The following is a 72089-nucleotide window of genomic DNA, read 5'->3' as shown; positions in this document are numbered from 1 at the left end:
AGGGCCATGGACATTGCATTTTCCAAGGAAATCCATGATTTCTTGGTTGTCTATCTTGATGATCTTACCCCTTTCTCCAAATCTGATCAAGAGCACCTAAGACATTTGAGACAAGTGTTCCTAACATGTAGGAAATATGGCATTTCCTTGAACCCCAAGAAGTCTTTATTTGGCCTTGAAGAAGGCAAATTACTTATACATATCACTTCAAAAGACAAGATTAGAATTGATCCGGAAAGGATCCAAGCCATTCTCCAAATCCCATATCCAAGAAACATAAAAGAGCTGCAAGCATTCCTAGGAAAGATCAATTTCCTAAGGAGATTTATCCCAAATCTAGCCGAGCTGATAAGACTGTTGACCAACATGTTAAAGAAGGATGCCAAGGTAAAATGGTCTCTTGAAACCAAGCAAGCATTTGAGAATATCAAAGTTGCCCTAACTCAAGCCCCAGTCCTCACAAGTCCTCAATTTGATAGGGACATATTTTCATTTGCATCTAATAATACCATAGTTGTTGTCCTATTGCAAAAGTATGACCAAGGAAATGAAAAGCCAATTGCTTTTTTCAGCCGAGCCTTAAGAGATGCACCCCTGAAGTACCAAATCATGGAGAAGCAGGCCTATGCCCTTGTTAAAGCAATCAAAGACTTCAGAATTTACATTTTATATTCACATGTGATTGCTTATGTGCCAAATGCTATTGTAAAAGACATATTAACCCAAGAGGGGTTAGAAGGCAAAAGAGGCAAGTGGATTACTAACATTCTTGAGTATGACATAGAAATAAAACCAACCAAGCTAATAAAGGGACAAGGTTTAGCCAAACTGATGTCCGAAACAAACTTTCAAGCCTTAGACATCAACCAACTGGACAATGAACAAGAGCTGGCGACTCCACAGATCAGTGACACCTTTCTGCAATCCCCATGGTATGCTGATATATGCTTTGTATTGTTAAACCTGTTTGCTCCCCCAGGATTTTCCAGGACCAAGAAGAGATTTTTAAGAATGAGGGCTTTGAAATTTTGTGTCTTAGATGGTGCTTTATTTTGGAAGAATCATGAAGGCATATTGCTTAATTGTTTGACCATGAATGAAACTAATAATGTCATGAAAGAATTCCATGCAGGGGACTGTGGAGGACATCTATATTGGAAGTCCACTGCTGATAAAATTTTAAGGGCTGGTTTCTATTGGCCCTCTTTGTTTGCAGATATAAAGAAGTTTGCCACCTCATGCCACAATTGCCAAATCTTTGAAGGCAAAAGAAAGTTGTTGCCCTTGCCTCTTAAGCCCATCTCAACCGAAAAGCCTTTTCAACAATGGGGTCTTGACTTCATTGGAGAAATCCATCCCTCTTCCTCAGGCCAACATAAGTGGATTCTAACTGCCACCGACTATTTCACCAAGTGGATTGAATCCATTCCATGCAGGCAGGCCAATGACACCACCATTATCCAATTACTTCAGTGCAATATCCTTTCTAGATTTGGCTGCCCTGAGAAGATCATCACTGACAATGCCGCTGCTTTCAAATCCAAAAAGATGATCAATTTTTGCCATAAATTCCATATCACGTTAGGCCATTCCACAGCCTATTACCCTCAAGGTAATGGCTTGGCCGAGTCATCTAACAAGAGCCTGATCAGTATTATCAAGAAGACCTTAGAAGAGAACAAGAAGAACTGGCATAGAAAGCTCACAAATGCCCTATGGGCAGACAGATTGTCAACCAAGAAATCCATTGGGATGAGCCCTTATGAGCTAGTATATGGTATGGAGGCTAGATTTCCTTCATCACTGGGCATTCCTATTATCAAGCTGCTACAAGAGATTCAAGCTGAGCCAAATGATATACAAAGGAGGATAAACCAAACAATCCATTTGCAGCAGACAAGAGAGCAGGTCTATGACAGAGCTCAAATTATGCAAGAAAAGCTCAAAAGGATGTTTGATAAGAGAACTAAGGCTGAGAATTTCTGTGTTGGCAACAAAGTTCTAAGGTGGGACTCACGAAGAGAAGACAAGGGAAAACATGCAAAATTCAATTTCCTTTGGAGAGGGCCATTTGTTATTTCTGCTGTTCAGGGAAATAACACATATTTCCTGAAATCTGTAGATGGCAGCACTGCTGAAGAGGGCCCTGTGAATGGCCGCATGCTTAAACATTACCTTGATCCATGTATTTGAGAGATAACGCAGCTCTGTATATATATGCACATACATGTTTTTAGATATCAGCGATTGGTTTTTAATTTTTATAGCAGTTTGGTTGTTAGAAGAGCGCAACAAAGTTTGAAGGCACAAGCCCACATAAGTCATCCATTTCAAAGCTCTGTCTTCATGCTAGTCTCAGCAAGAAGCGCAGTGCAATTTTGAGGGAAAAGAAACAAAAAGTGTAGCATTACAGTTCTCTGTTCTTTAAAATATTTCAAAGAAAATATTCAGTTTTGATACTTGTGCGCAAATAAGAGATAGATGGCTTCCCAAAGCAGAGTTCAACGCTGTTCTGAACATTCGGTGTCAAAAGGGTATCGCTGTTATTTATAACAACAAGTTCTATTAAAAATGCTGCATTCAGGCTTCCAGTCATCAAGTCAACAGTATCGAAAAGAAAGGAGGATTTTCAGTTAACTTCAGCACCCTTTCAAAAACAAGAAAAGAAGAGCTCCAGTTTTATTCCCTTTTTTGTGTTTATTTCATAAGGCAGTGCTCAAGCAGAAGTGTATGCCATATCAAGCACGCAGAAGAAAGCAGGCGATGCTTTATTTTTACAGTGTTTCAGTTAAGGAGGAGTGCTGCATTCAGAAGTTAATGTTCTAGTCATTCAGCAGTTAGCACAGAAGAAATTTTCAATTAACAACAACTACAAAGGATCAAAGCATTCTGACCTGCTGCTCTTGGCTTGTCACAAGGAAAAGCCATCCCCAAGCGGAGCCACTGTTAGCCTCCTGCTACAACAGGTTAATCATCTTTCATGATTGACATTTTTACATGCCAAATATGTCATACTTTGCTTGTTGCAATGCTCCATATTTGCTACAGATGGCCAGAGAAGTATCCATGAGAGTGTGCTAGTCTAAATGCCACTGTTGTGTTCCAGTTTTGATGAGTAATCCATTTTGATCAGTTTTCAAGTATAGGGAGGTCCAAACAGCTTAATCTTGGCCTCCCTAGGTTTCAATTTCCTGTTGTAGAATATAGAGAATGAACATCTATCCAAACAACTTAATCTTGGAAGATTTGTAGATAGGTAGAGAAACAAGGGTGCTCAACAGCTTAATCTGAGCCCCCGGCTGAAATAAGTGTAGAAGTAGATAGGAGCACAGGAAGAAGAAAGAATGAAAAACTGGGTATGCTAGTTCAAGTGCACCCAAACCAAAAAGAAGAGAAAATGCTAGGTGAGTAGGTCAGGTAGGTAGCTTTGTGGTTGCAGAATCATGGCTTGTGATCCATCTCATATTGTCAAGTGTTATATCTATCATATCACAAGTTGAAGGCAGTTGTTCAGTTAGAGGACTTCAAGCGAGGCATGTCTAACTCCCCTTCTTCCTCTTTCCCCAAATCACTCACTAACTTCCCCCAAAGAGGTCAAGATCTGCTTGATACCTCTTAGATTCATCATTCTCCATATCATTTGCCTTGGTGGAGATCTGCTTCACTCAAGGAATGTTTACACTTCTTCTATCAGTCATTTTCCCCCACTGATAGCCTAAGACATCATACTTAGCGCTTGTTCTCAACTTTGTCATGTTAACTACTAACTTTATTATGTAGCTCCCTATCTATTTCACCTTCCCCTACTAAAACTATGTATATAACTCCCTTATATACTTATCCCTCCCCCTGGTTGAAAAATAACCATATGCATCCTTGGGGATTGCTAAGTTTATCTGAAACTCAGTAAAAACCCTCAATGCCCCCCCTAACTATCTCCCAAGTGCATAAGGACTCATTCCTTTGCATAATTCCCCTTCACATGTTTAAAAATCACCCCTTTGACCTTGGTTTGCCTTTATAAGGCATGAAACCCTCTTTGGCCACTAAACCCCTCTCAAAACCACATCACTTTCCTCCTAAGTGTCTTTGGACCCCTTCTAAGGCATAAGAATATGCAAACCATGCAAAAACCATGAAAAACCTTCAAAAAATGATAAAATCCTCCCTTTGTGGCCATCGGACCCCTTCCGATGCCTTAGAATCCAAGCAAAAGCATAAAGGTTACCCCCTCCGAATTCAAAAGACTTGCATTTTTTAATAAATAATGGCTCCGATGAGAAATGGGTCCTTTTGGTCCCCCTCCGATGCGATATCGCTATCGGGAGGGGGAAATCATATATTCAAACACCATATATAACTCCTCTGAATTCATGTTTCCTTTGCATTTTAATAAAATGCATGCCCCGATGAGAAAAGGATCTATTTGATCCCCCTCTGATGCGATATCGCTATCGGGAGGGGGCAATGGCATATATAAGCGAAATGGCTAAGTCTCAAGGCATGGGGCATAATGCCGATGGGCCGGACCCGAAAACATACAAAGTGGACTGGTAAAATCATATCGGGTCCGCCACATTTCGGCGTTTCTATGTGGCAGCCCCATGACCCCGCCGATAGCGAATTGCCGAATTAATCATAGCCATCCATTTTTGGGCCCCAAATCAACGGCCCATATGTAATCGGCAGTCACCCCATGTATATGGCTCCGAACAGCAGAGCCGAAATAAAATTAAGGCGCCACGCATAAGGATTTCGGGTCCGAAAGGAGCCCGTTACACAGTGAAGAGGGATTTCTCCGATATGGCGAAGCCGAAATAACAAATGCAGCAGAGTTTAAAGGATTTCGGGTCCACGGACCCGTTCCATTGTAAATCCGCCGATTTGGGTTCACCGATGGGCCAGACCCGAAATGCAATAAAGAAGGGCCTATAATCAGATCGGGTCCGCCAGCTATTTTGCTCATCGGGGGTTTTACATGTTGGGACCAATGGTCCGCCCCGATGCGAGTTAGCGCTAGCCGTCCGATCGCCCTCCCAGATCAACGGTCATGATCTGTTCGTGGCTCTCCCCATGTCCTACTGGCGGAGCCGAAATAAATTATAGCGTGGCACAATAAGGATTTCGGGTCCGTAAGGATCCTTTGTACAGCGAAAAGGGAAGGCTCCAATATGGCAGAGCCGAAAAGTTATAAAGGGCAGCCTCAAGGCATTTCGGGTCCGCGGCAGTTCGGAGGTTTTACATGTTGGGACCAATGGTCCGCCCCGATGCGAGTTAGCACCAGCCGTTGGATCGGCCCGCGCCAGATCCAACGGCTATGATTTAATCTAATGAACAGTGATCGCTCCCACCCTAGTTTTGGTAAAATTTCATGTTTTAAGGCATTTTTGCCTTATAAAAGGAAAGCAGCCATTTTTCATAGGGTTTCTTCTAGCGCCCATGCCCAGCTCCAGTTAAAGAAATTCATGCATCCTTAAGCCATTATGGATTGCTCCAAAGCCCTGTTTAGCTCCAGAAGCCAGTCTCAGCCTCAGCACGATCAACAGCATGCAATTCCTCCTTTTTGCGGCATTTCTTCAGAGTTTAATACTATTTTGAATCGGCCAGCGCCGATAGCATCCCAAAGGCCATGGAAGTCTTTGCAGCAGTTATTTTTGCATTTAATTGGAAGATAAAGGGGCGATTAGACAGTTTAAAGCATATCAGCGGTGAGAAAAGGCCCAGATTCAGTGCCAAAGTGTATCAGGATGCGGAAAAGAGTATTAGTCCAGTTTTTCAAAGCAGATGAAGGCAAAGCAAGCCCAGCAAAGTCAACAAAGCATCATTCAGCCATTAAGGCTCACCAACACTTCTTTTGTTGCCTTAAAGCTACCTAAAGGCATAAATGAAAGCTTTCAAGGCAGAGTTATTGAAGAGACATTGTTCCCAGTCATATTTTTGGAGCAGCGCTACTTCCTTAAAAGCACAGTTATCACACAGAGGATAGCACGTGGCTCAAGGCACTCTTTCAGTCCATTTTCGAAGCTGCAAGACCATGCGCAGCCCTAAAGAGCCATTTTGATGAGGCTGCTCCCTCATGAACACCTGTTTAGATATTTTATTGCATTTATTTCAGCACAACTTAGCATTAGAAGCAGTTATTGCACAGATCTCTTTTGAATCTGTTTTGATAGATATTTTGAGATATTTTCTCCCTTGACACCTGTTCAAGGGATGTTTGTAAATATTTTCTATTTAAACCACCCTCTGCACTGTTTTAAGGGTTGGTTGGTCGATAACTTCCTCTCTAGACTTGCACTGTATTTTCTGAGAGTCTCTATAATCAAAGATCGCTGGAATGTTTGGGAGACGAACTGGCTGTTGTGTTTTAATGACTAAAGAGTGACTATGGAATCCTAACGCTTCTACATAGCCCAATAATTGTTTCTTATCTCTGTTTACAGTTTATATGTTTTATGCCATCATTGTTTCACTATCTAAATAGCAGAAAGGAAGAATAGTTCAAAGCTCACTTAGTTGTATTCTGTTCTCAATCTCTGTGATTTATCTATGTTTTCCTCTAAATTAGTCCTGAATATGAATACTGATTGGCTCATATTTATACAAGTTCCTTCATATATGAATGTTGTTTAGGAATCCTTGATTGCTCCTATTTAAATGTTCATTCACCTTCCCTCTGTTAGCATAATGAGAGCTACTTAGTTGCCTTTCATTTGCTGACCTTCATTCCATCCTTACTCCAACTTGATATTGTTTTATGTGTAGCTATTCTGCTCTGTATTCCTCTTGTGACCAAGAAAATGCAACAACAAGCCTAATCCATGACTCCATGCCCAATGGTTTGAACCTCTCACACTATGCATCCCAACTTTGTTTGAAAGAATCCCCCATCCCACCAAACATAAACAAAACCCCCTTGAACTCATTAGCTAGCCTAATATCATCTTCAACAAAGCTAAATTATAAAGAGAGAGCCCTCTCTGAATGCAGGTAGGCTAGGACCTGCAGTCCAAAGATTGGTTTGTGGTTACCTCGGCCGTATCCTTTACGGAACTTTAAGGACAACCTAAGTGATAACAAAACCCTGAATGTTTCTCTATTTCTTCCAACTACTTTCCTACCTACCTTCTGTCAGACCCATAAACAAGGGTGGACTAAGTTTCAACTGAATCCAATTGATTTTTAGTCTTGGCATGACATTCTTATAAAATGGGGTCCTTTCTAGTGCATTACTCAATCTCTCAGGGGAATGGTAATCTTTGATCCTTAGACTATGTGGTAGGTTGTTCCATCCCCTCTAGCATGCTTCCTGGCTTTCATTTCCCATCATCCTCAAGGTTTCTTAAAAGAGGGTGATGGCCTTTTCTTGTGTATCTAGGTATCTTGGTACAAGATGGGCATCATTGAAGATCATATTTTGGGTGCTACTGACATCTATTGAATTCATTAGTTCTGCTCTGATGTAAAGGGGCTCCCTTTATTCTATTTCCAACACCATCTTCACCTCCTTAGCCTCGACCTCCTCATGACTCATCCATGATGCAAGGGCCATTAGTTGTAAGTCCCCCAACTTTGCATTGGGGTGCCACACGTTCAAGTCTGTTAAGGCCAAGTTTTGCAAGTATAATTCATATATCTTGGCCTTATCCTGTAGGGTTCTCTTGTCATATAGTTTAATGAACTATCTATAGTCTTAGAAAGGCATAGTCCCTTGTTGTGCTAGTGTCTTGATCTAAAATTTTAGCCATTGAACCTTGAGGTATAATGCATATGATTTTGGTTTCATCCTGCACTGGAGTTCCTCCATGGAGAGGCTTGCCATGGTAACCAATTGGCTCTCTTTTTCTTTAAACTTCCTCCTTAGCCATGTGTTCTATGCCTCTAGTTGAGATCTCATAATTTTTTCCTTGTCTCTCATCTTACTCAACTCCATGCCCATCCCTAAGAGTTCCTATTCCATATGGTCCACATACTCTACCTTCTTTGATTTGGGAATTTGCATCCAGTGATGTGTCCTTCCTCTCTCCTTCTCAAGCTCAAAGAAGAGAGGGATGGAAAATTTATCTGGTATTACTCTACCTCCCTCAATGAATTTATAATAAGAGCTCATATTGGCCGATGGGTTAGGCTCCTCTAGCCCTTAGAACTCCCACTCAGATGTCTTTGGAGAAGTTTCCCCCTCTTGCACTTGTGTTGATGATTCCTTGCCTTCCCTCTATCCCTATTGTCCTTCCTGTAGATTTTTTTGTGTTTCCAGTAGGACTGACAGAGTTTCCTGTAATAATGTCTAAGGATCCTATAGAAGGATTTTTCCTCTCTATAATGGGGTCACATGTGCCTTGTATTTCTTTGCTAATTTTGACCTGGTGACAAGTTTCCTAACATAGATGATGGGAGACTTTGGGGTAGCTTGTTTGGATGTTCCCTCTTCATGTTTTATTTCCATGGAAACTAGCTTTTCTTTCTTGCTTGGTGACTCCTCAATTATGATTGGAGTCATGGTGGGTGTTTTTGGTTTCCCTTGTTTGATCCTAGTGCTCCTCCTTGTTTTGAAATAGAGGGGAGTCTGCCTCTATATCTTCCCTTTTGACTTGATAGGTGTGCTTAGGGAAGTAAAGGAAGCAACTTCCTCCTTCTCAGTGGGTTTAGGTGAAAACCTTGGAGATTCCTCCCCTTCCTTGGTATGTTCCTTAGTGCTTGATTCTTACTTCTACTCTTCCTCTTCACTTTTTTCTTCTTCTCCCTGTTTTCCTTATTCCTCCTCTGTTTTATCTATTTCTACCTCCTCTTCTTCCTCTAGTTATTTCTCTTCCTCTTTAGGTTCTTCTTCATATTCTTCTGCTTCCTCTGCACCACTAGAGGTTGGGTCCTTATCATATTCAAGGGCTTGTATTTCAATCACAGCCTCTCTTTCCATGTCTCTAAATGTGGACCATTGAATAGGGATTCTTACTTGGCCCAAGGCATCCTCTAGAATCATCTTAATGAGTCCATGATGTGCCAATTGCTGATGTTCCCCTCTTGGACCTCTAGGCTCATGTCTATTATTGATTCCAGCAAGAAGTAGGGTACACTAAGTATTCTGTCAATGGGTATCTCCTCTCCAAATCTCAACTCGTGGGGAGTCTTAATTGGTAGCCATACATTATAATGAGCCTCCCTTCACAAGAAATATATTTGAGAATGTGATAGCTCACCTCATTCCAAGGATAGGAAAGGAACTCCCTTATGATACCATTTTTTTCCTCAGTTGGCTCTTCATCTTTTAATAAAAAAAAAATTCTTAGCAAAAGTGCTTGCAGCCTTATCCTTCTTTCTCCATTGAATCCCTTGAAGTGATTCTTCTAATTACATAAGGAGCAATTGTAATTGATAGTCTTCTTACCACAGTAGTAGCACTGGTTCTAGCCTAAGGGTTGAGTGCAATGGAAAGTTCTTGAGCTACATCATCATCATACCCTCTGAGTAACACAAAGAATCCCAACCAGTTATGCCTTCTAAATATTTCTACCACAGGGGGATGGAGGTGTATCCTGGATGTCTCTATGGGTTCCCTTCTGTTGAATCCTCCTATCATTTTTCTTCTCTGGTTAGCTGACTGTAATGAGTTTAGTAGGATAGCCTTGGTGTTGTTCAGGGTGACTGATAGTTTAGAGTTTATAGAGGATGACTGCAATTTTTCTTCTATCCCCACACAAATTTCTTTAACCTCACAAAACTCTGTCTAAACCCTAAGCCCACTGTAAAAACTTAGAAAAATCAAATTTGTTTCTCCTTCCTTTTCCTAGCTATCAATTCAAAACACAGGATATATGGGCCACCTACCTTTCACTGTGATGCTTTGGATGAGGAAAATTTCTGAACAACTAGACCCTAGACCCCCCCTTTGCATATTTCTTTGTGAATTTCCAATGCTTGCTACAGCTCTCTGCGTTTCCTATTGTTGTTCCTATAGTTCTATTTCCTACAGGGTGTCGAAAACATGTTTCTTCCTCGATGGCTCTCTAAGGTGGTCCTGGTCTTCCTTGATCTCGAAATGAGCAAATGGTGCATGAGAGTTTGGAATGTTTTCTATTTATGGTCGATTCCTTGGAGTGTTGTATTGCATGGCAGTCTATGGGATTTCCTCTTTGGGATCGTTGGTCATCATGTAGCCTCCCCTCATAATCATCACCCATTCTCACACAACTTAACTCGACCTCCTTTTCAACTGATTCTCCTTGATGTGACATTGCAATGTGGCATGCTAACTGGGAGTTCACTTTTTGTTTTGGAGCTAAGGGTGGCCAAGTTAACTGGCTACCTCCAGCTTATAAAATTGAACTTTTTCATATTCCTACTTGTTTATAATATAATACTTAGGGAAGAGTTTGGATGAGGTGCCATACTTGTGCCTTTATTTCCATGGTTGATGCATGCTAGAGGGTGACTTTTTCGTGCTTCGTTTTGTTTAATTAAGTGCTTTTCCTTGGTCATTTTTTGTTGATTTCTTCATGTTGATGTATTTGTCTCCTTTGGTGTTGTGTGTAGGTGCTTCGTATTTGCTACTGCTACTGAGATCTGGATAGAAGTCATAATGTCTACAGGGATGTTGGATCTCCTTAATTTCATGGATGGAGAAGGAGAATGCATGGAGAAACTGTGGTTGTTATAACACAGGCTGCTATAGGGTTTCCTGTAGTTACTATAGGAAATCCTGTAGTTGCCTTTCTTCATCATTTTTTTTCTTTTTTCTTTTTTCAATTGGAGGAGGGATGGGTGGTGATGTAGGAGTGGAAATATGGTAATGAAGTAGATAGAGGGATAGTTGAGTGAGGCCAATGATGGCATGTCCCTTGGACTCATTTCTTTTTGTATTTTTTCATTTTTATGATGTTTTTTTTTTTATGGACACGAAGGTGGGTATGGTCATGATCTGGTGTTGGGTGAGAGATGGTGAGGTGTACGGTCCTATTTTTTTGCCTAGAATAGGCTTTCAACATCATTTTCCAATTAAGACTCCTTTCCTGTAGAGTTTTAGGACATCCTGTAGTACTACACGATCTTTGTATATTAGCTACAGGAAACCCTATAGAAGCTAGAAAGCTGCATAAAAATTGGTTTTTGATGCCTAGAAGTGAGGATCAATGATGGGAACATGGTAGGCATGGAAGATGTGAAGTGAATGGAGAAATAATTGGTGTGATTCTTGGCATGTTATCCCTTGAACTCTGAGTCCTTTGTTATCTTTAATAACCTGTAAAAATCACTAAATTTTATTAGTGGGTAGGTTTGAGGTCCCTGCCATGGCACTTTGTTTTTATTTTTCTCTTTTTCTCTCTTTTCATTTTTGAAAGACACACAGGTCACCTCAAAGGAGGTTTTCAGCCCGTTTATCTGTCATAGGCGCCTCAAGGGAGGTTTTCACCCAAGGATATTTTTATTTTCCTTTTTTCACTCTTGGGATGCCTCAAGGAGGTTTTCAATGCAAAAGTTGGCCTTCGGTGCCTCATAGAGGTTTTCACCTAGGTCCCTTATTGTTTTTTTCTTTTTTTTCAAAAATAATAAAATTCTTCAAGAATTTGGTGTGATGGAAGCTGAGACACTTCCAAGAACATTCACTTCCTTACTGATGGTACTGATGAACTCCTCCCTTGGAAGAGGTCTTTCATAGGATTTTAATCTGTATCCATTGACAAGCAAGGGGATAACATCTTCATCAATGGCCATGATTTTCATAGCCCCATTTTCATGGAACTTTTCTATTAGATATGGGCACAACCACCTGGTCATTAATTTTCCTTTGAAGTGATTGAACTTGGAGTCATATAGCAGAGCCCAATCACTTTCTTGAAAAACCTTTTCCTTGATGTTTTTTTCATGCCAAACCTTTCTCTATACTTGAACAACTTGAGTGTATAGGAGGGCCTACATCCTGAATTCATCCAAACCATTGAGCTGGAGCAACCTCTCTTGTTGTGTCTTTGTAACATTCAAATCCAATTGTGATGCCATTCTCAAAGTTTTGTACTGAAAATCAATGGAGAGAAGAACCTTCTTTCCATAGACCAAGTCATAAGGGGTGAAGCAAGTGGTTGTCTTACAGGTTGTATTATAGGCCCAAGCTACCCCCACTAGTCTGTCAGCCCAATATTTCTTGTTGATGCTCACAACCTTAGTGAGGATGCCTTCCAATTCTCTATTAGTAACCTCTACTTGTCCATTGGCCTGAGGATGATAGGTAGCTGACTTCCTGTGTTTGATCTTATGCTACCTCAACAAAATTCTTGATCAGCTGTGATGTGAATTGAACTCCCTGATTAGTGACTAATTCTCTAAGGTACCCAAACTTGTAGAATATATTCTCCCTTAATAACTCAACCACTTTCTCTTCTATTGCTACCTTGACATCCTTGGTCTCAACCCACTTTGTCAAATAATCATTGCATACAATTATGTACCTTTTCTACCCTAATGGTGGATCAGTGGGCCCAATGAACTATATGCTCCACTTGTCAAATGTCTCAAGAGTCACCTGTGGTTGCAAAGGCATTTCATCCTTGGGAGTAGGTTTCCCCATTCTTTGGCCCTGATCACATCGACAAGTGTATCTTCTTACATCTTGGTGGAGAGTGGGCCAGTAGTTGCCAACTTGCAGTACCTTGAAGGCTATCCTCTTGGCTGGAAAGTGACCTCCACCAGGTCCATCATGATAGGCCAAAAGGATGTCAAAGACTTCCTCCTCTCTGACACATCTCCTCAAAATTTGATTTGGTCCTAGCTTGAAGATATTTCCCCCAATCCAAGTGAATGGGGTGCTCTTTCTTACAATTCTGCATTTTTCCTTGGAGGATAAATTTGGAGGGAACTGTGCAGCCACTATGTAGTTGGCTATGTCAGAAAACCATGGAGAGAGAATTGGAATAGAAAATAAATGATCATATAGCACATGATCATCAACCATTCCTTTGTCACGTGCAGGAAAAGAAAGTCTAGACAAAAAAATATGCAACTACATTTTCTCTACCAGGCTTATCAATGATAGTTAGATGAAACTGTTGTAATAAAAGAAACCATCTAATAATCATGGAATTCACATTAGGCTTGTTCATTAAATATTTAATAGCAGCATGGTCATTATGTACAAAGGTTTGGTAGCCAGTGATGTAGTGTCTAAATTTGTTCAAGGAATGGACAGCAGTTAGGAGCTCTTTTTCAATTACACTATGGTTCAATTTGGCCTTGGACAGATTTTTGGTAACAAAGTAAATGGCATAAGGAGACTTGTCATCTATCTAACTGAGGGATGCTCCTATAGCTTTGTTAGAGGCATCAACATGGATGTGGAAAGGAAGAGCCCAATTTAGGCCTCAGAGTGTGCATGCAGTAGTCAACTTGTCCTATAAGGTTTCTAGGGCCACTTGGCAACTTTTTCACCGAGAAAAGTTAGAGTCCTTGGCCAGTAGCCCAAACAATGGTGAGGACACTTTGCTAAAATCCTTTATGAATCTCCTATAATATCTAGCTAATCCCAAGAATCTTCTGACATCCCTTTTCCTCTGAGGAGTAGGGACCCTCTTTATGATAGCAATTTTATTTGGGTCAACTTGTAGTCCTTCTTGGGATATTGAGTGACCTAGAACAATCCTTGTATTCATCAAGAACTCACACTTCTCAGGACTAAGGGATAGGTTAATTTCAATGCACTTATTTAATACTTTCGCCAAGTTAGAGAGAGCCTCTAGGAAATCACATCCATAGGGAGTGAAATCATCCATATAGATTTCTATAGAGTCATGGACTAGCTCTGCAAAGATGCTCAGAATTTCCCTCTGAAAAGTGGCAGGGGCATTACATAATCCAAAAGGAATGACCCTATAAGAAAAGGTACCCCAAGTACAAGTGAAGGTGGTTTTATCTTCGTCCTCTAGGCTGATCTTGATCTGATTGTAACCACTGAATCCATCTAGGAAAGAGAAGAACTTCTTCCCTACAATACCATTCAACACTTGATCAATGAAAGGTAGAGGGAAATGGTATTTTTTAGTGGCTTTGTTTAACTCTCTGTAGTCCACATAGATCCTCAATTTTCCATTATTCTTTGGGACCATAACTAGAGGATAAACCTAATCACTATCTGAGATGGGGTAAATGAACCCAACATCTAACAACTTATGTTGTTCTTATTTAACTATGTCTTTGAGGGTTGGATTCATTCTCCTCCAAGGTTGGTGCACTGGCTTGTAGTGTTCCTTGATGTAAATGTGGTGCGTACGCACCGAAGGGTGCACTCCCTTCATTTCCTTATAATTCCAGGCAAAGGCATCTAAATTCTCTCTTATCATGTTACATAAATCCTTTTCCTGATGTGCAGAGATAGGGGTTGATTTTCAAGGTATTAGCTAAACCAAATTCTATCATCTTAACATGAGTAGGACTTGAGTTAGCTATGCACAAATCAGTCCAAGGGCTATCTTTAGATTTCTTTATTAACTCGTCAAGGGACATGGTGTTGGGGGGCTGATTCTAGAAGATTTGATCAATCAGGTCGTCTTCATCAGGTTTCTCCCCTCCTATAGTAGAATTTAGGGTACAAATTGGGTAAGATGTGGCATGGTATGCTTCATCTTCCTCATCCTCTTCCAACCATAAGTGTAAGTCATGCTCTAGAGATGGTTCAACAGGAGGGTAGAAGACCAATTGTTTGGACAAATGCCTACTTTTAATGGTCATATTCCCAACCCTTCAACTTATGTAAGCATCAACAGTGACTAGCCATGGACTTCCAAGGATGAGAGGATAACCATTGAATTTTGTCTTAGGTTGGAGAACTAGGAAGTCAGTAGGATATTCCCAGGAATCTATGAAGACCATCACATCCTCAAAACCTACCTTAGGAGCTGCTTTGGATCTATTTTCAAGCACCAAGATTGTTGTGGTATTCCTTAATGACTCTTGGACATCCAGTTTAAGTATGGTCTCTGATGAGCCTCGGTATTGCAACAAGAATGCTGCAACTCCCAAGTCTACCGACTTTAATTATCAACCCGAGATTCATACAAACTTAAGAGGTATCAACACTAGATGTGTAGAATACAATGTGTCCTTCCTTTGTTGTCCTTCCCTGGCAACGACACCAAAAAGTGATGAGCCTCAGTATTGCAACAAGAATGCTGCAACTCCCAGGCTACTGACTTTAATTATCAACCTAACGTTCGTATAAACTTAAGAGGTATCATCACTATATGTGTAGCATACATTGTTTCCTTCCTTTTCTGTCATGATGTAATTGAGTGCATGTACTAAAATCAAATCCTAAACTAATTGCAAAAAATGAACTGCTCGAAATGGAAACCCTAACCTATTGCAAGAAATAAAGTACAAGGAAAGAAACATATTCTAATTGCATAAAGATCATGAACTAAATGTAAAAGAAACCTAACTCAACCCTATTTATCACATGTTATGATTTAAAATAACTAAGCATGGAATTTGATCTAGGGAGTATTAATTGTTGCATGCATGTGCTAATTAAGAAATAAAAAGAACTAATTTTCTTTATCTTTTCATTTTATAAATGCAAATGCTAATCTTTCCTTATTCTTTGGCAAGGGAGACAGGTGTGGAGGAAAAGGGGTACAATGGTTTTGATGGCTTGAAGGTCAATTTGAGGCCTAATCCTAGCTTAAATGATGATTTTTCTCAATTCAGGCTCAAAACAGGCTGCTACAGGATTTCCTACAAGATGTCTACAGATGTACTAGTTCCTACAGGATCCCCTGTTTTATTACAAGAACAAGCCGAAATCTTAGGAAGTGGTATAGAAGGTGGAATGAAGCTTGGAAAATGTGGATAATGGAAGAATAAGGCATGGAGGTGGTAAACACTACCCAGAATTCAAGCAAGGGCTTCAAGATGGGTGGATTTCCTCAATGGAAATGGCAATTTTTTCTTATAAAACAACAATTCAGATTGAGATTTTAGTGGATTTTGGCAACATGGATGGATGAGGCTTGGATGAGGTGAATGAGATGAAGTATCCTTGAAATTTAGAAGCTCCTGAAACAACACACATTATTGTTTGAATCTATCCACAAATTCATCTATACATGGGAAATATTTATTAAATAACGGAAAATTACTAGTCTAAAAACCAGAAATTCGAGAAATAGTGAACTAGTAAATCTATCAAATGCCTAACCTAATCAAGTGAAAATGTAATGGGGTAAATTATTTTTTAACTAGAATGTTTTTTTGATCTAATGCAAGTGAAATCAGCTTGATTGAAGCTCGTTAGCATGCTCTAAAAAGTAGCAGAAATTTGATGTTATTTGCCACAAAGGAGTTCCAAAAATCTAGATTTGGGTATAATAAAACTAATCCAAGAAGCTCAATGATTACAATCACCTTGAAAACATTTTCCAAGGACGAAATGATTCTTGTGACCTTGAAAAATAAATTATATTAACCATTTAACCCAATCATAAAGCAAGAAATCATTAATACTAAATGCATAAATAGAAAGAAACAAGAACAAGAGATGCATGCGAATAAGAAGTGAAAAGAATAAAAACAAATGATACAAAAGGGCTCTGAGGCTCCTGGGATGGAAAATCACAAGCAAAATCAGATTCCTATGGGGGAGAACAAGATTTAGAAGCTGAACATGACACCAATATTCATTATTTTCATCAATACAATTACATCCGTGTAAGAAATGACAGTGGAACTGCAAAATTACGAGTTCTCTCCACAATAAGATTAATAAAAATCCACCCCTAGATGAAAATTCGACTTGATACTTATAAAAAATGATTAGGAATCATTCCCCATGAAAGGAGGAAGCTTTCCCCTCCAAAATCCCTTGATGAGTGGATCTAGTTCCCAATACTAGGAATCTGCATTAAATGGTAGGGAACCCTAGATTTTCTCAATCATTGGAGTTCCACAATCTGTGCCATCATTTCATAATATCTTATTCATTTATTATTTAGTATTGATCCTCCGGTGGTAGGGATAAAGTCCCTAAATTATCTCCTCCTCCAAAGCTTCATAATATGTCCAATATTCTCATAATATTCCACAAAAATAAATGATATTAGGCACAAATATGCAATTATTCATAAACCTTCCTAATGAACATACTAAAGTTAAAAATACATTATATAATGCAAAAGAGAGGTTTAATATGCTGCAGGATGTTTAGATGGGCCTTAATTTATGTTTAATTTAGAGGCATGGGTCTTCATTTGTGTCTAATTTAGAGGCCCATTATAGCCCCCTGCTGAAAGTGTTTCTCATCCTCTAAGAAACTTAGTGACCTCATTGTGCCTCATTCATGGCCCTGGTTGCCCCTCTATTGTGCATTACTTAGTCCTTTCTCTTAAGAATTATCGTCGTAAGTTCTGCAAGGATAAGCCCAAAAATATATTTGTGCATAGAAAAATCATTGTTTCTTGAGACCATTAGCTTGCCTTCTTCTTTTCTTTTGTGGCCTAGATGATTGCCTAATGAACTTGGAGTTTTCTATTTTGATTAAGTCTCTCTTAGGCACTGCCCTTTTTTTTGGTTTTAGCACCATTTGTTCCTTTCTTACTTCTTGTAGCAACATTCTGTCTTCGTGTAGCAGCCATTCCTTCTCTTTCAGAGTCTTTTAACTGCATGGGAGTGATGAGAAATGGTGTAGAGGGTTTGGAGGATGATGCTAGGTTTTAGAGGGAGTAGTGTAGGTTTGTGAAAATGGAGAGGATTCTCTATCTATTTTTTTTTCAAGAAATTTTCAGGGTGAGACAGAGTGTAGGGTTTGTTCTTGAAATTATGAAATGGGATGGACGAATGATGGATAGATAGTGAATATGAAGTGGATGGAGGGATTGAAGTGTTGTGGTGACTTGTCCTTTGCAAAAATTTCATCTTTTAACTGTTGTCCCCATTCCTTGAAATCATCACCCTTCATAATTTGACTTTTCCACATTCCATGAGTGAATGAGTGAGCTGAAATTAACTAGTTTAAGGTGGTCAAGATTCCTAACCCATCCTTAGCTTATAAAACCTCATATCTCATTTATTGAAAACAAATTTCTAACTATAATATGCTCAAGAGAAGAGGTCAAGAATATTGCATACCTATACTGACCTGATGGTTGTTGGAGAGACATGCATGTCTCCACTAAGTTGATGTTGTTGTGCTGCTAATGACTCAGGTACATCTTCTTGACTGCCTTTTTCTTTTTCTTTTTTATCTCATTTTGTTGATGGGTTGTCTTCTTGTTGATGTGCAGTTGTTGGGGGAGTTATATAAACCTTTACTAAAGAATACCTGACATTTTGACCCATTTATCCATCATATTTCCTGTTGTAGCTTCTTCTCGGCCTTCTTGTAGAGATCCTGTAGTAATTCAGGACAACCTCTTGTAGCAGACTTGTTTTGTCCATATCTCCAAACTGGTAGAATGGTTTGACCTGAAATTTTCTGATCATGTTGCCATAATCATTATGCACCTCCCCATAAAACCTCTTGGCTAATGGATGCACAAATCACGAGAAAAACTAAAAATGGTTGAATGTGATGGAGGCTGATTTCTAGAAACCGTGCACTAGAATTTGCTAAAATTTCTTGTGCATGTTACCAACATCCATATGCACCCCCCATGAAACAACTTTTTAAATGGATGCACATATATCGAGAAAATAAAAAAATTCATGTAGGTGATGGACGTTGATTTCTCGAAATTTGTGCACTGGAATTTACTAAAATTGCTTGAGCATGTTACCATCATCCATATGCATCTCCCCCTGAAACATCTTGGCAAATGGATGCATGGTTTTCAAGATATGGAAAAAATAGTTTTCTACTCTATGTATTTCTGTTTCCTGTAGTAAAATAGAGCATTCCTACAGTTTTTTAGGAAAACAAGAAAAATGAGTGGTAGAAGGTTCGAAATGATGATTGGATGGTGGAAGTAGATGAGGATAATGGATTAGCATGGCCTTGATCATCTTGGAGCATTTGCGAAAAGGAGGAGAAAGTCAAAATTTGACTTTTTTTGACTAGGTTTGACCTATTTTTTCTTTTGTTGGCACCAACTTGTTTTTGTTGCTTGCAGATGTTGGAGGGCACCTACATTGATCAAAGAGATACATGGAGCACATATTCTTTTTATTTTTTCTCTTTTTTTCTTCTAGGCCTACTAGCCACCTCAATGAGGTTTTCAACTAGTAGGTCTGCCGAGGCGCCTCAAAGGAGGTTTTCACCTAGGATCTTTTCTTTTTCTCTCTTTTTTCTCTTTTTCCCAACCCATTGACCGCATCATGGAGGTTTTCAATCAATGGGCCAATCTCAAGCACCTCAAAAGAGGTTTTCACCAGAGATTTTATTTTTTCTTCTTATTTTTCAATTTTTTTTTCTACCCTATCCTACTTGAAAAACGAAATTACTTTCAAGTATAAGAATACTTCCAATGGAGCCATGTGCACATTAAGATGACATTTAAATTGATGTGTAGGCTTGCAACATATGATTAGACATGTACCTGGATTTCAGAGACCAAATCATTTGACTTTGAAAGGATCGAGCAGAGTTGAAGAAGAGAGTGTTACTACAACTTAATGACTGCCTGGAAACATATTTCAATATAGTTGTCATGCCCCTGGTCCACTTGCTGATTTAGATCATCTTGAATGTATTCCTCTATCATGACCTTCAAATCTTCCTCTTTTTTCCGCTTTCTCTCTTGAACACATGGAGGATTTAATGGTAAACATGAGGGAGCTTTCTCAATCTCTGATTTTGTTGTCTTCTCTTCATCAAGTGCTTCCCATGATTCTTTGATCTTCTCTTTTGGATCTTCTTTTTCTTCATGTTGTCCTTCAATGGCATCAAGAGAATCTCTTTTTTTGAATATTCTTCCTCAGCTGAGATGAATACCACTGGGATCGAAAGGAGATATTTAGAAGTGTTGTACCTCAGCATTGTAAGTGGGCTGAGCTACTTCATTGTGTGGGAAGGAAATGGTGGTACAGGTAGTTGAGTGGGAGTGGATATTTGAGATGGATGTGTGTGGTGCAGGAATATCCTCTTTGTAGACAAAGACGATCCCTCTAGCCCAAGAGAGTGGGTCTAGCCACAAACAAGACAATCTAATGAAAATTTCCTTGATTAGAATCGAATAAGAGGGCATACCTCTTATAATGCTAATCCACTTGATGGTGATCTTGCTTCCTTGCTCCATCTTCCTTTCGCTCCTTTCATTCAAGTACCTGAAACAAACATGCAAGAAGCAACAACAAACATGATAACATAAAATCGAATCCAATCTACTTAAAAAGTCAAGGAGATCTAAGCTATCAATTGTAATATTACACCTGATATAGGAAATAAACTATTAGTTGTATTAAAATAAACTTCAAAGAGAAATACAACTGAAGCCTTGACATTGGAGATCTCCTTTGTGATATCCAAGTCCCACTACATGCCTTTCCAACACTCTTTTGATCCTCTAACTTGACATGAAATGGATTCCAAGCTCTAGCTACCAAAGACTAGTCTTTTGTCATCCAAAATTAATCTTCTTCTATCAAAAGCTAAAGATTTGAGAATTTTGCAGCTGGTTCTATCTCTCCACCACTTTCACTATGTGTTGTATTGTAACCCAAAAAGGATAAGAGGAGGTGTTTTATATAGGGAGAGGAGGATAAGAATGAGATCCACTCAAGGGGGAAGAAGGTCTTATCTCCTTAGGAAGGTCCACTTTTAAGGGGGAAAGAACCTTATATGGATTTCTCGACCCTTATCCAACCAAACGAACATCCAACACATCGCCACTAGAAGTTTCTAGACATGAAACTCTGTTTCCTTTTATAAAAACAGTCCAGAAGTAGACCAGCGTGGGTATTGGGCTAACAGTAGCGTTGATCAGCACGGGTCACAGTGTAAAACTCTGCCATTGGCGTGGGTGAGACACTGGGAAAGAGTGTTGATCTTAAAAAATGGGTTTTAAGAAGGATTCTCTGGAAATGTTCTGAAGGGAGTGGGGACTACTTTCTTCAAACTTCAAGGGATGCAAGAGCATAGGTTTCATGGTGAAAGTATAACACAGTAGTCACTACTAGGGTTCTCTGGGATCAGGAACAGGGAGTGATAGGAGAGTGAAAAATTACTGTGTAACAGATGCCCCCTAAAGCATGAAGTCAGAGATGAGAGCGATGGCTGAAATGCTTTAAGACGGAGCAAGGACTTGGAATACCAGCATTAGAAGACCTTCAACTCAAACATACATGTACATATATGAAATCTTATAGTCATGCTTGATAAACATGAGAGGCATATAACAATAAATGAATCCATGGTATAGGCGCAACAATCCATCAAGAAAAGGATCATGTGCATGGATCCTCGGTATGGACGCAGCCATCCAACTGAAGGGATCATATGAAATAGATCCACCGCATGGGTGCAGCCATCCACATAGAGAGGATCAAAATGAAAATACCCATGGTATGGTTGCAGCCATTTGACTGAGAAGGATCAAAATGATACCCACAACATTGTCACAACTATCCGTCTAAAGAATCATGTATATAATCATGAATGACTCATCACTCCTCGCAACCTGTACTTTTGTGATCTAAGCCCAAGGTCTTGTGCTCCAACATGACCTGATCAAAGTACAAATTCTAACATGTGAATAGACATGTTGAAGTCAAACATGCTAGAAAATCACTTGATTACTGGCCAGTGATGTGAACCATTAACAAGTGCAAGAGAAACCACCCATAATGTCAATGGATCTCAAGGTACTATCTCGTACAATTCACGAAGTGTGAATAAAGAACTGAAGTCGAACACATGTGAAATCACTCAATCGAGGTCCAATGATGTGAACCTATTGTCGAGTGAAAAGAAATTTCCATTGAGGCATGGAATCTCTAAGGTAATGGAAAGGAGTTTCTAGATCAACTTCCTAGATAATGAGCTGAAGTTGACAGGAAGTGATCCATCGAAGCAAGGTTATAATGGATCCTTCATCATTGACACAAAATAGGAAACATAATGAATGAGATTAATCCAAGAATCTGACAGATGATTAGACAATGTACAGGCAAGAAGACTTCTCTTGAACATGTGGATGACACGACTCAAGAGTTTGGCAACATTTTACATCATAGGATCATAGGTGATGGTGACGCGGCAGAGATTAGATGATAGGTTAAAATGGATAACCCAAACCAAGGAAGGAATGTGATAGAGTGAGGATGTCCCAAAACCCGACACAAACAACAAATGAGTGTCAATGTTCAAGAGCGACATGCTGTCTCAAGTGAAGAATACAACTAATGAATACTTCTAATTTTCCCCCACCATTTCTGGCGAGTACCCCAATTATTTTTGAAACACAAGCTTGAAGGGGATAGCATATGCTTGTAATATAAGCCCATACTTCGGATGGATCCTACCTAGTAAATTTTAACGAGCCCTAGGAATGATAATCTCGGTTGCGTCATAATGACAAGTCCTATGTCGTTTAATCTTTTAACACGTCCGACAAAGGTGAAACTCAAAATCTTTTTCATGTTTATAGAGTTTGAAAAAGACATGGAAAAAAAACTCCAAGGGTCCCTTTTTATAAATTTGTCTCTCGAACCCAAAAAGGTAGAAAACAATATTCAAGAGAACTTTTTTTGTAAATATTTTTATCCCAGCCCAAAAATGGGGTAAATGTATACTAGGTAAACGACGTTTTGCAGCCTTTAACGAGTTCAAAATGACAAGAACTCGACAATATTTTCATATGTTGAGAGTCATAAAAGAGCTAAAAGATAACTCCCTACTTTTATTTGCTTTAATGAGTCTAAAAGGGAAAACTACTCGTCAATCTTTTCATTTTTTACGAGTCAGAAAAGAGCTTAAATGTGACTTGTCCTGGAGGAATGAGTGGTATAAAGGGTAGAAACTAGTTCCGATTATGGTGTAACTACTAAAAAACTAAGAGGTTAAGACACTGGCTAGTAAAACCACTCATCGTTGCGGTTCCTCAAGAAAGGGTAAAAAAACCAAGTGAAAGTGAATGATTAGCCAAAGAGATGGTGGCGATGGAATGGATAAAAAACCAAGGGTTATATGATGGGAGAGGCTGATAAAAATTGAAAGCACGAGGGTTAAAATCGAGATGGGTTCATTTTTCTAGAAGCCTGAACCACGGGGAACTATGCTTCGATTCAATTTCATGTTTACACAAGCTTGAAACGAAAAACTATGCTTGGATGAAAAAATGGCATGCCCCCAACATGATCAGAGCTGAGGCACATGCCCCCCAAACTTCATTCCATTCACTGAAGTAGACATCAGGTTGTTCAAATGTGGATGGAATGAAGTTTCACTTTCAAGATCAAAGAAAGACTCAACTGGAATTTGACGAGATCTTAATCGAATACTTGATTTGGAAAAGGGAGTTGTTTCATTTTTTAACGAGGTTGACACAATAAAAGAACTATCCTCAAGACTCCTTCTTTCATTTTTTAAGGAGATTGAAACAAGACCAGGAACCATGCTCCAACACTTTGTTTCATTTCTTAATGAGGTTGACACAAGACCAGGAACTATCCTCATGACTCCTTGTTTCATTTTTTAAGGAGCTTGATACAAGACAAAGGACCATGCTCTGACACCTTGTTTCATTTTTTAATGATGTTGACACAAGACCAGGAACTATCCTCATGACATCTGTTTCATTTTTTAACAAGGTTGATACAGGAAAAAAATATCCTCGAAATACTTCTCATTTTTTAATGAGGTTGATACAGGAACAAACTATCCTCACATGCTATTTCATTTTTTAATGAGGTTGACATAGAAAAGAACTATCCTCGTAACAACTGATCATGGACCATACGAGAACATGGCCCCCAAGAGGTCCTCACTAGATGAGAGAACTACACTCTGGGAGGAACACATGTCAACTGGTACAAATGACAGATCAGGTTCCAATGCCCCCAGTACATGATGTACCATGCCATCTGCATGATCATCAGAAGATGTGGAGACAGAAGGGGTAGCCACATAATTTACCTGTGGTGGAGAGGGTACTGCTTGAAAATGAGAACAAATAGGGGATGTTGGTAGGATTGGAGCCATCTAGTGACCGAAGAATGATAATTGAACAATGGTCACTATTCTCCCTTCATGTGGAAATAAACCACATGAAAGAGCGAAGAAACAAGAGCTCCCATGACATAAACATAGTCATGTCCAAGGAGAAGATCGAAGTCTAAGGGACCTTGGAGTACCATCATGTCTGTATAGATGGTCTTTCCTCCCAAAGTAATAGGGAACTTTGGAAGGATCCCTAAAGGTTGACTGACTCCTCCATTTAAAGACAACATATTTTGGGTGAAAGCTTGCCATGTAGTAGAAGACATGATGTTAACAAAAGAACCTTCATCTAATAGGGTGCCATGTACTACCATATTATAGGCTTGTACCATAATATAGAAAGGCACATAAGATGGGAGGTGGAATGTGGTCAATTGAATCCAATCAAAAGAAACAACAAAACTGCGGTGGGGGTGTCATAGGATTGCCCCCATGCTTTACAGGATTAGGAGAAGGACTCTCCTGAACAACTGGGATGGGAGGGACACTCTTCGATTCATGAGAATTTGAGGAGATGATAAGAACATGAGCAGTATGATCACTACTCCCTTTAGGAACAAAGTGAACAACTGAAGGTGGAGTGTTATCGAGAAATCTAGTGTCCACTCGAAGCTGCTAGTCCCACTAAGATTGGTAGCTATCTTAGAAACAAACAAACTAAAAATACTTTTGTTTTCTTTTATGAGAAGTAGATAAGAGGGGAATGAAGGACATCAACCTCAGTCTTGCACTTGGTTCCTTGCTCGGTTCCTCTCCCTTCTGGCAGATCCTTGCCGCTTCTCCTTTGTCTACCCAGCTTCAAAGAGCACCTGTGGAATCAAAGTAGCATAATACTATCGAAGAACAGATATATACAATCATAAACAATATAGGACCAAATGTATATTGACCACACATATGCATATATCATCAAACGTACAAGAATGTGGAGGAAAAATTGAATAGCTTTATTAATATCAAGAATAGCAAAGAGGATTACAACCAATTGTTCTGACCCAGCGTCATCCTCTAGCATGAAAGCCCTTCTTTCACCTCATGAAAAGCTTAGATCACCAAACACTATGATATTCCACAAAGAAACCAACAACACTTCCTTACAAGATACAAAATTCCAGCCTTTGGATCTCTGGGATGAGGGATCCATATATAGATGATTACAGGGGGTGAGTTAGCTTCTGGGATTTTGATTAGTGCCCTCTCTCTGATAGTTCTTGATTCCACTTGGAGGTTGATGATCTCCTACTCATCCCTGGGCAAATTCAGAGAGGTAAGTGTCATAGGAGAAGTTTCTAGAAGATTCTATGATCATCCACCTTGCAAACTATTTCTTCCATTTGTCCACTCTCGCCCATCGCACCCTACAGAATGGCTTTTCAGTATTCATCGCACGCTTTACACTGGGCAGGTGGGATGCATCGCACCCTTAGCACTGAGCAACCTGTATGGTCCAGTTTTGACCAGTTCTAAGCAGTTTTCTGTGGAAAACTTCTAGGAGATGATGTAATCAGCTAACCTTGTTCTTTTAGGGTGTGGAGTGTTAGGACTCCACTGTGTATCATTTTTGCTATATATTTTGACACCATTCTATTCTTATAACCATGAACTCCATTATCTTTTTCATCTACTTTATCCCAAGGTATATAGAAACCTCTTCTTTATTATATGTTTAATCTGTTTTACATTTAATTCCGTAATACTCTTATATTTTATCATTAATTGAAGTGTATTGCTGCTAACACAAGTCCAAAGATCACAGATAAGTTATATGCCTTGTTGGGAACAAGCGGCCGTTGCTGAGACAGCTGACTCCGTTGCTGAAACAGCTGACTCCGTTGCTGAAACAGCGGACTCAGTTGCTGAAACAGCCGTCAAGTGTGGAGCGATAAAAAGGTGTCTTGTGAACTCCTAATTACCTCACATTAATTATCAACCCAGGGACGACTTTTTATTTCAAGAGTGTACTCTGTCTGAGGCGGCTATTTTCTTAAGAGCAATGTTGTGCAATATAGTGCTTAAAACCCAAAAATAGATGAACGCTTGAAAAAGAAATCTAATTGGAACAGCAAGAAACTAAATCATTCATTCAAACAACCATCAATCGAGGATATGGTAGCAATGACTCAGTCCTCTAGAAATTGATGAAGGAAAAGGAATTAGAGTATGGATCATGGTTCTGGGAGCATAATAGCGTCTGCTGTGTCTCACGACAGCCTTGATCCTCCTCCCACACTAAAGCAATAAATGCAAGGAAAAGGAATGGCAAAAAGCAGCATGAAACGAAATGGAAAGCAGTAAATGAAATAGCAATTAAAAGAACTAAATCTCGCGAGTTAAAACTGAACTCTCATTCCGCAATCAAATAACAATCGGCAAAAGCAATTCCAATGAACTTTACTTTATGAGACGATATTTACAAATGAATTATGGAACAACAATAATCAAATGAAACAACAGCAATCAAATGGAACAACAATCCTTAATGAATTACAAAATAACAACTATCACCCGTATGTACATGATTTACATTAATATAGCAATATGAAAGTATTGAATGATATAACTATATTTCTGAACGAAGGAACATTGTCCTCAAGCCTCACAAATACTATTTCACATGGATTGGATAACAGTAACATTCATACCAACGTTCCGCTACGGACATAGCTGAGAAATGCAATTCGAATAGATCCACTTATACAATGCAGAGACATGAGAGAAAGAACTCCTTCAGATATCAATTATAATGAGGCATAGTATATCACATATAAAGAATGTATCAGATTACTTAATAACAGAAATGAACAAACCACACGCAATTTACCATATAATACAACAGCGGCAAGTGTCCGTTGGAGCCGGGCCCGTAGCTTCCAATGGCACCACCGTAAATTATTTCAGATGCAGGGAGAAAGTAAATGCCAAGCCTTTTATATTAACGCATCAATGATAATACAACAACACTAATTCCCAAAGAGATTCGATCGTCTGAGTTCTGAAACTTAGAATTACAAAAACAGTCCTCTTTCCCCGTCTTTGATCTTGGGTTTCATTTAAATAGAGAAATATCAGAGCATGGATAATTACAAAATGATTTGTTTTACAGAATTGGATGGATCCTAACCAATTGATCAACCAGATCAAGGCGAATTTTGGCTTTGCAGTTAAGATTTGGAGGGCGGCCGCAACAGCAAATCTCAGAAAATCGTGCTCAAAGAACCCTGCGTTTCTCCCTGTACAAGCCGAATTTGGGAAATCTGTTCTTTTGGAAGATAATTGGGCCCGTTCTGGACAAAACCCATGTTCCGGATTTTCCAAATTCGTCTTCATTTGCTCAGAATCTTAACCGCAAAACTGTCACTCCTTAAACCAGCGAATTTCTGAGTTGGCTGATTTAAAAATCAAATCTTCAATCTGGAAGTTACTTTGGAGGCTAAAAATGGTAGATAAGGTTACAACCAACTTATTAGAACTATCATTGGTAAAATAATGCATAATAATCAATTTATTAAAAATAAAAGAGAATAAATAATATTCATCCATGAGAGCATAAATCATTTATAAAATGGATTTAAATGATAAATTATAATAAATGTCATGATGAAGAATGGTGGAAATGGGTGGAATAAACGTTCACAAGTGACAATAATCATGGCATATTAACGACCCTACACACCCCCACACTCAATATGTTACATGTCCTCATGCAACGAAAACTGAATGTATTGCATGTCCTCATGCAACCCAAAGACAAAAACCATGTGTTAACCAAGCAATAAAAATTTGAGAATAACTGAATGCTTCCTTAATCAATAAATATTCAATTTTAGCAATCTTGATGAAGGCATAACAATTTTTACATTGACATTCAACTATATGTATGAAGTTGCAGCAAAATATAATATAAGTAACAACAAACTTCATTAAGCATTTTCTCAAAACTACAAACCAGATTTTGTTGAAATGTTGCAAGTAAATTTTCAATACATGAAGGCTTCTATGATCCAAAAATCAGATCGTTTTGATGCATGGATCATGAGATATAAACAAAATGGCTGTAGGTGAGAGTGCATGATTTCCGAAATTTTATGAACCAATTTATCTTGAATTTATCTAGGTATGTGTATTTTAATAGTATGTCTGTGTTTCCTAGAGATCACAAGAATTGAGTTCATAGTTTTTGAAAATATCAAGGAAATCAGTTTCTATACTGAAATTGTATGCCTTAAAGGAGAGAAAATAGAAAACATCCATCATGCGTAGCAATTCCTCCCCCTCTCTGAAAAATTAGCATGTCCTCATGCGATGCTAGAAAACAAATAGAGGTGGTTGCTACCAGCTGTTGAATTCTACGCTTGGTGTAAAACAACATGGAATAAGGGGGGTGGTGAGAGTGAATAAGAATAGCACTGGAGGATAAAGAATATGAATGGCGTGGTGATAAGAAAGAAATGAATGAAAAGAACACTCCCCCATACTCGAAAATGATATGCTGTTGAAAAAGGGAAAGTGGTAAAGATGTGGAATGAAAGATGACAAATAATGCTCAAAATGGATTGTCATTAGATTCTCCTAAATTTATAATAACTTAGAAAACTATGCAATTTTACCTCAAGTTTTACCTCCAAAAATGTGGAATGACATATAAATACTGGCAGTTGTTGAAGCTGATGTAGGCAGAGTTGGTGCTGAAAGTGATGCAAAAGGTAGAATCCAGGGAAGCACATCATGTCTGAAGAATTGTTCACGTTCACGAGCCTCTACTGTGAAGTGCAATAGTGTGGTCATGCTACGAATAGAATGCTGCCCATACTTGTTGTTCTCCTGTAAACAAAGCACTATTTTGCATACAATGTTCTTGAATCCATAGTGTTAGCTTTGAATAGCAACAAAGAAAATGCATGCAAAATTGCAATTAGAAAAACTTATGTATACATGCAATACTACTATGTTGTCAAATCAACAAGGTATGGCAAAGTGTAGTAATCATATCGCATGCAATCCCATAATGCATACATTCCCCCCCTCCAATTGGAAAATGGGTTCCATAACCATAAAGCATATGAGAGGGGTGGTGCGGACGGCAAGGCAATGGAATGAACAATATATCAGTAAGTAAAGCAGGGTACACTTATCAATGATAGGACGGTGAAAATTATGGTTATGTTGTGAGCAAAGTGTGTAAAGATAGTTATGAATAAGAGATAGGACGCTTTGGATTGATGATAGTTTATACAAAACGAAAAAAGGACAACAATATGCTAAAAAGATGCTTTGCTGACAGTATTCTAGCTGAAAATGATGTGATTGATCATAAAACACTTTCTCATGCATAAAGGTTCAAACAGGGAAAAAGTTAAGGAAATAACTTCTCTGATAAAAAGAAAATAAGAAAAGGGTATTATAATAATAATTGACGAAAATATATAACTTCAATACCATAAGCAGAGCCTCTGCTGCCAGCAGGCATCCATAGCCTCGGCAGGGTTGCTTTTTAACCCATATGAGCCAGGATCCTCATTTTATAAATGGAGAGTTACAGTGCTGTTCTACAGAAGAGATCAGTGTGCTGGCGTGGTAACCAGACAACCACACTGCCATTCACTAGGAGGTAGCAAAAGTGATCAGGCCGGCTCGTGATGAGACCTCCTGTTCCAAGGATAATTTGGCTATCCAATGGATCATAACCCTGGTGTGGTGGCCATAATGGGAATGTCACTTTGTTACAGCCTTATGAACATGGTAGGCTGGCTCGTAATGAGACCCCCTATCCTCCATCTGCGAACAAAATTTTGTTGTTATTACACATTGTTATGATAAAAAGAGGGAGGCTCAATACTCCTTAAGAGCAGGGATGGCGGAAGAAGTTGAAGATGTCAATATAAAAAAATATACCCATAATCTAATTTATTACAGACAGAGAAGATTATAACCAGGAAGGGTGGAACCAGCATGGTATTAAGATGATCAATCAGTATCATGTACAACATAGAACAATGCAGTAAAGGAATATATAAATAATTGTGTCCCTTTTAAAAAGAATCTATCATCAAGGAGCTGTCCTTTTAAAGATCATAACGTGAATAATATTAACTTTGCTTTAAAAGAATCCATAATTCCTGTCCTCATAAAAGTAGTGTACTTCATGTCATGAAAGAGAATCAAGAGAATGTGGTTGAGCTGAACTATGAATAATCCCACAAGAGAAAGGAAAGGGTTGCCCTCAAAAATATTCCCAAAGTGTTGGTCTTTTGAATGAACAGCAAAAAGACTCAAAAAGTGGTGTTCCGTGTAGGGAACATCAAAGAAAATGCACACAAAAAACAAAAATACACACAGAAAACGCGAAAATGCAAATGTCGTTCCTTTTGAAAGAGAAGAATCCATGCAAGCAAAAACTCGAACTATTGTTCCTTTTGAAAAAGGAACAGCAAAAACTCAAACTGATGTTCCTTTTGAAAAAGGAACAACAAAAACACGAACTGCTGTTCCTTTTGAAAAAGGAACAACAAAAACTCAAACTGCTGTTCCTTTTGAAAAAGGAACAGCAAAAACTCAAACTGCTGTTCCTTTTGAAAAAAAAGAACAGCAAAAACTCAAACTGCTGTTCCTTTTGAAGAAGGAACAACAAAAAACTCAAACTGCTGTTCCTTTTGAAAAAGGAACAGCAAAAACTCAAACTGCTGTTCCTTTTGAAAAAGGAACAGCAAAAACTCAAACTGCTGTTCCTTTTGAAAAAAAGGAACAGCAAAAACTCAAACTGTTGTTCCTTTTGAAAAAGGAACAGCAAAAACTCAAACTGTTGTTCCTTTTGAAAAAGGAACAGTAAAAAACTCAAACTGCTGTTCCTTTTGAAAAAGGAACAACAAAAAACTCAAACTGCTGTTCCTTTTGAAAAAGGAACAGCAAAAAAACTCAAACTGCTGTTTCTTTTGAAAAAGGAACAGCAAAAACTCAAACTGCTGTTCCTTTTGAAAAAGGAACAGCAAAAACACACCAAATGTTGTTCCTTTTGAAAAAGGAACAGTAAAACTCAAACTGCTGTTCCTTTTGAAAAAGGAACAGCAAAAACACACCAAATGTTGTTCATTTTGAAAAAGGAACAGCAAAAACACACCCAACGTGAAAGTGCAAAAAGGTGCTGTTCCATTTCGAAAAGGAACAGCAAAACGTGAAAGTGCAAAAAGGTGCTGTTCCACAGCAAAATGTAAAAGTGCAAAAAGTGTTGTTCCATTTCGAAAAGGAACAACAAAATGTAAAAGTGCAAAAAGTGTTGTTCCATTTCGAAAAGGAACAGCAAAATGTGAAAGTGCAGAAAGTGTTGTTCCATTTCGAAAAGGAACAGCAAAATGTGAAAGTGCAGAAAGGTGCTGTTCCATTTCGAAAAGGAACAACAAAACGTGAAAGTGCGAAAAGTGCTGTTCCATTTCGAAAAGGAACAACAAAACGTGAAAGTGCGAAAAGTGCTGTTCCATTTCGAAAAGGAACAACAAAACGTGAAAATGCAAAAGTGCTGTTCCATTTTGAAAAGGAACAGCAAAATGAATTGTGAAAAAGGAACAACAAAATGTACTGTGAAAAAGGAACAGCAAAATGAATGGCTGAACCAAAAAGTGCTATTCCTTTAGAAAATAAATAGCAACACGACAATGATGTCCTTTTGAAAAAGGAACAACAGGAACGACAAAAAATGCACACAAATGTTGTTCCTTCAGAAAAGGAACATCAGAATATACAACCATAAAATGCAAGCACGCAAAGAATGAATTAGCTGTTCACTGTATTGAAGCTGAGGATGGGTCACAGTTTGAATGAAGCAACACCTGAAACACAAAATATAAGAGAAATTAGAAAAGAAACAACAAAAAGCAGTATGTAAATAAATAAATTGAGTTACAACAGCTATGATGTTATGTCAAAAAAATGATCTATTTGAAAAATGTTTTGGCAGCAGTGACAAGACATGAATCTTAAAATTGAAATCAATTCTTCATTTGTTCTATTATGAATCCGTTGGGTAATGATTTGGATAAAATTCCTTTGTTTTATAAAAATTTCTTTGAAAAATCACTCGTCCATAAGTTGACCTTCTTTATTTTCCCAAGACCTGCAAAAAACGAGTATCTACCTGCAATAAAACATTAAATCATGAAGAAAGAGAGGTGTACGGGCTCCCTTAATCCAAGAATTATGTAAAAAACTAACAAGTAGTTACTCTATATAACAAATCCATAGAGAAAATAACACAGTAAAGTTTATTTGTTACCTGCGGGAGAGCAGTGGCCAATCATACTAACCAGCAGTGTTTTAATCACAACTTCTTTGTTTTTCGTCCAAATTGAGTGATTCCAAAGCCAAATGAAAGCTAATTCAATGGTGTATCTCCAATAGAAACAGGTTTTAAAAACTCAATGATATGATATGTCAAATTTGATTAGAACAACCTGCATAATAGAGTCATCTTCGATTACCCGGCTTAGACCAACAGTTGATATTTCAAGCGTAACTTTTTCGTTTGATGTCGGATTCAAATGATTCAAATTGGAAATGAAAGTAGATTCATTTATTTATCTCCAATAGAAACAGGTTTTGAAGACAAGAAGAATTGATAGGTCAAATATTGTAAGGAACAGCTGGAAAAACATAGTTTTAAGGGTGCTGATTTACGATAGACAGTCAGTATTTTGATCATAACTTCCCCATACGATATCGAAAATGAGTGATTCTAATTGAATTGTAAACTAGATTCATAGGGGAATCTACCATAGAAACAGGTTTTAAAAATTCATCCATTTAGGCCTCCAAAAAGTGACTGTCCCAACTCTGTTCCTGAGCTGCCCGCTAGACATCCGGTCAATGTTTTGGCTCTAACTTTTTCGTTTCAAATCCAAATTGAGTGATTCCAATTGGATTGGAAAGTAGACATCAAGGGATATTTAGGATAGAAACAGGTTTTAAAAATATGGTCATTTAGGCCTCCAAAAACTGACTGTCCCAACTCTGTTCCTGAGCTGCCCGCTAGACACCCTGTCAATGTTTTGGTTCTAACTTTTTCGTTTCAAATCCAAATTGAGTGATTCAAATTGGGTTAGAAAGTAGACATCAAGGGCTACCTAGGGTAGAAACAGTTTTTAAAAATATTCATTTTCGGTCCCTCAAAACTTGACTGTCCCGACTGTTTTTCCAGAAAGTTCATCAAGCCCGCAAGCCAAAAAAATGAAATTCAAGCATTTTCTTTTAAATTGGTGATAAAAATGAAAATGAGTGTTTGTAGAACTTATTATTTCCATTATGATTCATCTACAAACACAAATTATAAAAAAAATATCACCGATGTTGATTTGCATAGCATGTTGCAACAAAAACCCTAGTTTTACAAAAGAACAAAATGCACTTATTTATGTCCTTATTTTGTTTTATTTTATTCACTAACCTACTTTGATTGAAAAATGAATATAACTACGTATATGAGTACTTCCAGTGAAGCCATTGTCGAAATAAGGCTTCATGTATACACATACCCAAATTTGAAAGATGCATATTAATGAAAATTAGGGTATAAGAAGCCATCTTCCCTTGAAAAAATGATATCAAAAATTGTTGAAACATGGAGTGATGTTGCAAGCAAATGATGGAGTGAAACCAATCTTCAATGTATCCTCTACTTTTTTGATCTTGCATAGCCATCATATCATGAAGTTCTTGGGCTTTTAAAATAGCTTGTTGATGCATAGTAAAAGAAACCTCATTTTCTTCCATAGCTTCTACAATTTTTGCATTTGAAACATTCTGAATCTCATTGTAGGTTTTCTCTAATGACACATGTGAGATAGAATGGGTGGGAAGGGTGCGTAAATTTTCCAGCTCATCATTGTAAGCATGTTGTACTGGTTTATTATGGTGAGGGTGTGAAATTAGTTGAGCAGGAGCATTTTGATGATGTGGCTGATTGGGTTGTGTGAATGGTTTTGATGGGCAAGCAAGGTGTTGTGAAAGAGCTGGTGGAGAATATGGAGAATGCGCTTGTGCTACAAGATGAGGGAGAGTAGTCATGCCATCATAAGATGAACCATGCCCAAATTGTAAACAAGATAGGTGGTTATATTGAAATTGACATGGCTGCCCTAACACATTAGCATTCCATAATGTATTATGCAAGTATGATAATGGAGAAAAAGTGTTTTGAACCATACCTATAGGCCTTGATTTCCGTGGTTTTGACCTTGTTGCAGCTTCCTCATCTCTTTGATATGCTACTTCCATCGTAGATAAGGAAGAGTGAGTATCTATGAGATGCTCCTTTCGGTCATGAGAACAAAACACTTCATCAAATTCTTCATTTTTATGAACCTGCAAAACATTCAATTTTTCATTTAGAGAGCTAATAAAATCAACTTTAAAATTTTCAAATAAAACATTGATTTCAGCTCTTATGTCTCCTATTCTTGTAGCTGATTTGGAGAACAAAGAAAAAACATCTCTAGAATTCTTACCAGCCTTGGAGATTCCTCTTGAATACCCTATGCACAACTCACAAACATCATCATATGATAACTGAAAAACATCACCTTTTCCTATCAGATTTAGGGTTTCTAAATATTCATCTTTGATTCCTTTAAGAAGGAGTGTTTTTAAGATTTCTTTTTCCAAATGCTTATGCTTTGATTTTTTAAGGTTATAATGAAATCGATCTACATAGTCCTCCAAACTTTCATCTTCCCCTTGTATCATACTGAAAATATCTTCATTGGATTTGCAATAGTCTTGGTACTTCTTCAAGAATATGTTCTTCATGTCCTCCCATGTTTGGATGCACTTCCCATCTAGGCTCATGAACCATCGGAGAGCTGCTCCTTTTAGAGTAAGAGGAAACACTTTCAATCTTTGATCATTAGTACAATAATCATATCCTCTACAAAGTATTTCAAACTCAAACAAAAATGTATGTGGATCTTCATTTGCTAAACCATGAAAATTTGGTAAAGATGGGGGAATTATGTGCATTTGTATCACTCCTCCTAGATCTTTGATAGGAAATTCAAAAGTAGAAACGTGAGCCATTTCTTACCATAGTTTAAGACGTTCTTCATGTGTTTCTTCGAGGCTCCTTCTTCAAATGTTCCTGTCAATCGGTTAGTGAAATGGGTGGTGCTTACATCACCACTTGAGTGAAATCATGTGATTCATTTTTTTTTTTAAAAATCTATTTTTCCTAATAATTCACACAAAAATTCAAACATCTATTTCTATTCTAGGTTCTTTAGAGTCCTGCTGGAAAGCGGACGGTGGAGCAGGGCTTTTACATGCTCCGTACGCAGGTTCTTACCTTCCGTTTTTAAGATCCAACTCTTCCCTAGCAGGCACTCATCAGATTCACACTACTCTTTAGAAATGGCTACACTCTCCCCGGCAACGGCGCCAAAATGTGGAGCGATAAAAAGGTGTCTTGTGAACTCCTAATTACCTCACATTAATTATCAACCCAGGGACGACTTTTTATTTCAAGAGTGTACTCTGTCTGAGGCGGCTATTTTCTTAAGAGCAATGTTGTGCAATATAGTGCTTAAAACCCAAAAATAGATGAACGCTTGAAAAAGAAATCTAATTGGAACAGCAAGAAACTAAATCATTCATTCAAACAACCATCAATCGAGGATATGGTAGCAATGACTCAGTCCTCTAGAAATTGATGAAGGAAAAGGAATTAGAGTATGGATCATGGTTCTGGGAGCATAATAGCGTCTGTTGTGTCTCACGACAGCCTTGATCCTCCTCCCACACTAAAGCAATAAATGCAAGGAAAAGGAATGGCAAAAAGCACCATGAAACGAAATGGAAAGCAGTAAATGAAACAGCAATTAAAAGAACTAAATCTCGCGAGTTAAAACTGAACTCTCATTCCGCAATCAAATAACAATCGGCAAAAGCAATTCCAATGAACTTTACTTTATGAGACGATATTTACAAATGAATTATGGAACAGCAATAATCAAATGAAACAACAGCAATCAAATGGAACAGCAATCCTTAATGAATTACAAAATAACAACTATCACCCGTATGTACATGATTTACATTAATATAGCAATCTGAAAGTGTTGAATGATATAACTATATTTCTGAACGAAGGAACATTGTCCTCAAGCCTCACAAATACTATTTCACATGGATCGGATAACAGTAACATTCATACCAACGTTCAGCTACGGACATAGCTGAGAAATGCAATTCAAATAGATCCACTTATACAATGCAGAGACATGAGAGAAAGAACTCCTTCAGATATCAATTATAATGAGGCATAGTATATCACATATAAAGAATGTATCAGATTACTTAATAACAGAAATGAACAAACCACACGCAATTTACCATATAATACAACAGCGGCAAGTGTCCGTTGGAGCCGGGCCCGTAGCTTCCAATGGCACCGCCATAAATTATTTTAGATGCAGGGAGAAAGTAAATTCCAAGCCTTTTATATTAACGCATCAATGATAATACAGCAACACTAATTCCCAAAGAGATTCGATCGTCTGAGTTCTGAAACTTAGAATTACAAAAACAGTCCTCTTTCCCCGTCTCTGATCTTGGGTTTCATTTAAATAGAGAAATATCAGAGCATGGATAATTACAAAATGATTTGTTTTACAGAATTGGATGGATCCTAACCAATTGATCAACCAGATCAAGGCGAATTTTGGCTTTGCAGTTAAGATTTGGAAGGCGGCCGCAACAGCAAATCTCAGAAAATCGTGCTCAAAGAACCCTGCGTTTCTCTCTGTACAAGCCGAATTTGGGCAATCTGTTCTTCTAGAAGATAATTGGGCCCGTTCTGGACAAAACCCATGTTCCGGATTTTCCAAATTCGTCTTCATTTGCTCAGAATCTTAACCGCAAAACTGTCACTCCTTAAACCAGCGAATTTCTGAGTTGGCTGATTTAAAAATCAAATCTTCAATCTGGAAGTTACTTTGGAGGCTAAAAATGGTAGATAAGGTTACAACCAACTTATTAGAACTATCATTGGTAAAATAGTGCATAATAATCAATTTATTAAAAATAAAAGAGAATAAATAATATTCATCCATGACAGCATAAATCATTTATAAAATGGATTTAAATGATAAATTATAATAAATGTCATGATGAAGAATGGTGGAAATGGGTGGAATAAACGTTCACAAGTGACAATAATCATGGCATATTAACGACCCTACATCAAGCACGCAAATCCCGTTATGCGTAATTTGCGATTCTGGAAGAACTTTTTGTGGAATAGTAGCAGCAGCACGAAGACACGGTTACCTGGATTATTCTGAAGATAGCACTGTTATGGTCTCTGTTGTAACAGCATCTTTTTTTTGGAAGAACAGAATAGTCCTATTTTGGGAAAGAGAACAGAATTGAGATAATGTAGATTCGCTCTCATGTAAATTGTAAAAGATGTCTCCTCTTTAAAAAGAGGAGACATCATCATTAGAGGGGGGTTATTTTTTTTTTTTGTAAAAAGCTACAGGAGAGTATTGTGTGAGAACTGGAGCTAGTCTCCATCTGTAATGTATCGGTTACTTTGACAGATGAATAAAATCTTCTTTTGAACGTTCCAGTTTAATTCTTTCTCTTGGGGAATCTTGTGAGAAGGAAAGGGCCTGCCTTCCTCACAAGATTCACCCTCTTGGTTCCTGTAGTTTGTTTAATTCTTTGTGTGTTTGCACTTCCCTCAATTCTGTTGTTGGACACTAGTTACACAGTTTAGTAATACTCTGTTTCTTTAGCACTACATGTATTGAATGCATGAATGAATGATGTTGGGAAGCATGTGCTGAAGATTCCTGCATAAAGGAATAGGGTCTTGCTCCCATTGATTGTTTTCCTTTGCCTGCAGTGTGATTAGGAACGAGAGAACAAGTGCTGAAGGTTCCTGTTCATGGGAATAGGGTCTTGATCTCTTGAAGCTACTTTTCTTACAGTGTGATTAAGTGTCAGGCATCAGGTGCTGAAGTTCCTCACTAAGGAATAGGGTCCTGTTCCTGCTGTAGTTGAATGATTTCTTTCCTTGTGGATTGATTTTCCTTTATTTGGATTGTAACTGTAACAGAGAAATCATTTCTGCTATAACTTAATTGACTTCAGCTTTGATTAAGTAGAGTGTGAATCAGTAGATTGATGAGATTAATAATCGTGTGTCCTTCTTTTACTACAACATTGATTCTGCTTTTGAAATTGAGCATATCCAGTGCGCGATTATCTTTGAAATAAAAAGACCTTCTCGAGTTGACAATTTATGTGGAGCTTGAATTGTGAAAACAATTAAAGCGACCAACATTTTGGCGCCGTTGCCGGGGAAGGTAATTATAGATTTCAAAAGCATTCATCTTTTCTTTTTAATGTGCAGATTGTATGAGAGGACGCGGAAACCAGAAGGAAAATAACCGCACAGGTGGCAAAGGCTGGGGAGGACGAAAAACTTTTATCGACGAGATTGTATCAAAGGCTGAATCATCACAAAGACCAGTCACTTGCCCAGTGGCTGAAACACAAGAACCAGCCACTGGGGCACAAGAACCAGCTACGACTGTGCATCAACAAAATACCCCAACAGAGTCAACCAGTACACAAGGTTTACATACTATGACATCTCTATGGGAGGAGAATGAATTCCTGAAGTCTGAATTAGAAGCTTACAAGAAGGAACTCACCATGGCTCGAGAAGCTTTTGAAAGAGAACTGAATCTCCATACATTAGCACACGTAGCCTCAATGCAAAATAAGGAGCCATGCAAAGAATACATGTGCCAGGAGTGTGGCAACATTTACCAGAATGCAGGCTACAAACTAGTTCAATTATCTGAGGCATCTACATCAGCTGGAATAAGAGAGGGATGCCCTACTGCTCCACAAGAACCAGTAGGACTCTCTATAAAGCAAGAAGAAGAAATCAAACCTCAGATATCCCGTCCTTTGCAGGTTGATGCAGCCATCCAGACAGAGGAAACAACGTCCCAACCCACTACTTTTGATGCAGCCATCCAGACAGAGGAAACAACGTCCCAACCCACTACTTTTGATGCAGCCATCCAGACAGAGGAAACAACGTCCCAACCCACTACTTCTGATGCCAAGACACAGACTCTGCCATGGAATCAATTGGAACAGATGAACAAATGGAAGAAGCAATATGCTGAAGAACAAGATATAATATTACGACAGCATAAGTTACAATGGAAGAACCACGTATATGCCAACTGGGATAGTTGGGACCAAATAATGCAAGAGCACAGGGAGTATAAAAAGGAAGCCAGAGAATCTAAGGCAAAGATAGCCTTGATGTTTTCATTAGTCCAGAAGTTGATGGCTACGCGCAAACCCTCTGTAAACTACTCTCTCTTTCTTTCTGAACGATTAGTTTATTTCCAATTAAAAGCAATAGCAAATGGCAGACCATATGAACTAATGACTTCAGAGAAATTTGTTGAAACCTTTAAGGAGGCCCCTGAGAGTGACCAACATTTGCTGTGCGAACTCTACCTGCATAATGAGGCCATTCCCGAGAATAGGAAAGATAATATTATTCCAATTGCAGGAGATATACAAATCAGGGCATTTGCTTCATTTTTGTCTAACCAGCTCACTTGGCAGACTGCGTTCACTGCAAGCAGTCATAATGAGGAGAATAAACTCCTGTGGATTAGACCAGAGCCTTTAAGCCCAGCCATGTTCATCGCACAATATTATGAATTCTTGCAGAAGCCAGGAATGAATGAGTACATGCAGCAATTACAGGCTTCAATACTTTTTAAGTGTCAACAGCACATTAGAATGAAGGGTACTGCTGCATTGAAGGCCAATGATATGTTTTGGCAGCAGTCATGTAAGGAAAGACAGGATTATCACCCTTTTAACCCTCTCAATTTTCAAGTTGCATTATCCAGGGTCCCTAAGTACATTGATTGCATTCAACATTGTGGAGTAAACTGGATCGGGTATCACTTCCGTTTTCCAATTTTATGGCTGCCTTCAGACAAATATCAATGTCATTACCAGTTGACTGACAGAGATGAAGCCTTGGCATGGCAACATTTGCAGAACAACAGCGGATTCCGAGCTCCTACAGATGCCACCTTCTCCAGCTACTGCTTGAGTAATTTGCATGCTCAGTCCCAGTACTCAGACTCTGATTCAGACTAGGGGTTGCCTGAGGACATGCAACATTTTTAGCTGGGGGGGATGTTAGGACTCCACTATGTATCATTTTTGCTATATATTTTGACACCATTCTACTCTTATAACCATGAACTCCATTATCTTTTTCATCTACTTTATCCCAAGGTATATAGAAACCTCTTCTTTATTATATGTTTAATCTGTTTTACATTTAATTCCGTAATACTCTTATATTTTATCATTAATTGAAGTGTATTGCTTCTAACACAAGTCCAAAGATCACAGATAAGTTATATGCCTTGTTGGGAACAAGCGGCCGTTGCTGAGACAGCTGACTCCGTTGCTGAAACAGCTGACTCCGTTGCTGAAACAGCGGACTCAGTTGCTGAAACAACCGTCAAGCACGCAAATCCCGTTATGCGTAATTTGCGATTCTGGAAGAACTTTTTGTGGAATAGTAGCAGCAGCACGAAGACACGGTTACCTGGATTATTCTAAAGATAGCACTGTTATGGTCTCTGTTGTAACAACATCTTTTTTTTGGAAGAACAGAATAGTCCTGTCTTGGGAAAGAGAACAGAATTGAGATAATGTAGATTCGCTCTCATGTAAATTGTAAAAGATGTCTCCTCTTTAAAAAGAGGAGACATCATCATTAGAGGGGGGTTATTTTTTTTTTTTTGTAAAAAGCTACAGGAGAGTATTGTGTGAGAACTGGAGCTAGTCTCCATCTGTAATGTATCAGTTACTTTGACAGATGAATAAAATCTTCTTTTGAGCGTTCCAGTTTAATTCTTTCTCTTGGGGAATCTTGTGAGAAGGAAAGGGCCCGCCTTCCTCACAAGATTCACCCTCTTGGTTCCTGTAGTTTGTTTAATTCTTTGTGTGTTTGCACTTCCCTCAATTCTGTTGTTGGACACTAGTTACACAGTTTAGTAATACTCTGTTTCTTTAGCACTACATGTATTGAATGCATGAATGAATGATGTTGGGAAGCATGTGCTGAAGATTCCTGCATAAAGGAATAGGGTCTTGCTCCCATTGATTGTTTTCCTTTGCCTGCAGTGTGATTAGGAACGAGAGAACAAGTGCTGAAGGTTCCTGTTCATGGGAATAGGGTCTTGATCTCTTGAAGCTACTTTTCTTACAGTGTGATTAAGTGTCAGGCATCAGGTGCTGAAGTTCCTCACTAAGGAATAGGGTCCTGTTCCTGCTGTAGTTGAATGATTTCTTTCCTTGTGGATTGATTTTCCTTTATTTGGATTGTAACTGTAACAGAGAAATCATTTCTGCTATAACTTAATTGACTTCAGCTTTGATTAAGTAGAGTGTGAATCAGTAGATTGATGAGATTAATAATCATGTGTCCTTCTTTTACTACAACATTGATTCTGCTTTTGAAATTGAGCATATCCAGTGCGCGATTATCTTTGAAATAAAAAGACCTTCTCGGGTTGACAATTTATGTGTAGCTTGAATTGTGAAAACAATTAAAGCGACCAACATGGAGCAACACTTTTAGGGACTTAGGAGACCTTGGTTTATTGACATGTTTGATTTGGGTTGCAGTGCCAAAAAATGTCTATAACAGTTGCCCCATAAAGCATGAGGTCATTAATCTTTTGATGTCGGGTGAAATGTTTTATCATGACGATCCGAAGTTTTTTCGCGCTGGAAGGTGACCTGTAATAAGATACAATACAATACATTATCTTCATAATATTTTTCATGATCTAGCTGAGGCGGGCATTCCCATGCTCAGCTTTATAAATTCATTTTCATGTACATAAGACAGACAACCGTTTGTGCGGGAGACTGATGATTCTGATAGAGTCATCATCCTTTGATTTGAATGATCATCTGTGCAGCAACAATGTACATTTGATGTTTTTATTTTCCTAACTATATCGCAACTCGAATGGATGAAACTAGATCTAGGGTCTTCAAACTCGTTCAATCTTCACTCGGAGTACAAGTCGATCCATGTGAAAGATGTTCTGGAGTCGAACATGGAAAGACATCGCCTGATTACCAGCCAATGATGTAAGCTGTTAACAGGCGTGAGAGGAATCACCGATAATGATGATGACCCTCAAGGTACTACAGTACAATTCGCGTGGTGTGAAAAGGGACTTGGCGTCGAACACCACACAAAATCTTTCAGTCGAAGGCCATTGATGTAAACCTGTCGCGGGAAGTGAGAAACTTACCATTGAGGCATGCAAGCTTCAAAGTACTGAAAGGGTTGTTCCTAAGTCGACTTCTCGGATAATGAGCTGATGTCAACAAGAAGCGACCTGTCATAGGAGGGCCTTAATGAATCTCACATCTACGACATGGAACGGAGTAAATGATTTTGGAGGTGAAAACGATCTGATGATATAGGGTTCAGTGTGGCGATCATGAAAGAATGGAGAGTGAATGTATTGCAGCGGATGAGACACAGGTGAATTCTCTAAGCGACTTCTCTTGAACATACCGGTGACACTAACATGGATTGGTAGTGTTAACCCCAAATATGGATGGTGTGATGGACCAATGCTGATATGACCAGTGAACGGAACAACCCAACCCGACTCGGATGTGGAGTGAAAGTGTCATGTTCAAGAGCGACTTGCTACCAATTGATCCAGGTGGATGTTGGTGGCCACCCACCTATCCCATTTGGACCCCCATAACTGTCTCTTTCAGTCTTTTCAGTTTCCTAAATTGTAGCACAGTTTACTATTTTTAGCAGTTTTTTGGGTCCTAAACTTCCGGAGCCGTTTTGAGGCCCTAAATTACGTTTTTTGGGAAATCTACGGCTAGCAATTTTTTTGTCAAAAAATCATCTTTTTCGTCGTAGTCCTCGGAGAGATCTTTCGAACAGGCTATCATGCGTGTCAAATGGAGATAATACGACCAATTTGCGACCCCGGGAAGTTGATGTACCAACTTACCCAAAATCGGGGCCCACAATTTGGCGTTTCATCTTCTAGGGTTAGGTTTTGGAATGTGAAGGGTTTTCCATTGTTTCTCAACAATAAATAGGCCTTCGAGCCTCATTGTAACACAATTTAGAATAGTTCAGAGGCATGTAGCCACCACATCTCTTCTCAGAGATAAGCTACCATCGCCCTAGATGGTTTATTTCTATTCTGGTTGTAAGCATATTTCAGTATTTTCCATTAATGAAATGAAGTATTATTTCCATTGCGTCTTTGTGTATATGGTTATCTCTGTATTTTATTGCATTCCTGTTTAAATTCGGATCAGTGGTATCAGAGCGGTCTGCTTTTCTTTGCATGTCCCCAAGGAGGTCAGGATATAAGGAGTTAGGGCTTGAACTGGTCGAACCTTTGCAAGACTAGCCTTGCAAATCCCGACGCCCTCCCATGGCAGATGAAAAGAAAAACAAGGGGACAAGAGATCCTATCAAAATCTTGCTCGAAGAAGCCCTCGAGCGACAAAGGAACGTGATGATGGACAGCTTTGCCCAGATCCTTCAGTGGCTACCCAAAGGTGACGCATCGGCTTCCAACAGCTACTCTGGAAATGCCACACCCTTTAAGGTACAAGTTAATTTTGAAATCCCCATATTCAAGGGTCAAATAGACGTAGATGCCATAGATAAATGGTTAAATCTGCTAGATGGGTATTTTTCTGTTCATGAATTTTTAAGTCGGGAAAAGATTGTTTTTGCTCTTCTCAAAGCAGCCCCCCACATCAAGGACTAGTGGGAAACCTACTGCGAGCAGAAGGATGAAAGTACAGGCTCACTGTTTTCAGCCACACCCACTTGGAATGACTTTCAGGATGCCATCAAGGAGCAATACTACCCTGTCAAAAGCTATGAGGACAAATACATCAAATGGACCACACTGCGGCAGGGACGAGACCAATATGTGCTAGAGTTCACGAACATTTTTCATACCCTTCGCACACAATTGGGTATCAAATATTCTGAGCTGCATCTGGTACTCAAATACCATGGCTGCCTACACAGATACATCTAGGAAGAGATGGAGTTCTTGAACATCTCCTCACTCGGCACAGCATACCGATACGCTGTCAAAATCGAGCAAAAGTTCAAACAGAAGAAGCGAGACTTTGGATCTGCAAATCCGAAGCCCAAAGGACAAAGCCAAGGCGGGGTGACCCAAAACAACCCCTCAAAGCCGCAAGAAAAGAACAACACCACGAAGCCAAAGAAGGACACAAGAAAGTGGTGTGAGTTCCACAAGAGTCCCACTCATAACATGAGTGTCGGACCAAGCAGTCGTTGGTGGCCGAGTTGAAGGCTTCCGAATCAGATGCATGTTTTGACCCTGAGCTAGAACCTGACAAGGGGAATGGCAAAGGGAAGCAGATCATTGATGCGGAGCCCAGCGCAACTGTTGCCACCGCCAAGATCCAGAAAAATGAGCCCGAAGATCCAGAGGAGGGGGAACGTCTTTTCCACTCATAGATGTGGGTGAAGGGTTCACCGCTACAATTCATTGTCGACAATGGCAACCAAAAGAACCTCATTTCAACAGAGGTCATGAAATGGTTGGGCCTAACAAATACACCACACCCACAACCGTATAGTAACGGTTGGCTTCACGAAGGACGAGATCTCAAAGTTCGCCAGCAGTGTTGCCTTCCCTACAACATCAAGCCCTTCACAGAAGTAAGGGGAAGATCGTTGCTACATCCATGACCCCTGCGAAGGGTTCCTCCACGCAGCAGCAACAAAGGGATACGGTCATGACAAAACATAGGAACAACTTCTCTTCGCCCATAGGGGTACCACACAAGTCTTAGGTGGTTAACAAAGTTTGGTTGCATTGACAGAAAGAATGCCTTACCAGAACCCATCAGAAGCTCAGACCACTCCGACATGGTCCTTACACCAGTACTAAGGCTATGGGAAACAATGCTTTGAAGCACAACATTCCTCCATCCCTTCGCTTGCACCAAGTGATCAATGTGGACCGTTGTCGACCATGCTTCCCACCATTTCTGGACACATCAGAGATTGCAGAACAACTCACTAGAGATCCAGCTCAGCAGAAGCTTCCTCATCTCAGGGAGGAACTCAACGCAATGGGGAACATTGCTTCCTAAGGGGCGAGGAATGATCCAGGTGGATGTTGGTGGCCACCCACCTATCCCATTTGGACCCCCACAACTATCTCTTTCAGTCTTTTTAGTTTCCTAAATTGTAGCACAATTTACTATTTTTAGCAGTTTTTCGGGTCTTAAACTTCTGGAGCCATTTTGAGGCCCTAAATGACGTTTTTTGGGAAATCTACGGCTAGCGATTTTTTGGTCAAAATATTGTCTTTTTTGTCGTAGTCCTCGAAGAGATCTTTCGAACTCAATATCATGCGCATCAAACGGAGATAATACGACCAATTCGCGACCCCGGCAAGTTGATGTACCAACTTACCCAAAAATGGGGCCCACAATTTGGCGTTTCATCTTCTAGGGTTAGGTTTTGGAATGTGAAGGGTTTTCCATTGTTTCTCAACAATAAATAGGCCTTTGAGCCTCATTGTAACGCAGTTCAGAATAGTTCAGAGGCATGTAGCTTCCACATCTCTTCTCAGAGATAAGCTACCATCACCCTAGCTGGTTTATTTCTATTCTGGTTGTAAGCATATTTCAATATTTTCCATTAATGAAATGAAGTATTATTTCCTTTGCATCTTTGTGTATATGGTTATCTCTGTATTTTATTGCGTTCCTGTTTAAATCCAGATCACCAATAAAGTTTCTTCAAGTTTTCTTCCCAATTTTTCCCCAGTCATTGCTGACCAGTACCTCTTTATTTTTGTCAAGCTTGAGGAGGATAACATATGCTTGTTCTATAATTTTCCCTTCGGGCAAACCCGTCGCTATATTTTAACGAGCCTAGCGACAGTGAAACTCATTCTTGTCTGTATGGACAAGTTTGTCGCTATTCGATTTTAACGAGTTTAACGACAAAGATAACTCGGTACTTTTCAATTTTAGAGAGTCTGAAAGGGACGTAAAGGAAAATCCAATAATCCTTTTTCGTCATATAATACCTTATGTCCGAAAAAGTATAAAATAATACGAAAGGGATGAATTTTCGATAATTTTAACAAGCCGAACAAAACAAGCACTCGATCTTTTTGTATAATAATCCCTCACGTCCAAAAAGATTAAAATCTAGAGGAGGGATAGCACTTCCGGCCGCTTTAATGAGCTGGAGAGGCCAATTGCTCGGCAATATTTTCATATTTTACAAGTCAGGTGAAAAGAGCTTAAAGGAGACTCATTTTTTAGGAACGAGTGATAATTTCAGGTAGCAGCTGATTCCAGGTAAGGTTTGGAATTTTCCAGTCACGACAGTGTCACAAGGATGGCTAACAGGATCACTCTTCGCAGTTTTTCCTCAAAAGGGGTAAACAATCAAATGGAAGTGAATGATTGGCTAAAACAGAGAGGAGGTGATGATGAGAACACGACCAGGGCTCAAAAGTTGATGATAATGCATTCACAATGGTTATTTACCAGAAATTGGTAATGAGCTTAAACTCTGGGGGAACGTTTGCTCATTGCGAAGGTTTAATTTTTAACAAGCTTGAACTTCACATAAAAACTGCTCGTGCCATTCGTATAATAAGGATGTCTCATCGATAGGTTCAATTTTTAGGGAGCTTGCACCATTCGAAACTTTGCTCCGGATCCTTTCATTATGAAAGCTAGGAACGACCAATCCTACGAGTTTAAAGGGTTGAGAAACTACATACTAAGAAAATCAATGGTCGCTCTTCTCTTGCATGCAAAAAGGTTTGCATGCCCCCAGGTATAGTGAAAAATTTTGAGGCTACCATATGAAAGCTCTCCACCTGCGTTGCAGACAAAATGCTTCCTTGGCAATGTCTACCGAAATAGAAAAAGGTGAGTGCCGCGGTCGACTCCACTCACATAACTTTGACAAGGGAATCTTATTCCAGTCTAATCCCATTTTCCTAAATGGACGGGTGTGTCAAACTAGTCATATATCCCCCACGGAAACCTACCCTATACCCAAGGTTTTCTTGTCGAAACAGACCAGCGTGCATGCCCCCTGGGTTTCAGTCATGTCCTCCCGAATCACTCGCGCTCTTCAGGTAGACGGACTGGAGATTGATGAGACATTCCTTGCATGAAAAGACCATTTAGGGATGGCATTTGACTATTAGCTATGTGTGATCCGGGGAGCGAAAGCTAGTCTACAAGCTTGACCACTCGTCCTTCATGCAGAAAACACATTACTCTAAAGAGTGAGGATACAATGGCTCCCATGCTATAAATATAGTCGCACCCAAGGAGTAGATTATAGTCTAGAGGTCCTCGGACTACCATTACATTCATATTAACGGTTTTCCTTCTCAACGTTATGGGCACATTGGCAAGGATCCCTAACGGTCGACTGCTTTCTTTGTCGAAGCCTGTCAGATTTCTCATCTCAGGCAGAAGTGATGGTGAGCCAAGTGCTTCCCAAGTAATTGAGGAAAGGATACTCATAGAAGCCCCTTCATCTATGATGGTACCGAACATGATCATTTTGTAGGCTTGTACAATGATTCAGAATGGTACATTAGCTGGTACACGGGGTCTGCCTAGTAGATTCCAATCGAAGGAAATGACTAGGTTGGTTGGAGGTGGGACCGAATAGATGGTCGGATATAACTCTGACAAACTTCCTTCCTGCGGAAAACAAATAGGTAGATTTCCCCCATTTTCATCGGAGTCTGTGTTTACGAAAAGAATTTGAACGGTGTCGTTCTCATTCTCTTCGGTGACTGTATCATTTGAAGATGGACCTTCCAAAGACAAGACCGGGTCGACTACCACCTCAACCTTTTGACTTTCGTCTGGTATGGATTCAGCGGGTTTATCTTCAATGATAGATGCTTCGATCGACCACAATGGCGTGTCGGTCAGATTTTCAACTAGCGACGGACTCGGCAAGAGCTTCTTGTATCCAGGAGGAAGCCATAGCGTTGATGCTGGACGGTTATCCAAAACTCTTTTAGCTTCATGTAGGAAGGGACAACGGTGGATGATGTGATCACCTTCACACAGTTTACAAGGAAATTTACATTTCCTTTTTTGTCCAAATGCTTCACTTTCACTAGTTGATGGTGTCACAGTTTGCAGCTTAGTTCAGGGATTTAGGCCGAGGAAGTGATGTTCAGTAAATATAAATCACAGGGGCTGATCTAATGAGGTTACTAGAACCACCACCAGGGAAATTAGAAGGTTTGCAAATCGATTGTTTAGTTTATAAATAAAACCCAGAGATAGACTGAAGCAGCATTGATCTACTTTGCACTTGCATAGCAAATGCAGTTCGAAGGTTAGCTGGCTTGACTTCAGGCTCCATCTGTAAGTTTATAAAACAAACAAATATAGACAAGTAAACAATCTATTTGCTCCCCAGTGGAGTCTCCATTTTGTTATCAGGAAATCTAGTGTCCACTCGGAGCTGATAGTCCCACTAAGACTGGTAGCTATCTTAGAAATAAACAAACTAAAACTACTTTCGTTTTCCTTTATGAGAAGTAGATAAGAGGGGAATGGAGGACACCAACCTCAGTCTTGCACTTGGTTCCTTGCTCGGTTCCTCTCCCTTCTGACAGATCCTTGCCACTTCTCCTTTGTCTACCCAGCTTAAAAGAGCACCTGTGGAATCAAAGCAGCATAATACTATTGAAGAACAGAGATCTACAATCATAAACAATATAGGACCAAATGTATATTGACCACACAAATGCATATATCATCAAACATACAAGAATGTGGAGGAAAACTTGAATAGCTTTATTAATATCAAGAATAGCAAAGAGGATTACAACCAATTGTTTTGACCCAGCGTCATCCTCCAGCATGAAAGCCCTTCTTTCACCTCATGAAAATCTTAGATCACCAAACACTATGATATTCCACCAAGAAACCAATAGCACTTCCTTACAAGATACAAAATTCCAGCCTCTGGATCTCTGGGATGAGGGATCCATATATAGATGATTGCAGGGGGGTGAGTCAGCTTCTGGGATTTTGATTAGTGTCCTCTCTCTGATAGTTCTTGATTCCACTTGGAGGTTGATGATATCCTACTCATCCCTAGGCGAATTCAGAGAGGCAAGTGTCATAGGAGAAGTTTCTAGAAGATTCTATGATCATCCACCTCGCAAACTGTCTCTGCCATTTGTCCACTCTCGCCCATCGCACCCTACAAAAGGACTTTTCAGTATGCATCGCACCCTTTACACTGGGCAGGTGGGATGCATCGCACCCTTAGCACTGAGCAACCTGTATGGTCCAGTTTTGACCAGTTCTGAGCAGTTTTCTGTGGAGAACTTCTGGGAGATTATGTAATCAACTGACCTTGTTCTTTTAGGGTGTGAAGCGACACTTTTAGGGACTTAGGAGCCCTTGGTTTATGGACATGTTTGATTGGGGTTGCAGTGCCCAAAAATGTCTATAACATGGAGCCAAGTCGACACTCTTTTCAACCAATGGTTGGTCGGGAACAGACACAAGAGAGTTATGCTCAGGAAGAGCGGGATGGGTAAGAGATGAATCCAAGTCAATATCTTTACCAACTAGGAGAGGGTTAGAAGAAAGCCTCTGCTAACTAACAGGAATTTGGGATTGAGGAGCTGTAAGTTTTTCCAAAGCTTTGGAAGATTTATCCATAAGAGGACAAAGGTGAAGAAGATGCTCTCCTTCACATAACCTATAGGGGAATGTAGTTTTTCCCTTCTTCTTACCATCGCTAGCCGAGGGTGTAGCATTGACATGATCTCCAGAGGTCAATGGGGATGGTCGATCCAGATTTTGAGACCATACCTCTAAGGCTCTGGGAATACCAGGACAGTCTCAAAGGATATGGTCATCGTTACATAACCTACAAGGGAATTTTACCTTCCACAAAGGATCGGAAGGTTTTTTGATGGGAAGTGAATTTGGATCAATAGCTCCATGGTTGGCCTCTCACTTATCTGACTTCTTCTTCTTCATCTTCTTCTTCTTCTTCTTAGCCTCCTGGTTACTGGATTTCAAACTTTCACCAGGTGAAGTAGAAGAGGAGGGTGAATAAATAGGTGAAGAAGGTGAGAGGTCAACCTTAGAATCAACATGGTGTTGTTCAGGTGAAGGAGATGGCTGGATAGAATTTGGGACACTCAAGACCACCGAGGTCGAAAATAACCAGACAGGTAAACCAATAGTTAACCTAGGAAGGGACAACATTGCCATATAAGGAGTGCCAACATTTCCAAAAGAAGGAAAAGGACCAGGACTCCCATCGGAGGGGAATCCTTGACTGGTAAAATCCAGAAATGTTTCCATTGGAATTGACCCTAAAGAATCACTAAGGAAGATAACTTTAACCAGGAATATTTCGTGGGTAGTTAATTTTAAGACACTGAAACAAAACTTTGCCTTTTCATGTTTTAAGAGTCGAGAAAAGGATGAAAGGTGACTCTAGTTGCTTTTAGATTTAACGAGCTCGAAAGGACAAGTGATTGATGATATTTTAAATTTAAAGAGTTAGTAAAGATAAAAAATGACTACTTAGGGTACTCTAGGCATAAAGGATTACCAGGTAACTGTGAATTGTAGAATACCTCCTGGCGAACCGAAAAGTATGAGCAGGCAATCTCCCTGAATGCTGTGTTCGGTGTATCACGTTTACAAGGCGACAGAGTCATATAACTATGGATAAAGGATTGAAACCTTTAGCGGTCTCCCTTTATATACATGACTGTACAAGGAGCACAAGTCCGTGCTAGTTCTACCTAATGAAAGATCGTTGCGAACAACAACAGCTAGGTTTAAATACATCAAAACACGTCTCTAGCCTAGAGCACTAAATGTGAGTGTTAAGTTTAAATGCTTCCTTAGGGTAATTCAATAAATTTGAATGGTTTATCATGAATTAGGTTTCAATTTCAAGGCCCTACCATTGTCATCTGAAAACTTCTATATGCAGAGATATGAGAAAATAAATCTTTGTCTTCGATGAAAGTTTACATTAATTTGAGGGATAGAGAACACAAAATCAACGTAACAACCAAAGAATGAATTCTTTTACTAATACATGTCCTAAATGCACTTAATCTTCCTTTAACAACAAAAAAAATATATTTAATTTCTCATGCCTATGATGATGCAATTTTAGCTTCTCAATAATGCTATTAATGCAATATTTTCTCTTAAGTAAACTAGAATGATTTTCTTCTTTTCATAAAATGAAAAATGAATCTTTCACATAAAGCACTTTAATGAAAATTTTCACAATTCCGAACAAACAAGCATTGATCAAATCCAAATCATGATAAATGAAAATAAAAGCAACTTCTTCCCTGAATCGAACAAACCAAACACATAAATGCTTCTGTTATAGATCTAACCCAGAAATATATGATAATAGAATTAACCCAAGAAATAACAAGATCAAAATAGATAGAAATGATTCACTTTATTGATCAAACCCTTAAGGTAGGGCAACACCATACATTCACTCCTTAAGGAAGGAGAACACTCCACAAGCCATATGCCTGTTCATACAATAATCCTTCACTCTCTCCCAAGTGGAGTCTCTAGCCTCTATATAGGCCTCATACATACAATACCATGGGTCATTACCATGGTTCCCTCATACCATCAACTACTACCATGGGCCCATTACATTATTATTAACTACTTGTGGTCCCTTACATGACATGGGTTAACCACCTTATTTATTACTATGGCCCATCCCATTATTACATTATTACCTTGGGTACCTCCCTTGGTACCCCATATTATCCCCCCTAGGTATATAATAGCTTCAATCGATAAACTGCGAAATGTATTCTATGCTCGAAAAGAGAAAAGAGACACTCGAAATAAGAGAACAAATGAGACTATTTCACTAATTCAATTGAAAATGAAGCAATGAAGATGTTGCAACTGAAATATGGATTAAATGAAGTAGAAAATCAGAAACTTGACACAATGTGTGAAGAAAAAAGTGAATGGTAATTGACCTATATGCCCAAGGGTCATAAAATCCATCCAAAAAACTCAAAAAATCAAGCAATGAAACTTCAAGCACTTTAATCAATCAAACCCAGAAAACAAAGCATCCTAGTCACTTTTGGGCGGAAGAAGAGAATTTGCGGGTCAAGACACACTGGCACTAGAATGGGAGAAACTTTGATTTTTCTTAACTCACAAACTCGCATGAGTTTTTGGCTGAAACTAGTGCTGAAAAGTGGAAGGCGCGACTATCAGGCTAAAATTGGCATTAATCAACGCGTCAGTGATCCAAAATGGATTCAGTTTTTCCTCCGGATCGAAGTCTTCAAATGCATATGAAAGTGGTATCAGAGTAGCGAAGCACAACCGTTGGATCATTCAGATCAACGAACGAGAGTGAGGGAGATAGACGGCTAGGATTAACTCACACAAAATAAAGTTAAGAAATGAAGAGATCAGATTAAGCCACATGTTAACAAAATAGAGGAGTAGTATTCGTAAGCGGTAAGTAGTATCTCCCGCACTTATAAAATGGTAAACGGTATTCCTCAATTTCATGCGATTAACCTTAGCAGGCAACACATAGCACGAGAAAACCACTTTTCTCTCACTCTCTCAATCTGATATCAGTCATGCAAAAATTCACGTGAGATTTTGTGATAGTCATTGGATCATGCGGGATTGATTGACGGTGGAGATCGACCAAGATAATTGGCAAACGGTTGACCCGATAACCATTGGATTGGACAGGACTTGGTAATGGATATGATAAACTTGTATTTATTTTGGTGTCAGAATCTCCATTGGAAAAAGGCCGGAAAAAGGCTGGAGGGTTGGGGTCAACTCCACGACCACCGGTCCTTTGATTTTATGTTATTGCATTATCCCACATTCACCGCAGATTGCAACTACATATGGTATATCAATACCATATCACCAAAACAGAACCAAGATGCCGAATGGTGGGACTTGGTTAACAAAGACACCAATTTTTTAATAAACCATTGCAGGTGCCAAACCTGCCCTACCACTAGCGCGCAGTCCGAGGTGGCTTTATTTAGGCCTAGGAAACTTTTTCCAAACAGAGGGTGGTTTTGCAAGGACAAAGGTGGGTTTGGACCATTCCAGGGGGTCTGGAGGTCACAGTGGCCAAATATCATCAAGTTTATACTCGTTTGACTCGAAATCATGAGCTGGATGTAGTGGTGATGTCCATTTTCTTATTTGAGACTCTGTTTTAAAGCTCATACCTGTAACAACAATTTGAAGAAAAAATAAAGAGGTCAACACTGGAAGCGAAAGGACCAGGAGCCGTAGCTAGAAAGTCTAGTGAACTCCTTTATTAAATTTGGTTGTGTTGATGTGTTTGAATGTATTTTCAAGTTGTTTATGTGTTTATTTTATTCGCAATCTTTTCGATCCGTTGCACTAAGTAACATAAGAGAATTCAAACATAGTCTATAATACATTTTTCATTAACAGATCAAGTGGTATCAAAGGAGCAAGGTTTTTGACGTTTGACAAGTTTGTGTGGAGATTTAAATGCTTACTAGGTTGAGGCTCGGATGAGGTGAAGGTGAACTTGTTGAGGCAAATCCAGAGATTGGAAGGGTCTTCTCACAACAAAGGATGGCAGATGAAACTCCGATTGGGTCAGAATCTCAATTCTTGGATAGTTTCATGACAATACGTGCAATGGTGGAAGAGATGTATCACGAGTTTAAGAAGAACAAAGAGGAAGGCACTTCATCACCTAAAGATCAAGAAGATAAGGGAAAGGGAGGAATGCTTCCTCCACCATCTCCTCCATCATCACCATCATCGTCATCATCATCCTATTCTTCTCATAAATCTAGTCCTTCTAAGAAGAAGAAGAAGGAATCCTCTTTGATCAAATTAGATGTAAAATTTGATTTGCCAATTTATGATGGAGAACTTAATGCTAAAAATCTTGATAATTGGATAAGACAAATTGAAGTATATTGCAGGGTGTAGAAAGTTGTTTCAGAAAGAAAGATGATCCAGCTCGCTAGCCTTCGACTTGGAGGAACCACACTTGTATGGTGGGAAGGCAAGACATAAGCAGATCTCCAAAAGCATGGTAAAATCATTTAAACTTGGAATGAATTTTTTTATGCTATTAAAAAGAAATTTTTATCCTTTGGCTTATATGCAACAAGCAATGATGAGTTGGAAAACGCTACGTCAATTAAAAGGTCAAAGTGTTCAAAGTTATACTCAGGAATTCCGTAAGAGAGCTTTAGCATTAGGCATATCATTGGACTCACTAGAGACATTGTTGAAATACATAGGTGGTCTTCATATTTATTTGAGGCATACTATACTTATGTGTAATCCAACTAGCTTAGATGATGTATCGGTTCAAGCAACTCATCTAGAAGCTAGAGGCAAAAATGTAACCCAAGATGTTGGGAAATCATCCAAACCTATTGAAAGCAAGAATAGAGGCAAAACGAAACTTAAATGGGAGAAGAAAACAAACATTGTGAAGAAGGATAAACCTTCATGCACTCATTGTAAGAAGGAAGGACATTATGAGGCACACTGCTGGTCACTGCATCTGGAATTGAAGCCTAAGAAGTTTGGGAGTAAAGAGTGAAAGAATGTTCCTACTATTCAAAAGGACTTGGGACCAAATTTAGGTGACGAGACAATGGTTACAGCTACAGGTATAAAATGTAAAGATTCTAAAGCATCTACAAGTACTTCTTCACATTCTGTTGATAATGATAATGATAATAGGAAAAGAAATGAGCTATTTCACATTAAAGTCATTTCCAAGCATACTAAAATTGATACTTTATTTGATAGTGGGTCACAAGTTAATTTGATTTCTGAAGCAATTGTAAAGAAGTTGAGTCTAGAAACAAAACCTCATAAAAAGCTGTACCCATTAGATTGGGTGTGTGATAAAACTAAGCTACAAGTTATGAAACAATGTAATCTTCGTTTCTCTATTGGGTCAAAGTTTGTAGATGATGTTGAGTTAGACATAGTCCCATCGGATATATGTGGAATTGTATTAGGAAGTCCATACTTTACGATAGAAATGCTATCTTATATCAAACTGAAAATAAGTATCAACTCACTAAGGATGGAACTGAATATATTGTAAGGGCTCATAAAATCAAAGATAATTTCTCTCCCATAAATTTAGGACAGATGAAAAGAATTGTAAATTCAAGTAAATAATTTTTACTTATGATTGTAAAAGAAAAGGATATTGATAAATCCGATGCATTCCTATTAAATTGGAAACTAGGTCCAAAATCCATGTGGGTCGGATTATTTATGGTAGCTGATATTTTTATTGGATCCCTCTCGTCGAGAGGTGTAGGATTGATCCAAAGATCATCCGATTCCTATAAGTATTTATGGAGATATGAATTTATTTTGTTTATATAATTATTATCAAGCCGACCAGCTCTTATGTAGGCTCTAGAAGCCGAAACGTCACGTCTATTCATCATCTACTCATTAGTATAAATATAAGAGGATTTGATGTCATTGAGACACATTCTTCATGTGATCTCCTCTCCACGTATTTGGGTTTTGGTGAAGGAAAGACACAATGAAAATATGTTGGCCCAAGAGTGATGCCCTAACCACAGGAAGCCGCAGGCATATGAGGATGATCTACGCAACAAGCAGAGACATAATATGCTATCCAGAAGTCTAATACATAGGTCCTAACCTACGCAGTCAAGGAGGCTCCCATTATGCAGATTAGGGAGAATTATACAATGTTCATAATGGAGACATATACGCTATACAATGTTCATTATGGATACGATGGTCATTAAATGATATACGCTATTCTTATACCCTGTTCTGGAAGCAGGGCAGAGAGACTCCCTACACGCAATGACTCTCATATGGAAGGCGTGGTCATAACCGTAGTCACGAGGAGGTGAAGCTGCAATTAACGTGGAGCGGCAGTCACGAAGAAAGTCGCAGTCTTGGTAAGGGAAGCTGCTGTCATGAAGACCTCAGTTAAGCCATAGTGATGAAGAGTCAAGCCGCAGAAAGCCGCAGTGATGGAGAGGGAAGATGCAGTAGCAGCCGCAGTCAAGTGTAAGGATGCCATAGTCATGGTAACCTGCAATAGCAATCTGGAAAATCAAGTCTCAGATAAGGACGTTGTATTTATATGAGTTCTGGGCTATTTATAGTCTCGGACACAACCATGGTGAGCCGCTATCTTGATGAATCCCTCTTGGTGGTCTCAGCAATAATGGGTAGAAGAATTCATGACTGTGATCATTCTATACACAGTCCCCTACTTGATGATCACTACCTTTGTCACGACTAGAGTCTAGACATGGTGTGAGGAGAAGGGTCAGAACAATACCATCTAGGCATAGCTACATATATTGTTGGTGAGAGAGAAAACAATACTCTCAGCGGTTCTGTCCTAGAAGATTGAGGAGACCTTAATCTCAGTCCACTACTGGGCTAGGTCGCAGGCCATAGCCAGCAGTTGGAGGCCCTTTCTAATAGTTGCATTGAAGAAAAGCAGCACTATAAGGTAGACTTCATGAATATATATACATAGGTGGACTTCATGACTGTATATACGTTGGGCAGTCACGCTGGGCAATCATGGGTATATATTCGCTGAGCAGTGTTGATATGATGCATGGGCAGCATGAAGCTTGACATGATGCATGGGCAACATGAAGCTTGATTTGATGCATGGGTAACATGAAGCAATAAGATCATGGACATGGGCAGCATGAGATCATGGAAATGAAGGGCAGCATGATGATGGATAAGATCATGGACATGGGCAGCATGATGATAATCATGATTAGTGCAGCATGGTGTTGTATGTAGTGGTACAGCAGAGAACCAAATGCAGCACGATGACAGGGGAAGGAGCCACCTTGGAGAATCAATTGAAGCAGAATGTCTTCAACTGATATCATTGTTATACGAGATGATCTATGCTTAGATCTAGACAAGTCAAAGTGTTGACTTCTGTTGTAATTGTACTCTCTCTCTCTCTCTCTCTCTCTCTCTCTCTCTCTCTCTCTTTCTCTGCTGAACTTTGAAGATAAAAGAAGATTTGATCAAAGGGTTTCCCCACACATTGTGGGGTTTGTCCCTGGCTCGCACCACTTCTTGTGTCCTCTTGTCTTGGCTTGTCTTCTGTGATTTATAATTGTGTTCTATCTGCAGTTTATTTTAATGCTGATGTGATTGCTAACTGTGAAAATTTAAATAAATTGCTCTAGCATAGAACATACCTAAACTTAACAATTCCAAGGCTGTAATCCTAAACAAAAAGTAGATCTAGTTAAAGTTGTTTCCAATTATGATATTCTGTTTGAAGAGCCTAAAGGGCCTCCACCCAAGCGAGAGATAAACATGAGATTTATTTGCAGCAAGATGCTGCACTACCTTACATTGGAATGTACAAGTTATCAGCTCTAGAGAATGCAGAGATAAAGAAGCAGGTACATGATTTTCTCGATCAAGGGTTTATTCGACCAAGCACATCACCGTGCAAATCACCTATTGTGTTAGTGTGAAAGAAAGACAGTTTGTGGAGAATGTGCATTGATTTTAGAGCATTAAATAGAATCACAATAAAGAATCGTTATCCTCTTGTTCGTATTGATGATTTGTTAGATCAATTAAAAGATGTAGTTTACTTCTCTAAATTGGACTTGCGAAGCGGCTACCATCATATCAGAGTTGTTGAACAGGATGTATGGAAGACTACTTTCAAAATGAAGTAAGGACTCTATGAATGGATGGTTATGCCTTTTGGCATAACTAATGCTCCAACTACATTCATGCAAGTCATGAATGATGTATTTAGACCATTCATTGATGATTTTGTAATAATCTATTTAGATAATATTTTTGTTTCCAGTAGAACATGGGATGAACATGTAAAGCATGTAAAGCATATTTTAGATGTTTTGAAAAGAGAAAATCTCTATGTAAAATTGTCAAAATGTGAATTTGGCAGAACATCTTTGAATTATTTGGGTTATATTGTAGGGGGTGGTGAATTGAAGATAGATCCCTCTAAGGTTGAATTCATTGTAAATTGGCCTAAGCCCAATACTGCTACAGAAGTTAGAAGTTTCTTAGGGGAAATGCAATATTGGAGAAACTTTATTTCTAACTTTTCTTTGATTGTATCTCCTTTACATGCTTTGACAAGTGGGAAAAAGGTGTTTCAATGGGGAGGAAAACAATAGAAAGCCTTCGACACATTTGAAATAAAGGATTAGTATAGCACCAGTACTAGCACTGCTAGATCTTCAGCCTCCATTTGAGATCGAGATAGATGCAAGTGAATATGCCATGGGGGCAATGTTGATGCAACACAAAAAACCTATATGCTTTCATTCTGAGACATTTACATCAGCAGTAGTTAACTATCCTACATATGATACTGAATTGTATGCATTAGTTCAGAGTGTTAAAAAGTGGAAACATTACATAATGGGTAAAGAAATAATCATACACATAGATCATCAACCACTACAATACTTACACTCACAAACTAAATTGCAACAATCACGATATTATAGGTGGATGGGTTTTCTACAGCAATTTCATCTTGTTATCAGATATAAGAAGGGCATACATAATAAGGTTGTAGACATGTTATCAAGACCAATTATAAATGCATCCACAATACTTAAGCATAATTCAGTAATTCATGAAAGTTACATTGAACAATATGCTCAAGACACAGATTTTAAGGATGTATATGCAACTTTAAGTCATGGAAAGCAGGTAGAAGAATTGGATTATTTCATAAAGGACAAACTCTTATATCATTTGGGAAAGTTATGTATTCCAGAAATTAAAAGATTTAATATAATTCGAGAAGCACATACTTCTCTCATATCAAGTCATTTTGGGGTAAGTAAAACAATTGCACAATTACAAAGATTCTGCTATTGGCCATGAATGAATGAGACAGTTTCTAGATATATTAAAGGATGTACTATGTGTGCTACAAGCAAGCCAAGTAATAGAAAATTAAGCTTGTATACTCCACTTCCAATTCCTTCTCGTCCTTGGGAAAGCGTTTCCATGGATTTTGTTGGGGGATTGCCAAAGTCTAGAAAGAGTCATGATTATTTGTATGTAGTTGTGGATAGGTTCAGTAAGATGTGTATTTTGACACCATGTAATAAACAAGTCATAGCTGAACAAACTGCAAAGTTGTTCTTTCAAAATTTATGGGTTCATTTTGGGTTACCCACTACTATTGTATCCGATTGAGATTCTCAATTTGTCGAGAAATTTTTGTCAAGTCTATGGGAGTTAATGGACACAAAGTTAAAGAAGAGCATGACATTTCATCCACAACAGATGGTCAGACAAAAGTGTTCAACAAGATAGTGATAAAGTTGCTTCGAGGATATTGTAGCAAGCATCTGAAACTTTGGGATGAGCATTTGCATTATGTGCAACATGCTTACAACCATGTAAAACATTCTTCTACTCAGAGATCTCCTTTTGAGACTTGTTTTGGTTTTCTACCAAAGTCTCCCTTGGATTTTGTCTTTGGTAATGACATAGCAGTTGATGGACATAGTGATGTTGACAAAGCAACCAAGTTCATTGAACAAATCCAGGAAATTCACCAGGTAGTATAGTAACAATTGGAAAGAATCCAAGCAAAGTATAAGGCATGACATGACGAGCATCGAGTTCAGCATAGTTTTCAAGTTGGTGATCAAGTTTGGTTGTACATTAGCAAAGAAAAACTGCAAGGGGAAGGTTAAAAGTTGAAACAAATTAGATATGGTCCTTTCAAAATACTTGAAAAAATTGGTGAAAATGCTTTCTGCCTAGATCAACCAGCTTACATGAAAATCTATTATGTTGTAAATATTGAAAACTTGCAATTGTATGAGCCCTCATTGATTGAAGATCCCGAAGAGAAAGGTCAGCTACCTTCCATTGAAGATATTTTTCCCGAGTATCTAAATGAGCTATAGGAGGAAACAGTTCTTGACAGGAGGATAAGGAATTCACAATGGGGAAATGTTGAGTATCTTTGAGTTAGACTCAAAGTTACAAATCCAAGTAAAGCATGATGGATAGATATTGGAAAAGTGAGGGAACTTTATCCTCACTTACTCGATAACTAAAACCAACTTTTGGTGGACCAAAAGATTCCAGTGGGGAGGAGTGATCCAAAATGGATTCAGTTTTGCCTCCGAATCAAATTCTTCAAATGCAGATGAAAGTGGTACCAGAGCAGCGAATCACAGTCTCTGGATCAGTCAAATCAATGAATGAGAGTGAGGGAGATAGACAGCTAGGATTAAGTCACACGAAATAAAGTTAAGAAATGAAGAGATCAGATTAAGCCACGTGTTAGCATAACAGAGGAGTAGTATTCATAAGTGGTAAGTAGTATCTCGCGCGCTTATAAAATAGTAAATGATATTCCTCAATTTCATGCAATTAACCTTAGCATGCGACACGTAGCACAAGAAAACCACTTTTCTCACGTGCTCTCGATCTGATATCAGTCGTGCAAGAATTCACGTGAGATCACGCAATAGTTGTTGGATCACGTGGGATTGATCAACGGTGGAGATCGGAAAATATAATTGGCAAATGGGAGACGCGATAAAAGTTGGATCAGATGAGACTTGGTAATGGATATGATAAACTTGTATTTATTTTGGTGTCGGGACCTTCGCTGGAAAAAGGCCAGAAAAGGGTCGGACAGTCGGGGTCAACCCCATGACCACCGGTACTTTGATTTTATGTTATCGCATTATCTCACATTCACCACAGATTGGAACTACATATGGTATATCAATACCATATCACCAAAACATAACCAATATGCCGAAGGATGGGACTTGGTTAACCAAGCCACCAATTTTTTAATAAACCATTGCAGGTGCCGAACCTACCCTAGCAGTAGCACACAGTCTGAGATGGTTTTATGTAGGCTGAAGTAGTTTTTGCCAAACAGAGGGTGGTTTTGCAGGGACAGAGGTGGTTTTGGACCATTCCAGGGGGCTTGGAGGTCACAGTGGCCAAATATGGTCGAGTTTATACTGGTTTGACTCGAAATCTCGAGCTGGACGTAGTGGTGATGTCCATTGTCTTATTTGAGATTCTATTTTCGAGCTGTAACAGCAATTTGAAGACAAATAAAGAGGTCAGCACTAGAAGCGAAAGGACCAGGAGATGTAGCCAGAAACTCTAGTGAAATCATTTATTAAATTTAGCTCTGTTGATGTGTTTTCAAGTTGTTTATGTGTTTATGTTATTCATAATATTTTCAATCCGTTGCACTAAGTAACATAAGTGAATTCACACATAGTCTATAATACCTTTTTGATTAACAAATCATACAATTTGGCTAAAACTAGCACTGATCGAGGATCGACGCAACTATTTGGCTGAAACTAGCATTGATCGAGGGATTCAAAGAAAAAATAAAAGAGAAATTCACACAGGGCTAGACTTAACACATAAGAGGGTGGGCTAGTGTCTGTATTCCTTCAAACAGGTCAATACAGATCCAGAAGACCATAAATAAACCAACTAGGCACACAAGTAGAAAAAAAAGAGTAATGAAAAGGAGATGTATTTCCCCAGTATGGTCGCCAATTTGTGGTGTAGGAATATCTTCTCCGTGGACAAAGATGATCCCTCTAGATGAAGAGAGTGGGTCTAGCCACAAACATGACAATCTAATGTAAATTTACTTAGATTAGAATCGAATAAGAGGGCCTACCTCTTATAATGCTAATCCACTTGATCTTGATCTTGCTTCCTTGCTCCAACTTCCTTTCATTCCTTGCATTCAAGTACTTGAAACAAAAATGCAAGAAACAACAAAAAACATGATAGCATAAAATTGAATGCAATCTACTTAAAAGGTCAAGGAGTTCTAAGCTATCAAATGTAATATTACACCCTATATAGGAAATAAATGATTAGTTGTATTAAAATAAACTTCAAAGAGAAATACAACCTAAGCCTTGACGTTGGAGATCTTCTTTGCGGTATACAAGTCCCACTACACGCCTTTTCAACACTCTTTTCTTCCTCTAGCTTTACATGAAATGGATTCCAAGCTCTAACTCTATATCCTTATGCTTTAGCTACCAAGGACTAGTCTTTTGTCATCTAATACTAATCTTCCTCTATCAAAAGCTAAAGATTTCAGAATTTTGCAACTAGTTCTATCTCTCCACCACTTTCACTATGTGTTGTATTGTAACCCAAAAAGGGTAAGAGGAAGTGGCTTTTATAGGGAGAGGAGGATAAGAATGAGATCCACTCAAGATGGAAGAATGTCTTATCTCCTTGGGAAGGTCCACTTTTAATGGGGAGAGAACCTTATATGGAGTTCTCGGCCCTTATCCAACCAAACGAACATCTAGCACATCGCCACTAGAAGTTTCTAGACATGAAACTCCATTTCCTTTTATAAAAACAATCCAGACGTAGACCGACACGAGTATTGGGTTAACAGTAGTGCCGATCTGCATGGGTCACAGTGTAAAACTCTGCCATCAGCGCGAGTGAGACACTGGAAAAGACCGTTGATCTTAAAAAATGGGTTTGAAGAAGGATTCTATGGAAATGTTCTAAAGGGGGTGGGAACTACGTTATTCAAACTTCAAGGGATGCAAGAGCATAGGTTTCATGGTGAATGTATAACACAATTTTCACTACTAGGGTTCTCTAGGATCAGGAATGGGGAGTGACATGAGAGTGACAAATTACTGTGTAACAATGTGGTTAGGGTTGTGCTTGTGGTGGAGGTGAATGGTAGGGATATGTTGGTTTAGTGGGTCCTAACCCAGGTTCAAAGTTAGTTACACTAAACAAATCCCTACACTACTGGCCCTTTTGGCATCAATCCATGTAGCGCGGGCTGAAGTCTCACTCGAAGCAGTATGGGGGGATGTTGGAACCAAGTTTCCACACCCAGAGATGAGTGTGATGTCGTTTTATGCCCTAAAGCTGCCTTCAAGTAGATTGATAAGCCTTTATGGCTTATCAATATAACTCCCTTTAATCATCCTGTAGACCTCCGTGAAGGTCTACAACTATCTTTTGTGGACCCTGAACCGGTGAATCCACTACTTGCATCAAAAATTACTTATAACCCAGTAATTACTTAGATCAGCGTAAGTGTTTGATAACTTCAACATACAACAAGATAATCTTTGTGTAAACAATTCACAGTAATTGCATTCATATAATAGTATAATTTGCGTAAAGTCGCACATCAATACATCATTATTTCATAAACCCGCTATAACATAAGTCACATTAGTATAAACATAATTAAAGAGATAAACACAAGTATTTATGCAACAATCTTCTTTATTAATACTCAGTTATTCTTACAGACTCAAGACTTCCCTATGCACTCAGCTACAGGGGTCCACACACTCAACTGTGGACTATACTCTAGGCCTCTACGCACATAGTTGTAGAGCCTTTCTTCCTACTCTTCTTCACTAACACTTTAGACTTATCCCATAGATCAAACTTAATTACTTCTTGTATTCACCCCAAGACACACCTGTTTATACAATCGCATGGTCCGCAGAGCATGGGTAGATCCTCAAAAATCCGACTCAACTTACATAAAGAAGGGTAAAACCATTTATGACTCTTTAATTATCTACATGCTCCGCGACCACAACTTGCAGAGAATTTACATCTTTATACAACAAACCCTGGGCTTTTGCCTCAAAATTGAACCTAGGGGACCCCATCCCAACAGGCCCCCAACAAAAAGATCGTGACTCGCCCTTGAGTTATTTTTCTGGCGTGGATGTTGGAATTATGATGCATGTGTTGTACTTGATGGCAAACAACTCATAGAAGATCAACTCACTTATATATATCTAGATGAATCTACGGAAGAGATATCAGATGACAATTCTCAGTATGACAAGTCCAAAGGGGGAGATTGTTGGCATTATGAGACAAGTGTTGTCCTTGATGGCAAATCACACAAATGATAAATTATAGTGCAACAAAGTTTCCTTCATGTAGAGAAAAGTTCACGCACTTTTATGCAGAGAAAAGTTTATTCCATGTAGAGAAAAGTTCACGCACTTTTATGCAGAGAAAAGTTTATTCCATGTAGAGAAAAGTTCACGCACTTTTATGCAGAGAAAAGTTTATTTCATGTAGAGAAATGTTCACGCACTTTTATGCAGAGAAGAGTTTATTTCATGTAGAGAAATGTTCACGCACTTTTATGCAGAGAAAAGTTTATTTCATGTAGAGAAAAGTTTACGCACTTTCATGGTTGGTTCATGGTATTAGTCCGACAGTTTTTGATCCTATGGTTTTGGTCCATGGTATTGCATCCAAAAGTGTTGATCTCACGCACTTTCATGGTAGGTTCATGGTATTAGTCCGACAGTTTTTGATCCTATGGTTTTGGTCTGTGGTATTGCATCCAAAAGTGTTGATCTCACGCACTTTCATGGTTGGTTCATGGTATTAGTCCAACAGTTTTTTGATCCTATGGTTTTGGACCGTGGTATTGAGAAAGGACTAAGGCTATAAAAGAGGAAGGAGATCATTTGGCAAAGCATCTTCTGATTAATTGAATATCTGATAAAGTGCTAGATCTGGAATATGGTGATTGGGTTATGGTGCAGATCTGGATCTGAATGAAGAACGAACCTGAGCGTAAGGAGAAGGATAAGTTCTATTGATGGGTCAAAATCTTAAGGCTGGAATAGTGGTATCTGTATATGATTTTGATCTATGATATGTGGCACACGCTTGATCTATAAATCTAATAATCTGGGTCTGAATTATTGATGCATGTTTTATTGTACACATTTTATGATCTGGGTATGTCTGATGTATGGAACAACTGCAAAGTTATAAGGAAATATTTGTAGATCTGTATGCCGGTTGGCTTTGGTGAAATCAGAGATTGATGATGCAAGTGTATTTGATGGGTTTTTGATGTTCTTGGATCCAGTCTGAAAATTAATGAAAAGTGGTCCTTGAAAGAAAATAAGTAGGGGGTTGTAGCTCCCTTCCAGGAGAGACTGGAAAACGAGAGAGAGAGTTGTAGCTCTCTGCAGGTTGTAGTCTGCGTACTGGTAAAGGACTGCACCAGTACAAAATCATTGTAAAAGGAGTTTCTTATTAAAATAAGATAGAGACATATTGCAGCAGGTGGTTTTCACCCACATTGGGTTTCCACCTTATATCTGGTGTTCTTTTGTGTGACTATTTTCTTTTCTTGTTCCTGCTCATTATTTTATGATACTGACATACAAAGTAATGATCAATATTTGAAGAATTATTCAAAGTATAAATAAGGAAGATATATTGAAAAGAATTTGATAATACTGATTCACCCCCCCCCTCTCAGTATTATTTCCAACAATTGGTATCAGAGCGGGTCCTTCTGAAGAAGCTTGATCGCTTGAAGGAAGATCTAACATCATGAGCAACTACGAGAGGGAAGCATCAATCAGGCCACCGATTTTTGATGGGACAAACTTCGTATATTGGAAGGTAAGAGTTACTGCCTATCTTCAATCTTTGGGTACAGAAGTATGGGACATTATAGAAACAGGGTATACTTTTCCATCAGCTACTCCTATAGATTCAGCTGAGAAGAAGAAATATGAAACAAATGAAAAGGCAGTTAATACTCTTCTAGGATGTCTATCTCAATCTGAATTCGTGAAGGTTATGCAATATAAATCCGCAAAAGAAATATGGGACAAGATTGTTTTGAGCTACGAAGGAGATGAACAGGTAAAACGTGCAAAACTTCAAACCCTCAGGATTCAGTATGAGAATCTCAGAATGTATAATGATGAAAGTGTGGCTAACTATTTCCTTCGGGTAGATGAGATTGTTAATTGTATGAAAAACTTGGGTGAAGAAATAAAAGAGGCTGTTGTGGTTGAAAAAGTCCTAAGATCATTGTCCCCCAAGTTTGAATCTAAAGTATCTGCAATAGAAGAAAAGGAAAATCTACGAACTCTTACTATGTCTCAGCTACACGGAATTCTAACTGCTTATGAAATGAGAAAAGGAGGTCCATCAGACAGGAGAGAAGTTGCTTTTAAGGCTTCAGGCAAAGGAGACTACTATGAATCAAGTCACGTGCCAGAAGAAGAAGAAGAATCAAATTTTGTCAGAAATCTTCAACGGGGTACTGGAAGGTTCAGAGGTAAGCTACCTTTTAAATGTTTTTCTTGTGGAAGAGTAGGTCATTATGCTGCCAAATGTCCTCATAAGGATAAGATTGACAAAGGAAAGGAACCTGCTAGATGGAACAAGAAACATAATGCAAATAAGAAAAACTACTACACTCATGAAGACAGTGATGGTCTATCAAATAGTGATGAAGATGAATGAGGTAATGACTATAAACTTTTAATGGCATTTGAAGATGATGATTACATGGATGCTATAGATGTGGATAGTTTTTATGAAGAGATTTCTAGACTTAAGACATGTATAGAAGAAAAGAATATGATCATTGATACTCTACAATTTCAAATTGATGAAAATGAAAAATATCTTGAAAAGTTAGAAGGTGAAATTGTTGACCTTAGAAAAGAAATTGAGAAAACAAAGGCTATTAATCTTAAGTTTGTCAAAGGATCTGAAACTCTGGATGAGATCATCAATGTACAACGTTCTCCACTAAACAAGACAGGTCTGGGGTATAATGGAGAAACATCTCAAGCATCCACCTTAAAGAGTTATCTTGATGCAGCAAGAAGGAATGAGCAAAAGCACAATGGAGATCACTAGGTAAAGCAGGGACGAATTACATCAAGAACGAACAAAGACTATCAAGTAAACTAGGGGCAATCTGTCTTAAGGATGAACAAAAGCTACAACCAGCCACAGGTAAAATCTTCTCAATTTGCTTCAAGAATGGATGACAATAGAAATTACAATCATTTGGCTGGTAGATGTGATAATCGCAGAAGTTTCTTCAATGGGCAACGTTTCTCTTGCCATAACTTCGGTCACAAAGCAGCTCAATGTGTTGCATATAAAACAATCATGACTAGAGAAACTCGGAAACAAAGAAATATGATCGGGATTACAAAAAGGACCTATAACAACTTTCCGGCTCTTGAAAATGAAGTTGAATGTTCTATTTGCAATAACTTTGGTCATGAAGATTCTGAATGCAGGAGCAGGTTTCAACAGACAAAGGAACAAGCCTCAAGCACCAAAACATGGAGAATAAAGGAACCACAAACAGAAAGATGTGGGATAGCATTTTATGCAGAAGGAAACGAAAATCTATGGTACATTGATAGTGGATGTTCGAAACATATGACAGGTGATAAAGAAAAACTTGAATCATATTCTGCTTTAGAAAAGGGAAAGAAAGTTTCTTTTGGAAATGATACTCCTGCAGCTATAAAAGGAAAAGGAACTGCTCAGTTAAAAGAAAAGGTCAAAGCTGGAAATGTTTTGTATGTTGATGGATTGAAGCATAATCTTCTAAGTGTCAGCCAGATGTGTGATCAAGGAACCGAGGTGATATTTAGATCAAACGGATGTCGTGTTCGTGATCTTGATACAGGTGAAACAGTGATCAAAGGTAGAAGAACTCCAAATAATCTATACATATTTGAAGAAGGACAACAACAATGCTATTTGAGCAAGGATGATGAACACTGGTTATGGCATCGGAGGTTGGGGCATCTAAGCTTTTCACAAATAAGGAAAGCATACAAATATCAGGCAGTTCGTGGTCTTCCAGATATCAAAATTCCAGACAACACCATATGCAAATCATGTCAGTTTGGAAAGCAAACCAGAACTAACTTTCCAGAGAAGGAAGGATCAGCTAGCATGCCTCTTGAGCTAGTCCATACAGATGTATGTGGTCCATTTAGGAAAAGGACACCTCGAGGAGAAGAATACTTGATACTATTCATTGACGATTTCTCCAGGTTTGTTTGGTTAGGACTTATGAAGCACAAAGACGAAGCATTCGAGAAATTCAAATCCTTCAAAGCCTTGGTTGAAAATGAATCAGGTTACAAAATTAATTGCCTCAGGTCTGACAGAGGTGGGGAGTTTACCTCAAATGAATTTTTCGATTTCTGTGAAGAACATGGGATAAGAAGAGAATTCTCTACAGCTAGAACTCCTCAGCAAAATGGAGTGGTGGAAAGGATGAACAAAACAATCCAACAAATGGCTCGTGCTATGCTGGATGAGTCTGGAACTCCCGCAACTTTCTGGTGTGAAGCCGCATATGCTGCGGTTGTTATTCTCAACAAAACAAATGTTCGAGTGAACAACACTCAAACTCCTCATGAGCTCTGGTATGGTGAGACTCCTTCGGTAAAGCACTTCAAAATCTTTGGGAGCAAATGCTATATTAAGAATACTGATGAGCAACTTGGCAAACTTGAACCTAGAGCAGATGAAGGCATTCTTCTTGGTTATTCTCCACACAGCAAAGCATATAAGTGCTACAATAAAAGACTTGGAAGAATTGTTGACAGCATTGATGTAGTGGTTTATGAAAAGGGATACATTCCTAGGCAAGTAAATCATGAAAATATCGAAGAAGATGAAGACTACCCTCAAAGACAGAATGATGAAGAAGAAGAACCTCAAGGAGCACTAGAGGAACAGATAAGAATAGAAGAGAAGATTCCATCCAGGTACGTTCAGAAGAATCATCCAGAATCTCAGATTTTGGGGCAGAAAGAAGCAGGTGTACAAACAAGAAGAACAATTGCAGAAGCTTCAAGCTATTTGGCATTACTCTCCACTGAACCACAAAATGTAAAAGAGGCATGCAAAGATGAATGTTGGGTCAAAGCAATGGATGAAGAACTTGAGCAGATCGAAAAGAACAACACTTGGGAGTTGGTTCCTAGACCAAAGGATAAGAATGTTATAGGGACAAAATGGGTCTTCAAAAATAAATTGAATGAAAATGGGGAAGTAATTAGAAACAAGGCAAGACTTGTTTGTAAAGGGTATGCGTAGCAAGAAGGAATAGATTTTGAGGAAACTTTTTCTCCTGTTGCAAGACTTAAGGCCATCCGAATGTTCCTTGCTCTCTCAAGCTTTCAAAAGTTAAAAGTATTTCAAATGGACATGAAATCAGCCTTTCTGAATGGAGACTTAGAAGAAGAAGTATACATTGAGCAGCCAGATGGGTTCATTCTTGGAAATGATACAAATCTTGTATGTAGACTGAAAAAGGCTCTCTATGGTCTTAAAAAAGCTCCAAGGGCTTGGTACTATCGTTTGGACAAATATCTTCATCAACAAGGTTTTTCAAAAGGATCAGCAGATAGCAATCTTTATATAAAAATTGAAAATGACGAATTGCTAATACTTGTTGTGTATGTAGATGACATTATCTTTGGCAGCAATGAACAATCTATGAGTCAAAGCTTTGCCTTGGTGATGCAGAAAGAATTCGAAATGTCCTTGCTTGGAGAATTGACATATTTTCTTGGCCTGCAAATCTAACAAAAGGAAGGAGGGATCTTCTTGTCTCAAACCAAGTATCTCAAGCAGATTTTGAAGAAATATGGCATGGAAGATGCAAAACCAGTATGTACACCCATGGTCACAGGATGTAGCCTCAGTGCAAATGATGAATCAACAGCAGTACATCAACCAACCTACAGATCTATGATTGGAAGTCTACTTTATTTGACAGGTACTCGACCAGACATCATGCATGCAGTGGGGATAGTTGGAAGATTTCAGGCAAATCCAAAGGAAACTCATCTTCAGGCAGTAAAGAGAATCTTCAAATATCTTCAAGGGACTCAAAATTATGGCTTATGGTATCCTAGAGATACAGATCTCACACTTCATGCTTATACTGATGCAGATTGGGCTAGAAGCGTGGATGACAGGAAGAGCACAAGTGGTGGTGCATTCTTTATGGGTTCCAGATTAGTATCTTGGTTCAGCAAGAAACAGAGTTCGATTGCCTTGTCTACAGCTGAAGCAGAATATGTTGCTGCTGCATCTTGCTACACTCAACTCCTTTGGATGATGCAGACCCTACAGGATTTTCAAATCACTTGTACACCACCTATCTCCATCTTATGTGATAATACAAGTGCAATCAGCATTTCAAAGAACCCAGTCATGCACTCAAAAACCAAGCACATACCAATCAAGTATCAGTTTCTCCGGGAACAAGTGCTTGAACAAAAGGTCAAGTTGGAGTATGTTCCTTCTAAGGAACAGGTTGCTGATATAACCACCAAACCATTGCCTAGGGAGACCTTTGAATACCTCAGGCAAAAGCTGGGGGTTGTTGATGTATCATCATGTTGTTGAATCTCTTCTGATTGTTGGTTGTATGCAAGGTTCATCTAAAGTATATGCGTACATTGGTCGAAGATCGAATGGCACAGGTTCAGGGGGAGCATATCATGCATTGTTGGCATTATGGAGGAAGTACAGAAGGAGATCATGGATGCTAGTCTGAATATTTCTGCAATACGTCTCTATCTCTTTCATGATGTATAAGTCTTGGTTCTTCTTGAAGAACATCTTTTGCAGATCTTTCCTACAGTCAGGGGGAGCATGAACAACACATTTCAGAAAGAGCAGAGCTTTCAGCATGTAGCATGAACAGATTGGTACACCTTGGCATATACAAAGGGGGAGCTCATTCAGAGATTTCAACAGGTACTCAGGGGGAGTATGAACAGCGGAATGCCTTTCTAGGAAAGAGAATATCTTGGTTCGCCCTTTGCCCTTGATGTCAAAGGGGGAGAGTGATTTGGTATTGTTGCCATCAAGTCCAAAGGGGGAGATTGTTGGCATTATGATGCATGTGTTGTACTTGATGGCAAACAACTCATAGAAGATCAACTCACTTATATATATCTAGATGAATCTACAGAAGAGATATCAGATGACAATTCTTAGTATCACAAGTCCGAAGGGGGATATTGTTGGCATTATGAGACAAGTGTTTTCCTTGATGGAAAATCACACAAATTATAAATTATAGTGCAGCAAATTTATTTGATAAATTATAGTGCAACAAAGTTTCCTTCATGTAGAGAAAAGTTCACGCACTTTTATGCAGAGAAAAATTTATTCCATGTAGAGAAAAGTTCACGCACTTTTATGCAAAGAAAAGTTTATTCCATGTAGAGAAAAGTTCACGCACTTTTATGCAGAGAAAAGTTTATTTCATGTAGAGAAATGTTCATGCACTTTTATGCAGAGAAGAGTTTATTTCATGTAGAGAAATGTTCACGCACTTTTATGCAGAGAAAAGTTTACGCACTTTCATGGTTGGTTCATGGTATTAGTCCGATAGTTTTTGATCCTATGGTTTTGGTCCGTGGTATTGCATCCAAAAGTGTTGATCTCACGCACTTTCATGGTTGGTTCATGGTATTAGTCCGACAGTTTTTGATCCTATGGTTTTGGTCTATGGTATTTCATCCAAAAGTGTTGATCTCACGCACTTTCATGGTTGGTTCATGGTATTGGTCCAACAGTTTTTTGATCCTATGGTTTTGGACCGTGGTATTGAGAAAGGACTAAGACTATAAAAGAGGAAGGAGATCATTTGGCAAAGCATCTTCTGATTAATTGAATATCTAATAAAGTGCTAGATCTGGAATATGGTGATTGGGTTATGGTGCAGATCTGGATCTGAATGAAGAACGAACCTGAGCGTAAGGAGAAGGATAAGTTCTATTGATGGGTCAAAATCTTAAGGCTGGAATAGTGGTATCTCCATATGATTTTGATCTGTGATATGTGG

The sequence above is a fragment of the Pinus tabuliformis genome, chromosome 2_1 (assembly GCF_031772625.1).
Source record: "Pinus tabuliformis cultivar Carrire ecotype Pingquan chromosome 2_1, CPIR1, whole genome shotgun sequence".
Lineage (NCBI taxonomy): Eukaryota > Viridiplantae > Streptophyta > Pinopsida > Pinales > Pinaceae > Pinus > Pinus tabuliformis.
Note: the sequence above shows the minus strand (reverse complement) of the source record.